The sequence below is a fragment of the Engraulis encrasicolus genome, chromosome 21 (assembly GCF_034702125.1).
Source record: "Engraulis encrasicolus isolate BLACKSEA-1 chromosome 21, IST_EnEncr_1.0, whole genome shotgun sequence".
NCBI classification, from domain to species: Eukaryota; Metazoa; Chordata; class Actinopteri; order Clupeiformes; family Engraulidae; genus Engraulis; species Engraulis encrasicolus.
This window is the reverse complement of record NC_085877.1, coordinates 25,515,295-25,587,383: the sequence shown is the minus strand read 5'-3', so window position 1 is coordinate 25,587,383 and position 72,089 is coordinate 25,515,295. Positions and strand designations below refer to the sequence as shown.

The 72,089-nt window shown below is 41.5% G+C and overlaps 3 protein-coding genes and 1 long non-coding RNA gene across 5 annotated transcripts; 2 read left to right on the top strand and 2 right to left on the bottom strand.

Annotated features, from left to right (window-relative positions):
• The first annotated feature begins 18,405 nt into the window (after nt 1-18,405).
• Nucleotides 18,406-30,374, top strand: LOC134437030 (stonustoxin subunit beta-like). The gene is made up of 3 exons (XM_063186462.1): nt 18,406-18,511; nt 28,437-28,608; nt 29,854-30,374. The coding sequence occupies exons 1-3, from the start codon at nt 18,434-18,436 to the stop codon at nt 30,372-30,374; spliced, it is 771 nt and encodes a 256-aa protein (XP_063042532.1). The 5' UTR covers nt 18,406-18,433.
• A 132-nt stretch (nt 30,375-30,506) lies between these two features.
• Nucleotides 30,507-33,897, bottom strand: LOC134437031 (uncharacterized). Its single transcript, XR_010032311.1, has 2 exons — nt 32,035-33,897; nt 30,507-30,558 (listed from the first exon to the last, which is right to left on the bottom strand). It is a non-coding gene; the product is annotated as an uncharacterized LOC134437031 (long non-coding RNA).
• A 17,729-nt stretch (nt 33,898-51,626) lies between these two features.
• On the bottom strand, nt 51,627-58,528 carry LOC134437029 (DNA-directed RNA polymerases I, II, and III subunit RPABC1). The gene is made up of 8 exons (XM_063186460.1): nt 58,316-58,528; nt 58,023-58,197; nt 56,113-56,228; nt 55,426-55,506; nt 54,061-54,119; nt 53,652-53,730; nt 52,223-52,296; nt 51,627-51,871 (listed from the first exon to the last, which is right to left on the bottom strand). The coding sequence occupies exons 1-7, from the start codon at nt 58,370-58,372 to the stop codon at nt 52,231-52,233; spliced, it is 633 nt and encodes a 210-aa protein (XP_063042530.1). The 5' UTR covers nt 58,373-58,528; the 3' UTR covers nt 51,627-51,871; nt 52,223-52,230.
• Nucleotides 58,529-59,355: 827 nt separating this feature from the next.
• On the top strand, nt 59,356-68,201 carry LOC134437028 (asialoglycoprotein receptor 1-like). Of its 2 annotated transcripts, XM_063186458.1 has the most exons (11): nt 59,356-59,477; nt 60,655-60,769; nt 61,633-61,674; nt 62,461-62,505; nt 62,788-63,003; nt 63,321-63,368; nt 63,485-63,601; nt 64,716-64,799; nt 67,211-67,371; nt 67,497-67,609; nt 67,921-68,201. In XM_063186458.1, exons 2-11 carry the CDS (start codon nt 60,688-60,690, stop codon nt 68,093-68,095), a joined length of 1,083 nt encoding a protein of 360 aa, XP_063042528.1. In that variant the 5' UTR covers nt 59,356-59,477; nt 60,655-60,687; the 3' UTR covers nt 68,096-68,201. The 2 variants fall into 2 exon arrangements, with proteins under 2 accessions (XP_063042528.1, XP_063042529.1); XM_063186459.1 differs by lacking the exon at nt 61,633-61,674 and having other exon boundaries at nt 60,679-60,769.
• Nucleotides 68,202-72,089: the final 3,888 nt, after the last annotated feature.

Genomic DNA, 72,089 nt, shown 5'->3' with positions numbered 1-72,089 from the left:
AAAAGACAAAGGGTTCCCACTGGAAAGGGCCTGGCAAACAATATTGAAAACATGAAAACAGAAATGAGAAAAACTTGAAAGAAAAATGGAAAATGTGATCGCTTCTCTGAAAGAGCTGATGAAAGCTGATGGAAATTAATGTCATGTCAAGTTGCTGCTTAATGAATTAATACAACTGTTAAACATGGCCAGTGAACTGCATTCTCTGTTACCTCTAATGCCTACTGAGGAACAAGAAATCCAAAATGTGTATAAGTGAATACAATTAATGGTTTATTAAGAAAGTGCAAGTATGGCTCACAGCTCACAGGTGTTAAACAAACAGGTGCGCCACCTGAAGTGACATCTGGAAATGCCCCACTGGGGGGAGTTCCTCAAAATGAGCAGCCCGCAGAGCTTCACCTACCTGCTCATTCTCAGCATGATGATGTGTCTCCAATGCACAAGGTTTCAAATCATGGCAGTAGGAAAGAAACAAAGGTCTCGTCAACAGCATCTGACCTTCACAGAGTCAAAGCTGAGATGGCTGCCCTGCTCACTCTCCAACAAGCGCTTAAAGAGAAACACAGCATCAAAGAACAGGAGGCAAAATTACGGAGAAGGAAAGCAGAACTGCAAATGGAGGCAGATATCGCAGCAGCTGCTGCAAGAACAAATGTCTTGAAGCCCAAATCAACTGTTCAGAGCACCACACCAAGGACACCCAATGGAATGGGGTCTTATTTTAAAGCGAAGGAAAAAACTTTTAAGATTTTTGATGTGGATGCAGATATTTTTAACCCACCTGAATATGAGTTCAAATTAAAAGAAATGCCAATTGCTTTCAGCATAATACCCACTGTGGAAGTAGTGCAACCAGAACTAGAAATTAATGATTCAGCCCCTCCTCTCACTGAAGCTCCAGTGCATGGGAAAGAGTACACCCATTTGCCAGCACAACAAAGTCCGCCCAAAATTCATAAAGAAAAGAATGAAATCAGGTCTGAGTCTGACGCCACCGCATATGCAATTCCTGGCACAGTTCCGTCTAGTGGCTTTATTGGGGCCGGTGAGCAAGACTGCAAGCAGGCCACAGTGAATGTCAGCAGAATCTTGGTTGTGACGCTATATAAGTTGTGCGAACAGCAAGTTAAGATGGACATCCCTGCGAACAGGCATGAACAGTTGGCGCGGTCAAAAAAAGATGCTGAGATCCTAGACGTGGCCAATAAGACAGTGACTCTGAGAGACAGGCCTCACAGTGTTGTACCTGTGAGAGCTTGAGACATGAGTGTGTTCAGCAGTAGTGCAAGTGCAAAGCAAAGTGTTGTAAGCGTGATGAGGAAAGTTGTCAGAGACGACAAAGACCTGCACAAAAACTATGCCAATTTCATGACCAAACGTCAACATACAAGCCGTAAGAAGGGCTATGCACAGTGGATGCCCACAACAGAGAGTCAACACACAGGCCGTAACAGCAGGCATATACCCCACCATGGAGTTGTCTTCGATTGTGCACCATCATTCTGGGGTGCTGCCATGAGTGCACAGTGGTTGAGTGATTCAGGCCTCACGACCACACAATTTGGTGTACTGACTAAGTTCAGAAAAGAGCCCTCTTTGAAGAATGTGTCATGGCTAAATGGCCCCACATACCTTAAGCAGCCAGAGAACAAGTGGCCTGTGAAGCCAGACAGTCTACTAGAAATCACTCTTGGAGATCCTGAAGTCAGAGACTCTGCTGCAATTAACGTTTCAGAAGTTGCTGCTGCTGCCAGTGATGCTGATGGTGGTGAGGATGGCCATCCTTTCACCCACCTGATCAGTAAACCCTTGTCCAGGACTCGCCTTGTAAGAGTGGTGGGAGGGATGAGGTCCAAGAAGGCAGTCCTGTGGCAAAGCCGATGCTCCTCCTCAGTTCAGCACTGGAGCAGTTTGTCGTCACAGGGATGACTCCCGCAAAGGCTCAATCTCATTGGGAGAGCTCAAGGATGCTGAGATGCAGTGAGTCAAGCTCAGCCAGTTCAAGAGGCCTGCAGTCAAGATTTCCTGTCTGCAAGCAGGAGAAAATGTGAAACAAGGCAGTCACCTTTTTACCCACCCGATCTGTAAAGCCTCCGCCACAACTTGTCTCGCAAGGGTGGCGGGGTGGATCCTGAGATTCAAGACGGCACCTCTGCGTCAATGCAAAGCCGATGCCCCTCCTCAGTTCAGTACTGACGCAGCTTGTCAACACTGGGATGACTCCAGCAACGGCTTACTCTCAGTGGGAGAGCTGAAGGATGATGGGATGCAGAGTGTTGAGTTCTGTCAGTTGGAAAGTTGTGCAGAAGAGATCTCCTGTCAGCAAGCAGGAGAAAACATGGAACGAAGCAGGCATCCGTACAAGTTGAATCCTGTTCTGGACAAAGGGGTCTATAGCACACCCATTACACATCAGGCCACTGATCAAAAAGACGTGGAAGTGCAGACACCAAACCATCTCCCTCAAGATCAAGTCAAAGCAATACATCTCCAACCTGCTCTGGAGAAGGTGGATCAGAGAAAACCTACCACGGCTTCAGCAGCGGGATTACAGCACTAGAGTCAGACTCAACTTCACTGCTGGGGACGTGGTCCTCATCATGGCACCGCCATGGTTCCTGGATCGTCGGCCGAGTTGCAGCGGCCGTACCAGACCAGAGAGGTCTGGAGCATCAGGTCTGGGTCGAGGCCCAGACCCACCTTGCCTGCCGGCCTACCAGAGTTGTGCCTTCTCACGGAGGCTCCTGACCTTTGACCCCACATAACGTGACCTTGACATCTAATGTTATAGACGCATTGGCCAGTTGACATGACTAACCTTGAAATCTAGGCTAAGTGCTAGTAACCTCTGGCCTATGACTGACCCCTTTGACCTGTACTGAAAAGAAAATAGACACGGACACACGCACATCAACACAGGAAAAAAAGAAAAGAAAAACTCAAGGCGAAGGAAATGTCTTCATGGACTTTTGAGTATTGCTGTACAGAGAATGTATGATGTAATATGCATGCATAGAGTTTCGTATTTTTGAATTTGTAATTATTACTGTGTGGTGTCGTAATAATTAGGGGCCGGAATGTTGCGGACAGATTTTGGTTTTCGAACTGTGATTGACAGGTTGGGGGTGGTGACATGCATGATTGGGTCACGTGGTGATTAGTTTTAGTATATCACCTGGTGCTGGGGGAATATGGCTGAATAGTAGTAGTGGAGGGCAGGTGGCTAGGGAGAGCCAACTTTTGCTGACCGCATGCTTTTGTACATTTTAAGAACGACCACGATACCTGCACTTTAAGCTCTTTGCACGGCGCCTTGGCGCATTTGCACTTTTGCACACTGCTTTGGGATGTCTGGATTTTATCGATGGAAACGTGGAACTTTTAACAGTGAAGAAGATAAGTAAATAAAGTAAACAAACGTGGATCATCTTCAAGCCTCCTTGTACAGCAGCGCGTCTTGGCATACAATTCTCCCCAGTTCAGCTGCCCCGTGGCTTCATTTTTTGTATAATAATACATATTGTATTTTAAGTTTTACAATACCTTTCACATGGTAATCTGGTGATATCTGATGAATTTGTGGCCTTTGGAATGTGTTCACTTCTTAACCCCTTAAAAGACTGATTTACAGGCAAATCTTGTAAACACGTTTGTGCGCAATGCTGTGCATGCGCCAAAATTTCCGTGTGGCAAAAAGAGCTGAGATAACAGCATTCTCTATTCGGGTACAATGCGAAATCCCTGGCATGAAACCTCACATCTTGGCAGAAACTTAGCCAGAAATAAATATCACATGACGTGTTATACAACATAGGCTATTGGTTATGGTGGGTTATGGTCTCAATTTATTTAGCTAATTGAAGATTTGGCCAGGTATGGAATGTTCTTAAAACAGTGTGTCAGTGAATGTCTTTATCCAGCTGTTCAGATGAGACATTGCATCAACTGAAACAAAACAGTTTTGTTTCTGAAAGTTAGATGTGTAGTTGGTCACATAAATACACAGTACTCGTTTTTCATGTCACAAAAGCACCCAGATAAGCCTCATGACTCATTAAAGAACTGCACAATGAAATCTAGTTCCACACAACACCCGGGAGCTATTATTATTTACCGTCACCAACTGCAAGCCCAAACATCACAAATCGGTAGGCTGATTTTCATTTTATTATATAGCTGTTTGCATACCGATGGCACACCAAAATGTGATAGGTTGCAATATCAGTTACTTAACGTGGACAAATGAAGAGAAAACGTGCAGAGCACAATTCATAGCTCTGGCAAACTAGCTATTTTGTTAGCTTGCTAGCTAACGTCAACATAAGATTCCAGTGTATTCCACTTGCCATAAAAGTGAGCTGTTACACCAAACAGATGAACACTACTCTAGGTTGCCTAAACATTTGTGAATAACGGTCTTTACTTGGTACTGTTGACGTAATGTAGCCTACCGTGGGTGTGTATGCAACTTGGAGCCAGCTACGTTTCTGATGTCTTTGCCCATGATATTTCAGACGTTTTAAAAATAGGATGGAGATAATTATACTGGGTGTGATATGGAACTAGATTTCATTGCAGAGCTCTTTAATAAGTCATGAGGCTTACAGTACCTTCTGGATGTGTTTCCAGTGTTTTCACAACACAAGGCGAAGTGACCAAACTCTTTCTTGCCACACGGAAGAATGAGAAATGTAAACAGTGACGTCACACACAGATTCCCTTATAAATTAGCTGTATGGCAATGACCAAGTCGTAATGTATGACCAAAGGCCCTGTGCACTCGCATAGTAGTGTAGTACTATAGTAGTTAACTTTCAATGTCTATCACAGCGGGCCACAGGGGGTACGGTGTGCATTAAGGGGCTACAGTAGAAAACAGAGAATTTAGGTCTGAAAGTTCCTCTAGGGCCATACCAAAGACATACGGCTGTCGGCTAGCCCTTTCAAACACAAAATGTAATCCCATCAAACTAGGTTTCAGTAGACTATGGTCAAAGTGTGTGTGTGTGCGTGTGCGTGTGTGTGTGTGTGTGTGTGTGTGTGTGTGTGTGTGTGTGTGTATTTCTGCAGTTTCACTGACACTGGACCCAAACACGGCTTTCGATGCACTACTACTTTCAGACAAGAACAAGAAGGTTGCACTTGTGAATGCTGCCCAGGGATATCCACGACATCCAGAGAGATTCACATCATTCGGGCAGGTGATGACCAAGGAAGCCCTGCCTGCACACTCTTACTTGGAGTGTGAGTGGAGTGGGCCTGCCGCCGGCTTAGCAATTACATATGAAACCATCAGCAGGGCGGGATTCAGTAGCAGACTTGGTTATAACAAAATGTCATGGTCATTAGAATGCTACGACGGTGACAATTGTAGTGTGTGGCACAATCATGTAGAAACTAAACTTGCTGTCAACCTGTCTGGCTCTAGAAGACTAGGGGCAGCAGTGAACCGTAGTCCCGGCTCCGTGTCCTTCTACAATGCTTCTCCTGGAAATCGCAAACTCCTGCACACGTTCAAAACCACATTCACAGATGAGCCTCTATTTGCAGGTTTTGTGCTTTTTGAAGGCAACACAGTGTGCTTGCTATAGTTTGGCTTGCGTACCCCTTGAGCCTTTTTCACCATACCATGAGCAACCCCCTGTATTTGTTATTATTACATTTTTACAACGCACCCCCTGTAGGCTAGTGTCCTCGCGTACCCCCCTAGTGGTACACTTACCCCTGGCTGGGTATCACTGTTCACTTTGATTTATTCAGAAACAATGTTTTTATGCATGTGTAGCATTGATAGGATAATGTAGCTTTCTGTCGTCAATGTAGAGGCTTCTAATGATGTGCCATGTTTCTTGCTTCCTGAAAGAACATGTTTGTCAATATGGCAAGGCAGCGTGAAAATTAATCTATTATTTTCGTGAAGACTTTACGAAAGGCGGGCAATAACGTGAATGCACCACGAAAATTAATCTATTTTTTTTCGTGAATACTTCACGAAATGAGTGAGATACGGTTGTTTCAGCAGAGGTAAAAGTGAAAGTGGTTCGATGCTTCCATGCTGCGCATGCCATCGCATTAAGTCCCAAACAGTTAGGCTTGACTTCGCAACTGGGCATGAAACGGATTTGCAAATGCAATGCCCTTTGTTGCGTTCACTGTAGCCGGGGAGCCAAACTCTCAAAAGTGCTTTAAAATGGGAGGAACCTGACATGGCCTGCCATACTTTTTATTCAGGATTTTTTTGTTAGTTCTATCCCTTAGGACAAATAATTGGAGGGTCTGCTCGGGCGGAAATATCGCAAAAAAAAGTTGTGCCTATTTTAATGTATGTACCCTTCATTTTTCGAGAGAAATTTCTGAAAAATGAAAAATGACCTGAAATCCTTGGTGGCTTGGGTAAGCTGTCAATAAAGGCTTTCCAGGTGCACAGGACATACATGCTGACAACATTCAAAGGGAACTTTAATCACAGTATCACACTCTTCCTAACATTGTTATTAATGTCAAACTCTACCTCATAATCAGAACAGATATAAAGGAGCTGTTGGAACTAACTCTTACTTGGAGATAGTTGGTGTTGACTAATCACTTGCTATATGCAGCCAACCTTACCATTCAATCACCAACTATAAAACTTGTTTGGCATACCTCATTTCATCCATATAAGCATTGAATAAGGCTGGAGATAAAAATGTCCCCCGTCATACCCCGTTGATGACATTAAAACGTGTAGAGAGGATGTTTGCCCATTTAACATGCACATACACAAATTTGTACCAAACTACTGGGAACTCCCCCATGCAGATGTTTCAGCAGCTGCAGAACAGACCAATCAGTGGACTCAAAGCAGTATTTCAGCGCTTCTTCTGCTTTTGGTGCCCACATCCTGACAGTGCGTGTGGTTGATAGTACTAATCTCTGGTAGAGGCATCCCTGGGATTTTCTGAGCTGTTGTCATCACATGCTGGAGTGCCTACTTGTCCTCTGATGGCACAGATGTGGAAGTTGACCAACAGTGGCTTCAGGATTTGGTAGCCCATCAGTTTCTTCTGGTAGAAGAGACATTGTTGGGCCTTGCTGACCACTGAGGCCATGTGAATACTCCAGGACACGTCCTCCAGGGATTTAAAGCTGCTGACCCTCTCCACCACTGTATGAGTCACCAGAGGGCTCTGTGACTTCTGTGATCGTTTTTGTGAAAGTCCACAATGATTCCCTTGTTGTTTTTGGAGTCCAATACGAAGTAATTGTCGTTACACCACGGCGGAAGATGTTTTGTCTTGTTCCTGTAGTATGTCTTGTCTTCATTCATAATTAGTGCAACAACGTGTCAGCAAATGAGGAGAAAGAGGCAGTTGTGGGTGGATAGGGTGTAGAGCAGAGGGCTTAGCACACACCCTTGAGGTGTGCTGGTGTTGATAACAAGAGGGAGCAGTAAGAGAGGAAATCCACAGTACATGATGGTTGTACAGTCTCAGATAGTGGGGTTTAGAACAAAGACTCTACGGCTGGATGGTGCTGGAGGCCAAACTGTGGTCCAAAAATGTGCATATGTGTTCCTCAGGTCCATGTTCTCCAGTAGTGTATGAAGCATGCTGGCCATGATGTCCTATGTAGAACAGTTTGCCCTGTGTGCAAACTGCAATGGGTTATGTGATTCCTGAAAATATAGGCTTTCCAGGCTTTGTGTAGGCCCGCATTTGCCCCCATCTGTGTAAATAGCTCACTGTGTCACATCCAGGAAGTAGGGCTATGTATGTGTAGGGTATGTACGAAGCATGTACAGTATGCAGGGTGTCACCTGGGGTGGAGATCATTGTAGGATCCCCAGATTAGGTGTGTGTGTGTGTGTGTGTGTGTGTGTGTGTGTGTGTGTGTGTGTGTGTGTGTGTGTGTGTGTGTGTGTGTGTGTGTGTGTGTGTGTGTGTGTGTGTGTGTCTCATATTCAGTAGTATTCAGCATGCATTTCAGCATTTTGATTGTAGGCTGAAATTCTATTGACTTTCTGGGCCTGTTGATCATCAACTAGAGTTGGAGTCCCCACAGATCCATTGAGTTTGGTTGTATTTTCATAGTTTTTGCTGTGGTATCACTATACTGCTTAAAAAAAGTGAAAAAACGCCTCATTTTAGGTCATAAAATTGAGCCAAAATCATGTACAAATGTGGTTTAACAATATTTTCTTTATTGGATATCATCAGTAGATGTGTCCTTTGCACCTGGAAAGCCTTTATTGACAGCTTACCCAAGCCACCAAGGATTCCAGGTCATTTTTCATTTTTCATAAAATTCTCTCTAAAAATGAAGGGTACATACACTACAGTCATCACAGATCCATTGATTTTGGTTGTCTTTTCATAATTTTTGTTGTGGTATCACTATACTTCATAATAAAAAGAATGGCATATTGTTTAATGTCAAAACATGAAGAAAAACTTGATTGCCAATGAGGTAAAGATGAAAATATAGCAAAAAAGTGAAAAAACGCCTAATTTTTAAGCACAAAATTGAGTCAAAATCCTATTGAAATGTGGTTTAAGAATATATTTTCTATTGAATGTTGTCAGCATGTATGTCCTTTGCACCTGGAAAGCCTTTATTGACAGCTTACCCAAGCCACCAAGTATTTCAGGTCATTTTTCATTTTTCAGAAATTTCTCTCAAAAAATGAAGGGTACATACATTCAAATAGGCACAACTTTTTTTCGCGATATTTCCGCCCGAGCAGACCCTCCAATTATTTTTCCTAAGGGATAGAACTATCCAAAAAATCACAAATAAAAAGTATGGCAAGCCATGTCAGGTCCAACCCAATTTTGGGACTTTGGCTCCCCGGCTACTGATAAAGTATATCGGTAAAATAGACTACACAAAGCAGAATTGTTCCTTGCAGCCAGCGTGAGTCAAGTGATTGGGAAGCATAACCTAACTGGGGACAACGACATGGGGATGAGAGCACAAGCAAGTTGTTTTATGACACGTTATTTCATGGCTATGCACAATTATTTTCAGCTTTGTTCAGTTTCATATTACCGGTGTTTTGTAACATTCAGTATTTAAAATGAGCTAATATTATTTACTGATTAATTGTAGTCATTTTTGTCGAACATTTTATCCGGTCACATTTTATTTTGCTGGTCATTCATGCATGCAAAACGGCCAATGTCCGGCCACAGCTGGCTAACGTGAATACTGGGTCGGACCAACCTCCGACACCTTACAAAGGCTACACAGTTTACATTCACAACAGTCAGGTACCACAAAAATATCATGAAACAAAATGACAAAAATACAAACAATGCCGTTGCCCCCAGCACATGTCCCATATCCCAACATTACACCACTTGAACACGTTATGAAAATTGGTCAATGACAATGAATTCTGAGTTCACATGTTCAAACGTTTCCCCTGCCCCCCACAGTCACATTCGATGGAGTAGCTGTCAAACCGGTGTGCGCTTCCGATTCCACAGTGATGACGAGCGGAGATAAACAAAGTGTTCAAACGGATTGTAGAGCGAGTAGGTACCTCACTCTGCCACCGTGGTCAGAAATAAATATTCAATTGTAGGATCCGACTTGTGTCGTGTGTGTGTGTGTGTGTGTGCGTCTTCAGCTCGCAAAGAGCCACTGTGCGCTGAGCGCTCATGAAACTAAATGGCTATTTGTCCACAGTGCATGTCAAATGTCATTAAAACAGTGAGAAGGGAGAGCACGTTCTCACAGCTATATGAGGAGTAGAAGATCAATGTACTGTTTATGTGCTGCAACTTAACGTATAAACCAATTCACCATTTGCAACGAGTCGACATTTCATGTAATGGCCCCGCCATGTGGCCCCGCCGTGATGCATTGGCTGCGTTATTCGCCAAAAAGCTTAAGATAAGCTAACTCCATAACGTCGCGGCATTTCTCGGAATGTCTCATCATTAGATACATTTTGGAGCATGGGAAATCGATGGTGAAACTTTCATTTTACGCCGGAACTATCCTTTAAGCGTGCATAGCCTACATAAACAGTGGTATTTTTTTAAGCGCTCGGCAAAATCGAGCGCGTCAGCTCTCCAAACTCGCGTTCCAGCGCTTCCAACTTGAGAGCGAAAGAATACAATGGTGTAGACTTTTTTGTGGTGGATTTACTGTATATTTGAGCATTTTTTGAAGTGGGTATACTGTATACCGTTGTGCTAGTAATGGATCAATCAATAAGAAGTGGGTATACTGAAATCCCTGAAATTTTGAAGTGGGTATACTGCGTATACCTGCGTTCTGCGTAGACTACACCACTGTTTCTCAACCTTTTTTTAGGCGAGGCACCCTTTCAATTCATCTAAAATTTCAAGGCACCCCAAACCAACAAGCCGCAAAATGGCATCACATCCGATACCACAAAAGCTTAGAAAAATAACACATTTGGAGATGTCACACGACCTACGTTCGAAGTTGCAGCTGACTGGGGCGACCTATATTTACTTTATTTTGTAATTGTGCGTAAATGGCAGATGAAAGATTCCACTGACTAACATTACCTTATCAATTTAGACAAATATGTATTATATTACATAATTTATTTATCAGCCACGTTTCCGCGGCACCCCTGAGGGTGGCCTGCGGCACCCCAGGGTGCCCCGGCACCCCTGTTGAGAAACACTGGACTACACCACTGAAATATGCCCACTAAACTTTGTTGTATGCTATTCTTGGCGTCCGTTCACAGAGATAAATGTTTAACCTTTCTAATAAGAAAATGGTGGCAAAATAATAATGCAGGACATAAGGTAGGCCTATCTTACAATAGTCTAACCATGCCTGTCGCATTCACCACTGCTTTGGACTATTTGTTCCCTAAGGTGTATATCCTACGTGTGAAAATGTAGCTTACAATAAGCTATGAAGGCTATCGATTTAAGTAACCTTAAGATTGATCAAATTATGTCCATAATGTTGCTCGTCATTCAATAAGACGGGCGTTCTGCATGCTTGAGGCTGGCCTGGCCATATCGTGCCGCGCATAGGCCTACTACGCCTGCTCTGCACATGCCAAGGATGTGTTTTTTTTCCCCATTCTTCTACTTTTCTGTCATTTATCCTGGCTGTGTCTGAAACGCGTTTGCTTATGCTCATGGTCGTCGCTAGGTATCTACCTTCCCTGGTGCAAATCAGACGGTATGTCCTTCTGGGGAAAAGCGCCAGTCAAATTAATTTCAATAAATGAATAATCAAATATTGGTAATTGGAAATCGATCAAAATGTTAAATGTTCTAATACTATTTTGGTATGAGGCAACACGTGCTGAAAACCAAATACAGCCATTTCTGCTTGCACTGCTTTAAAGGGCAATTCCGGCCAGTTTGGATTCATATCCCATCTTGGGTGGACCCAGGGAAAAGGATGACAGGGGAAACCGCGAGAAATTTTCATGCGTTCTGCGCAAAGTTGTTCAATTGCGCTGTTTTCGGTTAAACCCTGGCCCGTCGGGCAGGTATTTGACCTGTTTTAAAGCTCCTAGCGTGCATTAAAACCTTTTGAACGATTTGGCCGTGGTGTGTGGGTCCATACAAGTCGATCTAGTGGTTCACAGTTCCATTAGGTAGCACAGGTACGATACAACAGGAGTTTTCAAAATTGGCGCACCTACCTCTCTCAGCTTCCGCCTTCCAACTACGTCCGCAAAATGGTTTGCCAAAGTGATACTTCATAGTAATCCATTTTATTTTTGTCCACCAAAGACGAGCCACAAGAAACATATTCACACGTTCCCATGTCCTGTGTTGTTATTGTCGCGCAGATTCACTTCTCTGTCACTGAACGCAGTTTAGTGACGTCACGGTGTCACATGACTCCTGGAAGGAATAAATCTGTATCTGTAACAAATTCTGGTTCGAAAAAGATAACCATGGCCACCAAACTCTTCAATTTAACCACCCCAACGGAGGATCCATCTCAAAATATCAAACAGTATATTACGACAGCGCCTCTCTCTCTATAATAACTGGATGAGCGAATTGCGTTCCTTCCAGGAGTCATGTGACACCGTGACATCACTAAACTGCAGTGACAGAGAAGTGAATCTGCGCGACAATAACAACACAGGACATGGGAACGTGTGAATATGTTTCTTGTGGCTCGTCTTTGGTGGACAAAAATAAAATGGATTACTATGAAGTATCACTTTGGCAAACCATTTTGCGGACGTAGTTGGAAGGCGGAAGCTGAGAGAGGTAGGTGCGCCAATTTTGAAAACTCCTGTTGTATCGTACCTGTGCTACCTAATGGAACTGTGAACCACTAGATCGACTTGTATGGACCCACACACCACGGCCAAATCGTTCAAAAGGTTTTAATGCACGCTAGGAGCTTTAAAACAGGTCAAATACCTGCCCGACGGGCCAGGGTTTAACCGAAAACAGCGCAATTGAACAACTTTGCGCAGCACGCATGAAAATTTCTCGCGGTTTCCCCTTTCATCCTTTTCCCTGGGTCCACCCAAGATGGGATATGAATCCAAACTGGCCGGAATTGCCCTTTAAACAAAACAAGAAATTGGGCCCTTTTTTGAATTTCATCATTCATTCCAAAATAGAATAATGAATGAACGAAAAAGTACACGGACCCCAAGGAGGTTACATTTTCGTTATTGGTTTGTCTGTCTGTTTGTTGTCAGCAGGATAACAAAAAAACTCACGAACTTATTTGGACGAAACTTTTTGGAGTTGTTGGAAATGACCAAAGGAACAATGTGATTTCATTTTTGTGGTGATCTGGATCATGAACCGTAACAAGGATTTTTTAAAAGTCTTTTAACCATTGCTAGCATAGAGATCTAAATGCCCCTAGTGAACACAAATGGAATTGCGGGACAGGGTGAATTTTGACATTCCAGTTTCTAACTAAGCCAGAAAAAATTGAAAGGGTGTAACATAGTTAAATGTTTTATCAAACAGCTCCCTTGGTAGAGATATGCACTCTCTGAGTGTATTTTCAGTTAAGCAATTGCAATGTTTCAAAATGTAGAACAATGTTTTTTTCATTTGCTATTTGCTATTATTGAATTAAAAGAATTACTATTTCTAATAAAATGAATTGTCTGGTCTCTTTTGTCCCGCCCTCAGTGCGAATTCCTCCTTTCAGGAGTGATTTTACTAAAATCTTCGTCAGGTCGACAGCCAATCAGCTTTACTCCCATAGAGATGGCTCACTCATCTCACTCTAAGAACCGGGGACATAGTCATGTCCTAATGTGTTCATGGTTTTTTGTAGTAGGCTAAGTGGGATCATATGTACTCAGAATACGTGGGTTCTCAATTTTTGTTTCCCCCTAGCTGCATGACCTTGGCTGCTCACAACTCAACCTCTGATTGTTGGAAATCGGCGTTGTGGATTAGCTCACGTGATTGGCTGCCAGTGTCTTGCCCCTCCTCACAACACTGTGTTTATAAACAAACAAAAAAACATGTTGAATTAACAAGGTTGTGCAATATCCACAAAAACGCCAGACAATGAGTTTTCACTAGATGCCCCGGGCACTGCTTAACAGGTGCTAAATCAGCCAAAGTTATAAAAAATGTGCTTTAGCAAACAGATGAGACTTTAAAAACACACTATGCCTCTTGGTTTCTCTGTTCTAGTGTTTCTCAACGGGGGCGGTACAGTCCCCCAGGGGGCATTAGAGAGTTCTAGGGGGGGGGCTTCAGAAAGATACAGCTGAGAGAGGGCGGTGCTTAGTTGCCATTGGGGGGCAGTAGTCCATTTAATTTTTTAATACCAAGGGGGCATTGTCAGGCTTATGATGAGGTCAATTGGGGCGTTGGGAGGCTTGTGATGAGGCCAGGGGGGGCCTTTCTTTAAAGAATATTGAGAACCACTGCTATATTCAAAAAGTGAGGAAGTTAGGAGTCTACAGTGTTTTAATTTGGAAATTTTGTGTTAAAGGATAGTTCCGGCGTAAAATGAAAGTTTCACCATCGCTTTCCCATGCCACATAATGTATCTAATGATGAGCCATTGCGGGCAATGACGCGCCGTTCTGGAGTTAGCTAATTTTAAGCTTTTTGGTGAAAAACGCAGCCAATGCATCACGGCGGGGCCAATTATCTATTATTTTCTGATGTTTCCCCGCTATAAACAACTTCAAAAACGCTACACACTTCATCACAAAGGTCTCGTCAATCAAACCGAGGCACATAGAAGATCATCGGACCACACTCTTTCACTGGCCAGTGTTTTCAGAGGTGTCTCACTGTTGCAACTCTCTGACCCGGATGCAGGCTACTCAATCAGGTGGCTAGGTAGGCTAAACATGGTCTGCGGTTCTTACACCGGCTGCGACCGTAAAATGAAAAGCTGGAACCCCGACCGTTTTCACCGACTGCCACTGTCTAAACCAGCCATATAACGGGAATGGCTAATAGCATTAGAAGTGGACGAAACTGACATTAAAAACCCTGAGGGATCGCTACTACCGTGTGTGGAGGGAGCATTTCGAGGATGATGGCTACAAGAGGAGTGAGGGAGATGGAACACCTAAACGAAACCGTGTAAAGAGGAATGCTGTGCCAAAAAAGGCGCATGGCTATGGAGGTATGTTTGAAGAGAGAAACATGTGTAAATGTGTCTGGCTCATGAATCTTGACTGTCTGTGAATCTGTGAAACTGGTTGCAACACCGCGCGTCTTTGCCAGCAAGCACTCTGTTTTGGGAAGGCATAGCCTACAGGTGCAGTAAATGTAGCCCACTACAGGAGATAAATACACTGTCAAAACAAACTAGCGCGGGATGGCAAATGAAATTGTGAAATTGTGCGACCTGAGGCATTCGATGTGGTTGATGTCAAGCATGCTAGAGTAGTTTCAGTGAAGTAGATTCTAATTGACGAGGGCGCGCGAGGTCAGATGGACCATTACGCAATGGAGGAGGGCTGGAGGAATTTTATAAAGTCGTACTAGAAGTGCTCGTACAGATGTAAGTACACCACCAGTGGTGTGTTATTACAAAGTTGAATCCATGTTATATTATACCGTGTTGCAATTACTTTGTAAGAGTAGTCTGCCTACCTGTACTCTCCATGCAACTCTTCAAATCTGCTGCCTGCACACACGGTAGTAGCGATCCCTCCGGGTCAGTTTCGTTCACTTCTCTAATGCTATTAGCCATTCCCGTAATAAGGCTGGTTTAGACAGTGGCAGTCGGTGAAAACGGTCGGGGTTCCAGCTTTTCATTTTACGGTCGCAGCCGGTGTAAGAACCGAGGACCATGTTTAGCCTACCTAGCCACCTGATTGAGTAGCCTGCATCCGGGTCAGAGAGTTGCAGTGAGACACCTCTGAAAACACTGGCCAGTGAAAGACTGTGTGGTCCGATGACCTTCCCTGTGCCTCGGTTTGATTGATGAGACCTTTGTGATGAAGTGTGTAGCGTTTTTGAAGTTGTTTATAGCGGGGAAACATAAGAAAATAATAGGCTTATAATTGGCCCCGCCGTGATGCATTGGCTGCGTTTTTCACCAAAAAGCTTAAAATTAGCTAACTCCATAACGGCGCGGCATTGCCCGGAATGGCTCATCATTAGATACATTATGTGGCATGGGAAAGCGATGGTGAAACTTTCATTTTACGCCGGAACTATCCTTTAAGGATTGAGTTGAATTCATAGTTAGGCCTATTAGGGTGTGAGCCAGAGGCCAAATTTTCACATATTGGTATCACCTGGGGTGGCAAAGTCTATCAATGTTTTTTGTAATCCTCCATGCCTGAGGGACATTATTTGGTATGATAGCCCTCTGGAAGTGGTAGCTTTCTTATATTTTTACTCACTTTTATAATGACACCCAGTGCATTTCGCAATGCATGCCTGTATATGGACGTATGCAAGTGTCTGTGATTTTACTAAAATCTTCGTCAGGTCGACAGCCAATCAGCTTTACTCCCATAGAGATGGCTCACTCATCTCACTCTAAGAACCGGGGACATATTCATGTCCTAATGTGTTCATGGTTTTTTGAACATGGTTTGGCAAGTTTTTTTATTCATTTTTACTATGGTTCAATCCTGATTTGAGTATGGTTTAACAATTAACCATGGTTTTACTCTGAAAACTAACCATGGTTTTACCACGCTAATTGTTATTCATTAAATTACACCTAGCTGACGCTTTTTTCATCCAACGTGCATTTTGGTGACAGTCCTTGGAGCAATGTGGGATTAGGTTAGGTGCCTTGCTCAAGGGCACTTCATCCATGGATGGAGGTGTAGGGTGAGGTAAGGGTGGGATTTGAACCTGCAACTCTGTGATCTTCAATCCAACTCCCTATCCATTACACCACGGCTGCCCACAAGTAGTCATTATTCATGTTTCATGTTTCATGTCAAACCAGAGTTACAAACCATATAAAAACAAAAAACATGAATAACCAATAACCATGATCCGTTAGTTTTCATAGTAAAACGATAGTAAAACCCAACAAATCATGGATAAGCCATAGTACTACAATGGTTGATTCAGAGTACATAGAGTAACCATGACATACCATGGTAGAACCATGGTTACAACAATGAAACCATGGTCTATTTTCTCAAGGGATGTATTAGATACACCAGAAGGAACAGCAAAATTCAATTTGGATATTGCCTGCAAATAATTCTACAAAACAAAATACTCAGCAACTTACAACATCAACACAACACCATCAAAACAAACATGGGCATTTCATTTGGCAAAAAATGTGCTGACTCTCAGAGTACACCGAGGAGTACACAATAGAGGAAAATAACCTTCGGTCAATCAATAATCTGCTTCTCCCATGAGCACGAGCTCAGTAGACGAGGGGAACATCAGGATGGGTGGTGCATGTAGTGTTGTAAACAAACCGATTCTTTTGAGCAGCTCCAAGATGTTAAGGATGGGAACCAAGTCGGAGCAGGGGAGCTGGTCTTTTTTGTTTGTTTTGAACAAGTGAGTAAAACAATTAAAACAAAGCAACAAAAACACACGGGGTGCCTCTGTATCAGAGAGTAGCAGGAAAGGTCTTTAGAAAGAGGAGAACAGTCAGTCGGCGTTTGGATAACACGAGCCAAGATCTGGCTTCTTAAATGCTCTCTTAACACTGAATAAATAAATTGAGACCGTTTTTTTGTAAGCTCTGAAAGGAATGCCCCACTATGCTCCCAACCCCAGGCCCAAAGGCCCAACTGTTGTCTCTATCCTGCCCTACCAAGCAAAACGTAGACTTGAGATCAGAGGTTGCAGGTTCGACTCCCACCCCTCCACTCCCTTTCTCACTTCATGGCTGATGTGCCCTTGAGCCAGGCATCTAAGCACACACTGCTCCAGGGAGTGTAACCAATTCCCTTTAGCCTACTTAAAAAGTACAGTAACTGTGAGTCGTTTCAGTTAAAGTATAAGTGTAAGTATAGGTGTAATATGATATGGTTTAATGTAAAAAGGCAGTAAATGTGCATAGCTCCGGACTGAGTCATAATGAATACTTGGAATTATGGTTGTGATGGACATTCATGAAAAATGTTATATTTGTGAATCGGCAGCTTGAATTTTGGAAAGAAACTGATAAAAATATTACACAGTGCACCTTTAATGACTTTTAGCAGGATATGCAAACAGAAATTCTTTAGAACTTGGTATCTACTTTCTAATGATAGACTAAACACAGTGCTGTGCAGAATATAGAAAGCACTTCCGTGAGTCAATCACGGAAAACAATTTCGTGTCCAGGGCCACAGAATTTTGGCAGAATCTGTGAAACTGACACGGATTTCGGTCCCAAAGATTTGTGTCCATTCCACAGAGTTCTGAGAGATCAGGTTGAACTGGCTGAGAATTACATTGTGTGTGTGTGTGTGTGTGTGTGTGTGTGTGTGTGTGTGTGTGTGTGTGTGTGTGTGTGTGTGTGTGTGTGTGTGTGTGTGTGTGTGTGTGTGTGTGTGTGTATTACACAGTGCACCTTTAAATACTTTTTGCAGGCTATGCAAACATGTTGTTTGTGTGCATGACCAAAAAGCTTTTGCTATTGCTTCATCTGACCTTGAAACATTTTCAAAAGGGTTGTCGTTTGTCCGTGTTCTCTTTAAGAGGTGTCAAAAGTATTCACAAAATAGAAAAATAGATATTTGGGTTTAGAAAGACTTATTTACAAGTAGAAATATCTTTTGATATAGGGCCTATGCATAATGTCAATAAAATGGTAATAACTCATATTCAACAACAATGCAGTTACTGTCTTTTTGCTTTGTAGGGCAGCATGGGCCTCGGGAGGTTGGTCTTACACCCTAGAGTGCGGCTTTTTTACTAAACATGAACTTTGCTGTTTGCTCGCACTTGAAGACCTTGTAAGCGCACTTTCTAAAAAAAAGGCTGGGGAGGTTGGTCCAGCCAGGAGGCGTATATATATTTGGTGGCCTGCGGAGTGACAATGTGATGACATGCACAGCCTCAACATGAAGACATTACTAGTGCTTTGCCTGTGGGTCTGCACTGTCCTGGCAGCTGATCCTGATGGGGTCAGTATTTACTTAGAGTTGTTTGTTTTAGTTGTATTTCCATTTCTTGAACAATGTTCCTTTGACGTTATTGCGCAACTCGCTTTTTTGCTTAGCTGCATACAAATCTTTAGAATCATGGAGTATGTGGCCTAGACACTCCAGAAAAGGGACAACAAACATAGTGTTAACAACTTTTATGATGATACAGCAAAAGAGCCTATTGCCAAATTTGATCTTTACATGAAAGTTTACTAATTATTAAACAAATATTTTCTAGTATGGTCCAAGTACAGTCATTTTTGCAGCTAAAAATGGATATTTTTGGAAATTCAAAATGGCGGACCATGGAGAAGATCCCCCTTTTCATGTATGAAAAGTGCAATTTTTCCAATCATAATGAATACTTAGAATTTGATGCTGGTGGTAAGTATTCATGAAAAAGGTAACATTAGTGAATGGGCAGCATACATTCTGAAAATAAACAACTAAAAATGTGTGTCCCTTTAAAGGGAAACGCCAGGCAGTGTTGCCAGATTGGGCATTGGGCTACTTGGGATGGCCGTCTGCGGGTAAAAACGGGAAAAATTGGCCATTTGGCGTACGTTTTGGGTCCATAGAAATCAATGCAATTGGGCGGTTTTTGAGAACCTTTTGGGTGGGATTTGATCAGACACATCTGGCAACACTGATGCCAGGTTTTTTTTTTTTGCAAATGGGGAATAAATTCAGATGTGAACATTAAAATACAACTCACCTGTAGCACAAATTACACAGTAAAATGTACAGTGTTAAGTGAAGTCAAGTCGATTTTATTATCAATTTATTTACATGCACTGGTCATACAAAGTATTGAAATTATGTTTCTTGCTTTCTCATGCAGACATAGCCTACATATTTTAGGTATAGACATAGTATAACATAGACAGCACACATACAGTACCCATACGATACACTGTACACATACAGATATTTAAAGTGCAAGACTAAGAAGACAAATAGAGAACATATTAAATATATATTTGTTGTGCATTTTCAATAATGTCCTGTGACAATTCTGACATTATGAGATGCTAATAAACAATCAAGTAAGTCATTTGTAATGTGCATATATTTAACCTACATTGTCCTAGTATGACATTCCAATTTAGTGGTAATAGTATTGGCACATAGAAATAAATAACAGTTTAAATCAGAGCTAGACTGCTAATTCAACACTACTCTTATATTGTACCGTATCGATTTAGAGTTGAATGCAACTCTGAGTGTTGAATTAACACTTAGAGACTTGAATTTAAGCGTATTTGTGAGCATATATGGCTTCACAGTGTGAATTCAACACTCGAAGAGTTAGAATTGAACACTAAAATTGAGTGGGCAGCCCAGTCTCAGGCTGTTTCGTAGTAGGCTAAGTGGGATCATATGTACTCAGAATACGTGGGTTCTCAATTTTTGTTTCCCCCTAGCTGCGTGACCTTGGCTGCTCACAACTCAACCTCTGATTGTTGGAAATCGGCGTTGTGGATTAGCTCACGTGATTGGCTGCCAGTGTCTTGCCCCTCCTCACAACACTGTGTTTATAAACAAACAAAAAAAACATGTTGAATTAACACCACATCATGTACTGTGTAGGTTGTGCAATATCCACAAAAACGCCAGACAAGGAGTTTTCACTAGATGCCCCGGGCACTGCTTAACAGGTGCTAAATCAGCCAAAGTTATAAAAAATGTGCTTTAGCAAACAGATGAGACTTTAAAAACACACTATGCCTCTTGGTTTCTCTGTTCTAGTGTTTCTCAACGGGGGCGGTACAGTCCCCCAGGGGGCATTAGAGAGTTCTAGGGGGGGGGCCTTCAGAAAGATACAGCTGAGAGGGGGCGGTGCTTAGTTGCCATTGGGGGGCAGTAGTCCATTTAATTTTTTAATACCAAGGGGGCATTGTCAGGCTTATGATGAGGTCAATTGGGGCGTTGGGAGGCTTGTGATGAGGCCAGGGGGGCGTTTCTTTAAAGAATATTGAGAACCACTGCTATATTCAAAAAGTTAGGAAGTTAGGAGTCTACAGTGTTTTCATTTGGAAATTTTGTGTTAACGATTGAGTTGAATTCATAGGTAGGCCTATTAGGGTGTGAGCCAGAGGCCAAATTTTCACATATTGGTATCACTTGGGGTGGCAAAGTCTATCAATGTTTTTTGTAATCCTCCATGCCTGAGGGACATTATTTGGTATGATAGCCCTCTGGAAGTGGTAGCTTTCTTATATTTTTACTCACTTTTATAATGACACCCAGTGCATTTCGCAATGCAGGCCTGTATATGGATGTAGACGTATGCAAGTGTCTGTGATGATGGTATATGTTTTTATTGATGTTACATCACATGTAAACACCTTAGGGATTTTAAAAATATACAGGTTTGATGGATAATGTACTTTCCTATGAATTATATAAGTCAAAATGTATCCGTCGTACACTTTTTCAGCAATACAATGCAAGGTTAGATTGATGCAGAAGCCTGTAGGAGGGTGGGTCAAATCCCAATGATTGCTATATCATATCTGTAGGGTGTGGACATTCGGAAAATATATGGGTTTGCTAGTTTAATATAAATAATACACTTATTTAGGCCCAAGACCTATAACTGTCCAATGTATTTCAATGGAAATCGATGCATTTCAATGTGATGCAAAGCACATTACATAACTAAGGTATAGTGGAATGTAGGAAGTTGTGAGATGCCTCAATGCACATTATATCACATCTACAGTACAGTGTATAGACCTCAGAAAATATATGGATTGGATAGCATACTACAAATAACCCACTTATTTTAGACCCACAACTCATGGCCGTCCATTAAAAATCAATGCATTTAAAAGTATGAAATCCTTAGGACTTTACAGAGCTTATTTAGGGATAGAGGAAGTTGGGAGATGTTTCAATGCACATTATGAACCTTTGGAAAATATATGGATTAGATTGCTAAATGCACATTTAGGTACTTAAGATACTGACCACTTAAATGCATTGCAAATGCAAGTTCTGCAATTACTATGTAGAACTAAGGTAGAGGAATGTAAGAAGTTGGGAGATATCACAGCACAAATGTCACATCCAGTGGATCTTTAGAAAGCCATGAGTGTTGTGCGATGGATTGTAACGTTTTGCAAAGTGTGTGATACAAATTGCAAACTGATATGCAAATTGATGCTGAAAAAATTTGCTAAAAGCATCAGCTACATCAGTGGTTCTCAACCTTTTTTGAACAAACGCACCCTGGACCTCATCCTAAGCCCCCCAAAGCCCCCATGACATCATCATAAGATGCCCCCCTTTAGTATTATTACTTTACTTTCCTTTATTACTCACTTACTTACTAGTATTAATAAATTAAATGGACTAATGCCCCCCAATGGCAACTAAGCACCGCCCCCTCTCAACTGTATCCTTCTCAACGCCCCCCTAGGGCTCCCCAACACCCCCTGGGGGGCTGTACCGCCCCCGTTGAGAAGTTATAGCCTATAATAGTTAGGGAAAGATATGGATATTTTGGGAAATCTGTGAACTAATTTCTTACCAATAGATTTTTTTACCATGTGTTCTTACAGGTGTCTGGACACACCTCACAATTTATCTACGGCCAAATCCAATGGGAATTTCCGTGACACCCCGTCAAAGTTGGGGTGCACAGAAGGCCTATGTAAAAATTGGAACACGGCAGATGGGGGGTGAAAGGATGCATAATGGGTCATAACTTCTGATGTAAACTATATACAGAGACAAATGAACACATTTTTCCATACATTACTGACCCAGTGAATTCAATTGAGGGGTATTTTTGGACATTTGACCACATTTGAACCCCGTTTCTGATCAAAAATCGCAAAAAATGGCCCTAAATGTGTAGAAATATTCTTTTTTTTTAATCATATTTCCAAGTTGTGTCCGTTATCACCACTTGCTCTTCATTTCTCACTTACAGTATGACATTATACTGTATATAGTCTAGGTTTGATTATTCTATTGGTATTAAGCTGAAATAATAACCCAAAGTTTACAATTTTTAACCCTTTAATTTCCTAGACTGGAACCCGGAACAAGGTTGCAGAAGGGGCCATAACTTCTGAAGTAAACTGCATACAGAGACAAATTAACACATTTGTCCATACAACAGTGACCCAGTGAATACAATTGAGTGGTTTTGGACATTTGACCACATTTAAACTGCACTTTTGGTCAAAAAACTGCAAAAATGGCTTTAAAAGTGTAGAAATTCAGTCATATTTTCAAGTTTTATTGCTTCCGTTTTCACCACTTGCTCTTTATTTCTCATTTGCAGTATGACGATATACAGTATAAGGTATGGATTTGATTATTTAATTGGTATTAAGCTGAAATACTACCCCAAAAGTTTACATTTTTAACCCTTTGATGCCCTAGACTGGAACCTGGAAAATGATAAAAACTGTCAGAATGAGGAATAAGTGTGGAAGTAAAAAGGCATGCAGTAACAAATAAGTATATTTTTCCATACAATACTGACCCAAGAAATGTGGAGTGGTTGGTTTTGACATTTGACCACATTTAAACTGAATTCCAGGACAAAACAGCCTAAAATGTGTTGAAAATCATCCCTCTTTTCATTCGTTCAAATTAAGAATTTCATCAGTGTAAGTCCACTTTATAGGCCTACTCTATTTTGGCTTTTCAGGTTTGATGCAAAAGATTCACTTAAGTGAGATTCTGTTTCAGATTAATACCCAATAATACAACAAACAAATTGATTCGGTACATGATAAATTAAGAGGTGGTGAAAAAAAGCACACAATAACATTGGACACAATCAAAGGGTGGTGATGTTTTTGGACACATTTTAGGTCATTTATTGCTTATTTTGTCCAGAAATGCTGTGCAAGTGTTGCCAAAAGTGAAAAACAACCAACATGTCGTTTCTTGGGTCAACATTGTATGGAAAATCTGTGTTCATCTGTGCCAAGGGCCCAAAAATGGGGTTAGTGCCGAGCAAATTCTCACTACGTAGGCCTATATGTTTTCGAAACCTGTGTGTCTCTGGAGTATAGTTGTCTGATAGCAAGTTAGACATCATAGCTGTTGGATTTATCGTTAGTACATCCTCTCAAGAACCTGTCCCTGAGAAGGATTTTCTGAAAATTTACTTTTTGTCTACCCACTAACAACAGGCCACAGTACCTAACAGCAATCTGCTGTGACAGGGCTCATCATGTGACCAGTAGGCACCAATACTCTTGAATTGCGTGACGTTTTCCATGTGCGTTACGCCCTTTTGTGGGGGAAAACAGCCAATGCAAGTCAATTGGTGGTGTTGGGGTTTCATAAACGAAAGATAAGGACCTGTAGTTGTTCACACGCAACATGCCAAAAACATGTTGTGTTGCCGGCTGTTCAAATAATATAGTCAAACAGCCGTGGAGAAGCATGGACTGTGTTCAAATAGGCTAGCCGATGGAAAAGTTGCAGTTCTGTGTAGTCTCTTCAGCTCATGAAGCTGCTTGAAGTGTGGCTGCTAGCCGGTTTCTAGCCAGACTGCTGGCTTTGCTACTTGTTTAGCCACCATGTCGTCAGTAATCTGTCCTGATTGGCGTCATCTAGTTGACGTGAATTGAGTGTCCAGTCCACATGTTTGTGACGAAGTTCACTCACTGCTTCATGAAGCAGCTTTTTATGTCTTGGGAAGTCACATTAGATATTTCTGTCCATCTTTTTTTGCCAAGCATTCAACCCCACCTTTCTAAGACCATGCAGATCTCATTGTGATCATGCAAATATCTGCGGAATTGCAAACACGACTATTAACTGCTGGGGGTGGGGTTGTGGTTTGAACTGGTAAACTGGATCACAGACTACCATCCCAGTTTGTCAGACTGGGAGACCTAACATCAGAGTGTGTGGCCGCTGACTGCTTGGCTGCCCAGGACAAAGCCATCAGAAAGGGCCCCCAACTTAATGCATTCAAAGTAATGGAGACCGAATTCTGGGCCTCATCTCTCCCTGGGCCCAGGACAATTGACCCCTTTGTCCCCTCCTGTCAGCTTCCCTGCTGGTGCACCACAGGAAACCGCATTCCCCAGTAGCATTTACCCTATTCTGTACACCACCGAATTCATCTATAGCTCAGAGCACTTTGTTGGTGGGTGCCAGGCTAACCAGATACAGCTGAGCAACACTAAATCCAAGGGAGATGGATTTGGTTTGAGTATTTCAGAAACACATACATTAAAGCATCTCTGAATGCACAGTATGTCGAACCTTGTGCTGATGGGCTACATTTGCAGAAAACCACACCAGATGCCTCTACACTCAGCTAAGAACAGGAAAATGAGGCTATAACTCACACAGGCTCACTAACATTGGTCAATATAAGATGGGGCACTTAGCTACTGCTTTTTATCCAACACACATATTGGTGACAGTCCTTGGAGCAATGTGGGTTTAGGTGCCTTGCTCAAGGACGCTTCAGTCATGAAGGTGTAGGGAGAGGTAAGGGTGGGATTTGAACCTGCAACTTCAATCCAACTCCCTAACCAGGCCCGTTGCGTTACGGTAAGAAATGTAGGCAGTTGCCTAGGGCCCCCGAGTAGGTGGGGCCCCCGAGGACAACAGGTTATGTACCCAACAGCAATGACGATTTTAAATAGCTTCATAATAAGGCACCGTCATCTGTATGAAGGGCTCTGCTGCGAGGGAAGCAACAGCGCCTCCCTAGTACCCCCTTGCTCGAGGGGGCCCCCTTCCAATAGGTTTGGATCAGCGACAACGTGAAAATGTCAATTGCCGAACGGCGAGCGCATCGACAATTTAGTCAAAGTACCCCCATCTGGAGGGGGCCCCCCTTCCAATTGATTCAAACGTCAAATCCAGCGCAAATACAAACTGAACATTAAGCGACATAATCTCTCTCACTGGATGTTGCGCAGACGCCAGTTTACATTAAATTTTTGGCTCAAGACAGTTGCTTTTATAATAAAAGTTAATCTTGAAGACGACACATTAGGTTATAATAATTAATAATAATTGTATTTGTATAGCACTGTGTCATACAAGGCATGTAACTCAAAGTGCTTAACAAGTGGGAAAAAACATAATTGTTAGAGATGGATTTAAAAGGAGAGCTATAGAGGAGAGGCAGAAATAGCAGGAGGGCTGAGGAAGAGTAGAGAGAGAGAGAGAGAGATAGATAGAGATTGTAGAGTCATAGGGTCAACGTAGGTTAGGACCAGGATTCTTAGATGCGTAAGGTCTATAGTGGCTGGCCCTAGCACAAGTCATAGATAGTCAACTCTCTGTAGTAGTTAGGCTACTCTCTGTACTGCCAAACCACCAGACTGTCCCAGGCCAGTTGACATCGCACAGACAGCGAGATGTATCATTTACAGTGTATTGTGTTTTCAAAAACGTATGTGAAGCATGAATCCACGTGCTGTAACAAGCACTGGGCAAACGTCGATTATTCAATAACGCGCCTTTTTTCGACATGGAACTGTTTTGGATGTGGATAAACGTAAGAAGAAACGAATGGACAATGTAATGCCTATCGGATAACACGAGTCACAAGTGCGCTGAGTCGGATAGCTAAATTGTAGCACAATAGTCCCTTTCTTGCTATTACTACATGTGGATTACACGTTGGAATTTGGGACCATGATTGTGGAAACGCGTGGGTTACAGTTAGAGGTTGGGATACATTCTGCGGTCAAGACACCTAACCATTACACCACGGATGTGAAAAAGTTACTGAGCATGGTTTGTGACTATGGTTAAACCGTTGGGAAAAACATGAAAACCATGAATAACCATGATCCATGGTTAGTCAGGAACCACAGTTTTTATGGTTACCCAAAAGACATGCATGAGCCATTGTAATACTATGGTTGTTTCAGAGTACTTAGAGAAACCATGGTTATCAAAGACCTGGAACTCCTATGCACAGCCAGGTTCCAGGTGCTGGTGAAGTGCAGTCATCAGTAATCCATAGTAAAGACGAAGGATCACCGCACACTGGTGGACTTAGTTTTGCTGCTTTTATTTAGGCCTAGGTGAACAACTCGTTCCGCATTGCGCTTCGTCAAGTTCGAAACGTGTTGTTCATCTAGGCCTAAATAAAAACAGCAAAACTAAGTCCACCAGTGTACGGTGATCCTTCTTCTTTACTATAGAAACCATGGTTACTTTATTATAGTAAAACTATGGTCGATTTTTGTAAGGGCTTTAGCACCACTTGAACTATTCTGGAATACCACAGCCTACCTGAGTATCGTGCAAGGCAGTTAAAGCAGTTCTGTAAGACAAAGGGGGTCCAAAATAGCACTAGCAAGGTGTACCTAATTCAGTGGTCGTAGAGTGTATACCTCCAAAGATAACTAGTTTTTTTTTTTTTTTTTTAACTCCAACAAAAGCTATTATTAGCAGTGATGCAATTATGTATGATTTAATAAGGCATGGATTGGCATATTACAACATTTTATTTTGACACATAAATAAAAATTACAAACTGAATGGTGTAACAATCAGGTTAAATGTTTATCTTAAGTAATATGTAGTATATTCAAACCACTGTAGAAAGCTGGAATAACAGCCAGAAGTGGTCTAAGCGAAACTTTGGCGCTTTTCTTATTTTTCTCAAATCACCTATTTACCAAAGAGGGTGATCCAACTAGCTATTGTACCAATATACAGATATATACTTCAGAGATACATAGCTCTCAGAAAAAAAAATATAGAGGAAATTTACCAAGCCCCCACCCCCACCCCAACTGCTACCAGTGACCAGCACCCGCCCACCCAATTGCACCTCCACCACACTGACGTCTATGACAGTTTGATTATTTAAAATTTGATCTAAAGTAAAAAAAAAAAAAAACCACTCCGTTTCATTTCTTGGGTCAGTATTGTATGGGAAAATATGCTCATTTGTGTTTTTATATGTGGTTTACCTCCAAACTTATCCCACATTCTGACAAATATTTATTATTTTCCGGGTTCCAGTCTAGGGCATCAAAGGGTTAAAAATGTAAACTTAGGGGTAGTATTTCAGCTTAATACCAATTAAATAATCAAATCCATACCTTATACCGTATATTGTCATACTTTTTGACATACAAGTTTTTTGACCAAAAGCGCAGTTTAAATGTGGTCAAATGTCCAAAACAACCACTCAACTGTATTCACTGGGTCACTGTTGTATGGACAAATGTGTTAATTTGTCTCTGTATGTAGCTTACTTCAGAAGTTATGGCCCCTTCTGCAACCTTGTTCCGGGTTCCAGTCTAGGACATTAAAGGGTTAAAAATTGTAAACTTTGGGTTATTATTTCAGCTTAATACCAATAGAATAATCAAACCTAGACTATATACAGTATAATGACATACTGTAAATGAGAAATGAAGAGCAAGTGGTGATAATGGACACAACTTGGAAATATGATTAAAAAAAAGAATATTTCTACACATTTAGGGCCATTTTTTGCGATTTTTGATCAGAAACGGGGTTCAAATGTGGTCAAATGTCCAAAAATACCCCTCAATTGAATTCACTGGGTCAGTAATGTATGGGAAAATGTGTTCATTTGTCTCTGTATGTAGTTTACTTCAGAAGTTATGACCCATTATGCATCCTTTCCCCCAATCTGCCGTGTTCCACTTTTTACATAGGCCTTCTGTGCATCCCAACTTTGACGGGGTGTCACGGAAATTCCCATTGGATTTGGCCGTGGATAAATTGTGAGGTGTGTCCAGACACCTGTAAGAACACATGGTAAAAAAATCTATTGGTAAGAAATTAGTTCACAGATTTCTCAAAATATCCTTATCTTTCCCTAACTATAAGTGTAATTTAACCCAGTGTCTGGACTCAGGTTTGACAAATCTGCATTCTGGTATTCTCCCGTTTCTTCCGTTCCAATATGAAGGGCTCAGTCTGTCCCAGTGCCTGCGAGCCGACGACCACCATCCTCGATCAAGAACTTAATGTCAAACCCACCCTGGCCGACCTCAAGAGAAGTGTGGAACAGTTGAATCGTTATGCCAAAATTGTCTCCAGCTACATGGACAGCTTGTCCAACGAACTGCAAGAGTGCATGTGTGAGTAATAGAAGAGTATTTGTTATATCTTCCATTCACAAGCCTATAATATCACACCTTCTTCTGTTGTCGGGGCAAAAGTCGGGTACAAGGGATCTTTTCTCTTTATTTTCAAAAATTTGTGTCATAAGCAGTTACTACATGGAGTAAAGTAAGAAAATGTGAATGACCCAAACCTCTGTAGAAGTAACTGCTAACTATAAAACATTTCCACCCTTTCCTAGTGTTCATGTTGCCCAGGCAATGGTGGGTACGTAATACAGTAACAATCTGTAAGCTCCATTGAACTCCCTAAGCAGACTACTACTTACATTTTTTTTATAGATATCTGTCCTCTGCTCTATACAGCAATCATTGATATAGGCTATTAAATATCTTTTACACCTGGTCCTTTATGTTGTGGTGCGCAGGTTTAGAGACAACTGTGGAGTTGAGGAGGCTCCATTACTTAACAACAATTAAAAAAAAAAGTTGGTGGGAAAATAAATGAAATTATAAAGGATAGATTTCAGAGGAAAGTTTCAGAGGTTTTTTTTTTTAATTTAAAACAGGGCTGTAGACCGTAAACATGCCCTCTGCCTTGAGTCCTGCCTAGACAGATCGCCTTGTTGTCAGTGGATGTTTTTTCTTGTTTGTATTTCTTCATCATGCTCAGAAAACGTGCTGCAAGGAATCAGATTTGCAAAGACAACATCATTGAGGTTACGCACAAACTTTGCAAAGTTTTGTGCGCACACTTTGAAAAGTACTGGTCAATTACCTGACCTTAGTGTATCATTCTTATATATGAATTTGTCCTGATGTCCTACACATGTTTTGTTGCAGATGGATTGTGTGGATATTTAATTAGCTATACCCATTTGTCAAAGTTAGATCATATGTGCAGCATCTACCTATATATCTCTGCTAAAGCTTTGTGAAGGAACATTCTGTTAATGTGATTATTCAGCAGTCAAAGTGTTTTATCCTGCAGATACAGATACAACATCGTGAATGAAATTGTGTGACCCATGTGCTGATGTGTCTGTCAAATGTATGGCGTTATCAGAGCCTAGTACCTAAGTGTTGTGTGTTTCTCTCTCTCTCTCTCTCTGTGTGTGTGTGTGTGTGTGTGTGTGTGTGTGTGTGTGTGTGTGTGTGTGTGTGTGTGTGTGTGTGTGTGCGTGCGTGCGTGTGTGCCTGTCTGTCTGTCTGTCTGTCTGTCTGTCTGTCTGTCTGTCTGTCTGTCTGTCTGTCTGTCTGCAGTTTCACTGACAGTGGACCCAAACACGGCATTTGATAAACTACTACTGTCAGAGAAGAACAAGAAGGTTGCACATGTGGACGCTCCCCATGGATATCCACGACATCCGGAGAGATTCACATCATTCGGGCAGGTGATGACCAAGGAAGCCCTGCCTGCCGACTTTTATTTTGAGTGTGAGTGGAGTGGGCCTGCCGCCGGCTTAGCAATTACATATGAAAGCATCAGCAGGGGGGGATTCAGTAGCAGACTTGGTTATAACGACAAGTCCTGGTCATTAGAATGCAACGATGGTGGCTCATGCAGTGTGTGGCACAACCATGTAGAAACTAAACTTGCTGTCAACATGTCTGGCTCTAGAAGACTAGGAGCAGCTGTGGACCGTAGTGCCGGCACCGTGTCTTTCTACAACGCTTGTCCTGGAGATCGCAAACTCCTGCACACGTTCAAAACCACATTCAAAGATGAGCGTCTATTTGCAGGCTTTGTGCTTTTTGAAGGCACCACGGTGCTCTTGCTATAGTTGCAGTACTAGTAATGTTCAGTGTTAGTACAGAAATCGAGCGTTCTAGCGTTAGTTCTGGTCTGGTAGTCAAGAGCTGCTGATTTGTCTCAGGTGTTTCTAGATCTGCTAATCAACTCTCCTTGCTCTTCATTGGTCAGTTTCAAATTTGGCGCCTTTCAAAAGTTCTCTGTTTTGTTTCCAACTCTGGGGTGCGTTTCCGCAATGTTAGCTTTGAACTACAGATGTACTTTGTAGTTATCTACTTACTTCAAGGCGAAATCCGTGCATTTCTCGAAACCTTACTATTCCCACAGTAAGCCAAAAGTAGTGCGGCTACTTTCCTGAGTCCACACCGCTACTTACTTTCTTGGCATTGCAGTGCGTGACCAAAGAAGCAACAAGAGATAAGCATGATTGCTGAGTCATGAATCAGCTGTTTCCTCCTAAATTCAGTGCGTGAAGTAGAAAGCAATAGTGTACAACCACCACCAGCACATTTGATTGGATGTCACGACACCGTGACTCCGCTGTTTCCTCCACAACACACCTTGAAATTTCTTTGTGAAAAAACACGGCCGTGGCATTACAATCTGACACCGTCCGCACCAATAATGCAGTATTATCTGCATGCCGATTGGATTTCGTTTCATCCCGAGGTGTAATTTGTAAAATATTTGAACAATAAAGTTGTGGTTACTCCCAGAAAATGGTCTGTTGAAGTGTCATATGCCTAAGAAATTTTTGCGCAAATTTCATTCCATAGCCTAGTGGTATTCACGCTTGCATCCCAATGGGAAAACAGAAGCCACACCGGTTCGAATCCACATGGTTGCAGTGCCACAATTTTGGAAATATCTGGCAGAAATAGATCATTTATGTTGTGCATTACCAACACACACGTGCAGCCAAGGGAAAATGTGTTACACTGTAGGGTCCAAAACACGATTTCACGAGTTGTTGTCAACATGCTGCACACTGGTTTCGAACCCGCGTAGCTCGCGTCTTCCCATTGATAGGCAAGCGTAAATACCCCTAGGCTATGAAATGAAATTCGCGCCAAAAATATTTAAGTAGTTGACACGTAAGCCAGCACATTTCCGGGAGTAACCAATACTTTCTTATCTAAATATTTCACAAATTACACATCGAAATGAGACGCAATTCAATCGGTATACAGCTAAAAGTATATTATTAGTGTGGGATTCATCAGATTCCAAGGATATGACGTTTTTTTTCACGAACAAATGACATGACGTGAATTTGTGTTCTGAACACTCTCGCAGCTGTATCATCACTTTGTGTGCATGTCGATTGATTTTCATCGCTTTTGCACCACAGGATTAAAAGATATTGACATATTTGTGGTCAAATATGTACTACAAGTTTAGCTAATGGGTGGAGTCACACTCTGAAGTAGACTAGCGCTGTGTGTTACTTGGGGTGACTGAGGTGATGTCTGGACTCAATGGATCTACTCCAGCTGTACTTCAACTTCACTGTCCAGATACGGATAGGAGGCACCTCACTTTCAAAGTCACCACTACTTCAGAGTGCACATTACTCCAAGCAGTAGTTACTTTGTGTGCTAACGTTCAAGACACAAGAGTTAGCAACTTTTATAGTATTTACTATGCAACATTGCTAACAGACTAGCTACTTCGCACTTTGAGAATTGCACCCCTGGCTGCTCGCTTCTTCGCAACCCACCACCTCCCCAACTCCACCTTGTCGTGTAAGACATGGCATGGGCTACACCTTGTCATGCTGCCTGCTTTTTTCATGGGGGAATTGCTTGCCCACCTAATCTTAAATTGGGTCAGCATTCCCTACGCTTCTGCTGCTCCCTGAATCCATCCTTTCCATGGTGTTCATGAAAATCCAGCGGACTCCTCTGAACAGAGCCATACTGCCAAATCTAATTCATAACTATTCAATAAATAACAAAAATGCATTTTGAACTTCTTGTCTTGTGTTTCTCGACCATAATGGTCCTGACAGATTTACTGCTACATTTACATTCTACAGCAGGATTTCTCTACAGTATTGTTGCAGTGAATATGACATACTATTTTGAACATAAAAAAACAAACCGAAACTAAATACAGGTACATTTAGTACTTTCACCCAAATTGTAATGTATTCTGTTTCCTCCTGAAAGTGATGAGAAAAATGCTGAGGGAACTGAAATTCAGGCCAGACAGACTGGGGAAATCATTTGTAAGAGCCATACAACTTTATAATATGTCCATTAAGGACATAAAGATACTCCTGGACTTTTCTGCATGATCACCTTATTTATTTTGTATCTATTTTTAACGTTATTTTTTTTCTTCTCTTTTTAATCTACAGACCAACCCAGAAAAAGACTTCCCCTTGGGGATAAATTATATTTAATCTAATCTAATGCAATCTAATCTAATCTATACAATACAATATAGGCCTACTTTCCTGCAAGAGGCAGTGTTTCTCCACTAATCTGGGTTTTATCAATTTCTGTAAACAGTTTCCCGTTTTTGAAGGAAGACCTTTAGATATTACCATACATCCTCTACTATGTTCCAGGGCTAAATCATAAGAGTGATCAGATTCATGTTGGCCTTCAACAATGTAGTACTGTTGATCTATTGACTTTGCACAATTCACCACCTTATGTATGGACTGAATGTTTTGAAAGTGGCAGCATTATGTTATTATTACAAAAAAATCACAAAAAGTGTCCATTTTGGTATGTCTCTGTGTGTTGGCCTTCTGGATTGTGATTGGTTGATTGTGCATTCCCAGACATTGTAAATCAGACTTAAACAGGCACCATTCGAAACGATGGTTCTACGCACATCGAAGTTAAACGCTTGTGTCTAGATAGTGAGAATCTGGTGCAGTTGGGTTGGGGAGAGTAGGAAGAGCACTCTGGTTAGGAATCAATAAAGATTATTTTTTACGTGTGTAGACTGTGCAAAACTTCACAATGATTTGATGTTTCCCTTGTCACCTAAGCGTATAGAGAGAAAACGTAATTTCAGTTCCCTTGTATGTCTTGTGCATATGAAGAAAGTGACAATAAAAGCTGACTTGACTTGACTTGTCTTCTTATGACGTTCAGTTCACAGAGTTTTAACACTAACTGAAGGAAAATGTTTCTCAATATGTCCAAAGCCAGACCCGGTATAAAATGATGTGTAGTATGAAAAGACAGTGAAGAAAATTATGTAATTTGTCTAGACAGACTGGCAGACAATGCTTCACAGGCTGTAAGTCCACACAGACTACTGACTACGCAAATCTCCTGGTTGGCCATGGACCATCCTCTAGTGGTGAACAAATGAAATTAGATCTGAGCACAATTGCTTCTTACATGAGTAGTGCATGTGCTTTACAGTAGTAGGGCCTACATCAGTATTGTAAGAATCCACAATGATTTAATGAGTGATGGCAATCTTTTTTCTTATTTATTTATTTGCTGCAGAGTGTTTTTGTTCGCTTTCTGCCCTTCACAGAGAGGATTTAGACAGTTAACGTTACTTCAGAAATTATTTCAGCAACATTTTAGCCAAATTTCCATGAAGTATTTTCAAATTAACTTTGTTGTATACTTCCTCGCATTGACTTCATTAAAGAACAAGATCTGTTTTTTTTTTTATCAGGCCCTTACTAAATTATTGATTGATTCATTTTAAATCAACTTATTCAAACTGTTAAGAACACATTGAGTGGCATGGGCTGCATGAATTGTGCTAAACAAATAAAATCATTTATATATATATATATAATATATATTATTATAAGTGACCTTGTGCTTTTTTTTTTTAATAGTCACTTTAAACTTTGTACAGTCGCGATTGCTTCTGCCAGTTTGCTTCTGCTTGTAACTTCAGGTAACTTCTGAAGCAATCGCGACTGTACAAAGTTTAAAGTCACTATTAAAAAAAAAAAAAAAAAAGCACAAGGTCACTTATAATAATCGGAATTGGCAACCATAGCTGCAAAACGAGGCCCGCTGTTTGTTGTGTCATCGAATGGTTACTGACAGCCCTGGCTGTCAGTGTTATTGTTAAACATAGGCCTATGCAGTTTCGCCTGTTACAGCTGTGTCATTTAATGGTCTTAAAGCAACCCACCGTGTGTGTAGATGTCCTTATCATACATCAACTACTTAGTTAAAATAGTTGTAGGTATATAGGTGATGATGGTTGTACTTGTACTAGTGATGGTAGTCTGGCATAAGCGCGCCGGAACGTGTTTCAAACCATCAACTGCGAAAACCATTAAACCACTGTTCCGAAGTTTGCTTCAGTACGGAAAAACCACGTGATATATGACGTATGAAACAGTAAACTGGTTCAGTTTTCCGAAAGTAGCTGCAGTGTTTCGCGCTGCCACACGAACCAGCAGGCGCGCGCAAATGTGTTTGGCATGTTGCAGAGCCGTCTGCCAGGTTGCAGTGGAGAGAATATATATGTTATTAACTGTCATTAGGCCTATAAGTCCCACTTGATAGACAAGTAGACAACATCATCATACGTTATGAACACAACAAGGAGAAGACATTAATGGCCAGCAACGCTTTATTCTGATCGCCCAAAAAATAGCCTAATGAATAAATAAATAAATGTGGCATCGTAGCCTTTGTAATGTCGTCTACCTCAACTGCCTCATCAGTAGCCCAAAATGTCAAATGTCTGGAAGTTAGTGTGCAAAAGTATGAGCTCAGTCCAATATTGGGGGTAATGTCGCAGATGATGAGGGCACAACATCTCATCTTATCGAATTGAGCCCGTTTAATTGCAAACATGGCTTTTCACCAGGAGAGGGCCCTGTTACTGAAGCTTCAAGTACTAACCCAATTTTTGAAGCAATGTGCCTAAATGGTTCAGAGCTTCAACAAAGCTTCATTGGCCCATCACTAACTTGTACTGATGAGAGTTACTGCAGAGGTAGCCTACAGGGGCACGCGGGTGCATGCGCCGCCTTTCTGCTGGTTTGAATGTCACTGCAGTCACAGGCTTTTGTAACCTACCATGAAACAACTGCCTGTGTCTTAAAGTTTGGTTTGTGCTGCTATTAGACTATATGTTGTCGAACGCAAACTTCTGCGGCAATAGGCCTATGTGATGGGTATGAATTTGTTAAGATGGTTTAGGCTCATGTTGTCTTTGACACCCCCTCCCCCTCTTTTTTGCATCCCACTTTTAAATTTGTTCCGGCGTCCTTGGTGTTGGCTGAGCAAACGTGTGCTGCTCACATGATAACGGTGTATCTTGAATGTTGACCTGTTAGTCCCAAGCCTGTGTTAATGGAGTGAGTTGGTGTAAAAATATGCAGGAAACTAGTAGACCCTTGAGGGACACACACAACACTGAGTCAGTTTTAAAAGTATACAATTTTTATTTGACAATTAATAGAAAAATAGATTTGGTGCAATAGAAAATAAATCAACACTAACTGCAACGGCTGACAAAAAAACAAACTTTACAATTCAGCCTAATGTCACACACCCCTAGGGAAGACACTGAGGCTAGCGCTCCTCTGCAGGCAGGAGTCGTACAGGGTAGTGCTTAATAACACCAACGGGGCTTTGCACACACTTCACACCACACATGAAAGGTTGCACGCCAAACAGATTATTTATGAAATTGTATCACACACTGTTTTAGTGAATACACCGCACACATTTAACACTCAGAATTAGTGGCACTTACTCTGCCCGACTCGCAGCCTACAGAGGGGGGGTATCTAGGCCTACGCAACAGGCCAGCAAAAAAACAAATTAATTAAAATGTTAAATTAATACATTTCCAGATGCCTCACACACCTGGCTCGCACCACCAATGGAGGGCACACGGTAAATCAGAATTATTCACGGCAATCGAATGTCAAGACACAGCAAGCAGGTTTAAGTGCATAAATCGTTCAGCTAAAAAACACACGTGCTACACATCATTTGTTGGTGGCCGAGTCAACGGGGTCTGCTCGTTTTTCCGACGCACCATTGATCCGATGCGTCAATGTTCCGAACATTTCCCATTGATCCTACAGCATTACAGCACGCGTCTCTGATCATTTTTTACCAATAAAATGAAACCCTTTGTCCCGACAGTCCAATGTTCCGACCAAAAGCTGCTTTAGATCACCGTCATCTCTGACAGCCTGTGCAGTGGTCATGCAGCTGTCTGTGACAGGTTAGGTTTAGGGAGAGCTTTGGTCAAGGCACAAATTTAAAACTCAGAAACATTGCAATAGCCTAATGATAGGTTAGGGTTAAGAATGGTTTTGGGAAAGGCACAATTGTAAAACTTGGCAACATTGTGTAACAGTGGCACGTAAACAGTTAATTAAATTCAACTCAGCTCTTGCACGACTACGCCACCTAGGGTGGGGGAAGACAACCTAGGAGTGAAATTACCCCCCAAATTAGTAAACCAGGACACAGGTTCGGAGCACTCTTAGGCAGGAGTCAAGTTCAAGTGTTTATTCTCTTTTCACAAGTATGACATGTACAGCACAATTCAATATCAATGTTGGCTGATCAGGCCAAATCATGAATGTCATGGATGCAAACAAGTACACTGAGGTTTCACATTCGACACAGGGTTCTCAGTCCATACACATACAGATCAATAAAATACACATCCAGGCCAGTGGAGTCAGGTGAATTGAAATGTGCAAATATGCAGTGGTGATGCAAAGGAACAAATACTAATACATTACAAAATACAATATGAATGAATTGTATTAAAGACAATATTGCACTGATCCCTATTAGACACCCACAGACGGGCCGTTATGTGGAGCAATATGGCCAATGGCCACACACACACACCACGCATACACACGCACGGCACCTGTGCGAGAGAGGAGGTAGGCACTCAGTCATACGAAACGCCCCAGTACGAGGGAGACAGGGCAATGGTGTCACTCTTAAAGGGGGGGGGGCTAGGCTTAGGCTAACCAATAGCAGCACAGTTGAAAAGGGATAGTTAAAGACTAGGGAAAAGGCCACACAAAAATAAACACACACCATAAAAATAGGCACACACAATAAAAAGAAAACACACTTCTACTACTGCTACTAAGCACAGCAAAGTAGTAATAGTCATCCAAGTGCACACAGCAATGGAAAAGGGAGGGAATCCGCCACCTGAAGACCGGCGCGCTATGGCAACTCCGTACCTATCCAGGGAGGAGAGAAGAGAGAGACACTCAATAGCCAGAATGACACGTGCTAATGTATTATACCATTTGCATACACAGGGAGGACTAGATGCAACTTAACTTTCGTGTAGCAAGAGAACTACACCGCCGTAGGTTGACTGAAGGGGGTGTACACTTGACTCCGGTGCCGTGCCTAGATGATAACCACACACGCACACAGACACACAGAACACACACGCACTCACAACACCCACAGGTATTAACCAGACCTGCGCAATGCGCAGCGAGGAGGCTGGTGTCCCAAGAAATGGGCCAGAAAATAACAAACCAACAGAAATGAAAATAATTAAACCAAACGAAAATCAGGTCACAGGAAAACTAAAATAAACAGTGGGCCCAAAGCAGGACGAGCAGGTGGAGCCAGTTCGGAACCGGCGCAGAGTGTGACGGCAACAAAACAGCAACCTCCGAGGAGTGTAGCTAGCAATCCCACCTGTAACAGACGGGTACCCATTACTCACTAGCCTAGAGGTAATTGGTGACAGCGACAATCAAGAGGAAGAAATGAATACTTACAGCGTCAGAGAGGCACCGCTAACCCGATCATAGAGCCGTGGTTCGGAAGAATCGCAATTTGGACCACACACTGAGGAAAGTGAGGGTAGATTTAGTGAATAGGGTCATCGTTACCATCGGAGCAACAACGTCAACGTAGCATAGGCCAGCTTACCATCCACTGACTGCAGTCAGGTACACAGGGGCCAACCCCTTTGGCCACTCCAAAGCCGGCGTAAGCACCGCAAATCAGGCCTGCCACAGGGCACAGATGATGGGGCGACACGCCAACCAAAGAGAGGGACACACCAGTGCAGTATAGGCAGCGCGAAGTGAAAGCCAGTTCACAGCAGAGTGCAGTTCCACGCAAAAGTGGCTGAAGGTACCGAATCTACCGGATAATGATCACGGCTAGCAGCAGCTCACACGCCAGCCGGCGTCCCCAGCTGAGCGGAAAGAGGCCCACGTCACGTCCCAAAGCTAAATTTATCAACATAAGAGTCCCTACACACACGGTTCAGCCAACCGCAGAAAGAGGCTAGGAACCAATCGGAATCAGTCAGATGGGGGGGGCACAACCCAATCTGTCACATTCGCATTAATGACAGGTTATGTTTAGGGGTGGTTTTGGTAAGGGCACAGCTACACCGACTCAGACGGCATCTAGCCTATGTGCTCGTCGCATCGCATGCAGCTGAAGTCTACTTGGCACCTGGAAAAGCAAGACATACGACCTGGGATAATGACCAACCCCAAACAGCCATTGGTCGGAACATTGAGCTGTCGGAGCAAAGGGTTTAATTTAATTATTTCGAGTTAGTGGGCTGTAGCAGGATCAATGGGAAAATTTCAGAATATTGACATGCTACCGTCGGAGAGAGGGCAAAGGATAAGTAGTCTGCTACCCACGAGTGGTTTGCTTACTCGAGGTTGAATAAAGGCTACTTAACTTTTTGTTGTTTGCTTTGGTTTGAGAGCGTAGTCGACGTGGCTGCTCGTTTCGGTCACTGAAAGGCTCCCCTCGTCCCGTTAGTCCCAATGACAATAAACATGTTCAGTCTCACACAGTTCATATTCGGTCCCGCCACATTGGCGTCAAGAGATAAGAGACGATATTTTCCCAGCAATGAATGAGATGGAGAGGTTGTGGTGCGTGTGTGCTAGTGGGGAGACGGGGGTTGGGGGTTCAGATTGGATCTTGCTCATGCCTTCTATGCACTTGTTCCGCAAATATCTAGACTAGGCCTATATGGTTTTTTTATGTTAAACTATTGTTTACAAATGCTCGTTTCATGATTGCATGGGGAGAAAGTAGCCTAAAACAACTGTAGCCTAAATGTTCCCGGTCCGTTGAGTGTGCTCTCAAAGTTCATCTGGCAGGCCTATAACACGTTAAGTTCATCTTGCTGTCAAAATGCCATCGTGGCCAAAAACATGCCGAACATTGCTGGTCATGCATGAAATCCCTTTCTCTAAATTCAAGATTAGACTAATCAAAGCTGTGTAGAAAGCGAGATGTGAAGCAGCCACAAAGTTTAAGATTGACCACGTTGCCTGTTGCGCACGCGGTAAAATTGCAGTGGTAATTTGATTGGGGGGCCAACAGTAACTCGGGCCATTCGTGAAGTCTTTACGAGAAAAACTGAAAAAAATCAACTTTAAGCCTCGTGGTGCCTTTACGAATAGCCCCGTTTCTCGTGGTTGGGCGACGAAAGGGGGAACCAATTGGGGTAGTTTGGTTCTGGGGGGGAAGAATAATGCGGACGGACGTCAATCAAGCGCGACTGAAGGCTAACTGGAAACGATGGTAATCAAACATTTCAAACAAGTGATTTACGGTTAAGTTTAGGGTTAGGGTTAAGGTTAGGGTTAGGGATAATGTTGGAGGAAGGGAGACATGGCATGAAGCTGACACAACGACAGCGCTCCCCTCCCGGAATGCACGCTGCTCGGGTGGTCTCTCTCTCTCACTCGCTCTCTCTCACCCTCTCTCTCACCCACTCTCAACGACAGTGCGCGTTGCCCAACTACGAAAGCATGTAGTTGATTTTCACCAAGAATGGGCTTGGGGGGGGCGATTACAGAGGAGGGGCGCACTACAGGTCCTCCCCTTAAACCAAACCCCTAGCTCCGCCACTGTTATTATGCTATTATTAAGCTATTATTTTATTAATAGCACAAACGAATTTCTTTACAGCACAATCTGGCACAAGAATAGCACAAACAATCTTCAAGTTCAAGTTCAGTTCAAGTTTATTATCGCCAAATCAACAGTATAACATACAGTTGCTAGGAATGTCTTTGGTTTGCTCGCAAATTTAACAACACAAATACACATAGCTAAGACAAAGACAAGGAAACAAGAGGGGGCATAAATAAAAAGGGAATTATGCATACAAATAAACATTGAAAAGTGCAATAAGACATAATACAGTACATAGTGCAAGGTAGGCAGAGGTAGAAGGCCAGGCAGTGGAGTGGCTGTGAAGGGCTAGTGCATGTTCAAGTTCAAGTAGCGGATGGCTTGTGGGTAAGTAGGTGCTGTCCCTAAAACGTGTGGTGTTGCATGGGATACTGCTGTATATTTTCCCTGATGGAAGGAGTGTGAATAGATGGTGTGCTGGGTGTGTGGGGTCAGAAATGATGTTCTTGGCTTTCCTGGCTATTCTGGTGTTGTAATGCGAGGCTAAGGTGGGAAGACTGTGTCTTCAGTCTCCACTGTTATTTCAGAATTTTGGGTCAAAGGGGGGGCCAGCTTCACACAGGTCCCCCCTTTTCAGCTGGAGGTCCTACGTACAGAGGCGATTCTAGGGTCAGGTGGGGCCCCAAGCGAAAATGCAAAAGAAATGAGCATTTTAACCAAAATCACCACTATTGTGGGTTGTTGGGCTTGGAGGGCCCAAGCGGCTGCCTGCCTTGCCTGGATGCACCTTTGCCTACGTAGTTGCCTAGTTTGCTTGGCTGGTTGTGACAGGCATGCATCAAGCCAATAAAACTATGTGCTGCCATATCGTGCCACTGGCGCCTCTTTGTTGTTATGGCTGGAGAGAGGCGTGCCCGAATGCTACTAGAAAGTCTGCCCTCTGTCATGGCAACGCTGTTATGATTTAGATACGCTTCAGCAGCAGGTACTGAGTACAAGCTCCTATCTGCACATCATGGAAATTAAGCTTCCCACTGTATTCCGAGCCAGGCATAAGGGGGGAAAGACACTTGTCCTTTGTCATGTCATTTTATTTTTTTTCCGTCTCACTTTTATACTCTGATAGGGGCCGTGTACTTTAGTTAAACATAAAGTGCTGACTTAAAGTGCAAATTCATTTTAGTCATATTACCTTGAACTGTCATGAGATTCCAAACGTAGTAGCCTACATGAAATAGCCCATTACGGAAAAAAGTTCATAGCGCTTATAGCTTCTGAGTCCTTATGACAGTTTATCATCCAGGTCTGTGCAAAGAGGGGTGTACTCATAATGTACTATAAGCCCCATCAGGCAGTCTGTAGTTTATAACCAGTCATGAGCACTTATAACACCCTTGGAGATATGAAGCATTACAAGCAAGATTCATGGTTATTCATAACTGTTAATATACAGTAACGCATTATGAGTGTGGTCATAATGGTTGTAAGTAATTATAATGCGCATTATAATTTGTTATAAATGCACTCATAATAGATATTTTTTTTAGCGAAGCCAATAGGAGCCAATTTTGGTCCCCTAGGGGAAATTCTTTCTCTGCACTTTATCCCATTTGGATTAGTGAATCACATTGAAGTACACACACTAGTCCGTAGCAGTGGGCTGCCTGCTGAGCGGCACCTGGGGAGCAGTGTGGGGTTAGGTGCCTTGCTCAAGGGCACTTCAGCCATGGTCCGGTCGGGCATTGAACCAGGAACCCTTGGGTTGCCAACCCAGTGCTCTAACCACTGAGCCAGGGCTGCCCCTTTTGAAGGGTCTTCATAGAAAGTGTTACTTATTGTACTTTGATCATACTTGTTTTTTTTTCATTTAGTAGATATACACAAAAAGATCAAATTTGGTATAGGCAGCACAGTTTCAATACCTACTCTGGCTATCCTACACATTGCACCTTTAAGTATCTCTTCATTGTCATAGCAATGTCGTTATGATGTAGTTGAGTGTTTTCGGCAAAGAGTGAATCTTCAAAGAGTCTGCAGTAAGAGGCTACTGTGGAGCTGTGACCATTGAGCAAGAAAATACATTCAGTCGTACAGGGCCACTTTTTTGCAGATATCACTGGTATATAGGATAGATAGGCCTACATTACATACAGTTATATCCATGAAAATCTCACTTGGTAGAGGAGCTCTATTAGTCCTCACTAATGACCTGTTATTGTCAATACATCAGATCTGACATCATGATTCTTTGACACAACGGCTTAATTTTAAGTTCATTGTCTTTTCTTGGCACATCATATTGACACACTGAAAATACAGTGAATCAAGTCGGGAAAAAAGGAGATGACCTCTAAAACGAAATAATATGTAAAAGTGTGTGTGTGTGTGTGTGTGTGTGTGTGTGTGTGTGTGTGTGTGTGTGTGTGTGTGTGTGTGTGTGTGTGTGTGTGTGTGTGTGTGTGTGTGTGTGTGTGTGTGTGTGTGTGTGTGTGTGTGTGTGTGTGTGTGTGTGTGTGTGTGTGTGTTGTTATGCTTGTGAGTTCCTTGTTTATATCATTGCCTAGGGTGTTTTTGCATGAAATAAGTGTGCTTCCTGAAAGAAGTCGCATTCTGTTTGTGACCAGAGACCATTTTAATACCTAACCCTATTTACTCTCCAAACATTACTGGGTTGTCTCACAGACAGATAGAATTAGGTTACATTGTGCAAGCAGTAAATAGCTGTCTAAATGTTCTGAGCTAAACCTGTTCAAATGGATGACCATATCTATGCGAATGACGAGGATGATGACCAGCCGGAGATCCTTCGGGCCAAAAAGAAAAAGCATGGCTCCGGTCCACCACCACCCCTGCCACCCACTGGCACTCGGCCCAGAGAGAGAGACCCTGAGACCAGTCCACCACCCCTGTCATCAGGTATGGATACTCCAGCACAAATGAAATAAATACCACAGCTTACAGGCCTTCTTTAGATAGAAAATGGGTACCAGAACCAGAAAGCAGGTTTAGATTTATCCATCATAGATTTAGATGGTTATATAGATAGACAATTATCAAAAGCTGACAAAATGGGGTAGCGAGCCATCCACATTTCATAGCCTGATAATAATTTCCCTTGGCTTTAATAACTGATGTCTTATCACGTCACCACAGTATATAGCCTACTGTATTTACTCAATGTCTTAGAAATTATATTATTTAGTTGTGTGTCCCAAATTGTTTAGAATTGGCTATAAACCCCTTCCTTGATGTGCCTTTTTATCAAAATTAGACGTGTATTTTTGACCTCATGCAGCAATATCAAAATAGGCCTTTGTGGACAACAGACTCAAAGGCTCAGACTCAGTTTTTTTTTAATTCAGATCATTGACAACGCCAGGGGAGATGGATGAAAAAAATTTATAAACTGACAAGGAAATGTCGTTAACAAGAAAAGGCCTGCAATTAACCATTGATAATGAGTTAGAAAGTGATCGGGCTGCCTTGTGTCAAGAAATTAATTCATTCTTTATTACATCCATAGAAGCCCTGATCAAACTGTTCACATCCTCTGAGGGTTCTGAGCAGTTGAGTGAACACACTGTGGATGAAAATACATTCTACATCCAAAAAAATCACAGATCATTAAGATCATAACCAGTTTGAAGAACTATAAAGCTAAGGATGTTTATAAGGCCCTCGGCATGCTTGCTGCAGGAGACGCGTGCGCGGGCACGATTCGTTTTTCATTCACCATCCAAATCGCAAATGAGCTTTTGCAAGATATTGAAATATAATGCTGTTGTAAGTGATGTCATCATGACATATTACTTCCTGGTACGTGGCTTACCTTCCTGGTAAGGTCACATATTGGAACACACCCTTTGTTTTTTGTTTTTTTCCCCTTGCCTTCTGTGTTCACAATTTCCGCATCGCAATGCTGCACGCTCTCTGCCCCCTGGATGACATCGCCAGTATTTTGCATCTTGGTCTATGCAAGCATGCATTCGGTTGCTCGCGATGACGCGCGTAATTTACAGCTCGCAGCAAGCTTGCCGAGGGCTTAAATGATGGGCCTGATGCCAATTTCTTAAAATTACACAAGAAGGCACTTTGACCCCCACTCATGCACCTGATCAACTTATCTATAAAAAAATCCTCTGTCCCTAAAGCATAGAAATTGGCCACTGTTTCTGTTGTATTTGAAGCTGGTGTGAAAACTGATGTGAATAAGTAGGCCTATCTAATTAGTAGCCTATTTTACCTGTGATCTCAAATTTATCCCATGGGCACAGATAGAGGGGGGGACGACATGACGTAGGCCTATGTTAAGCAGCAAATTGTGTTCATAATTATGCAAAACAAGTGTAGTACGGTACAAATGGATTGTTTTGGTAGCCTACATTTATCAAAGAGTTTGTTATAAAATTGTGAACTGAGTGCAAAGCGCTAAAGCGATTTGGTGATATGTTGCATCTGTGCATCTTAAGTGGTAGACATTCCTCCTACCAACTACACAAGGTAATTGTTTATTAAAAAATATTTGGCGCTCTATTTCACATGAGAGACTAATTTATTTAATAACTGGTTTAGGATTACATTCTGACTTGTTTGGGTTGCTGTGAACCGTGAGGTCAGACGTTCTCTCTCTGGTCCTCCTGCAGGAGCAGCAGACAGGTGCTGCAAATGGACTGCTGTGTGTCTGGGGATACTGTGTGTTCTGCTGCTGGGACTCTCCATAGGACTGGCTGTCTGGCTACTGACTGAGAGAGACCAGCTGCTGACCAATCAGAGCAACCTACTAAAGGAGAGAGATAATCTGATGACCAACTACAGCAATCTGCTCGATCTGCTCAATCTAGGTTAGCTGCTGACTTTAGAATACCCTACCAAGATTCATGTTTTGCTATGCGGGTTTGTGTGAGGATTATATTTTCATGTCACAAACCTGCTACTGTGTAATAAACAACATTAATAGCATTATTTGTATGGGATATGTACCACCCGTGTGGACCTCTGGTAATTGCAAATTACCACCACACCTCTGCGTTACTATGCGCGTTCTCACAGGATAAACAAAGTCTGTCATTTATTTAAAATATACTGTATTTAGGGCTTTTCCATCTTTATTATTTAGATAGAGACAGGAAAAGAGTGGGAAAAGAGCGATGGGGAAGGATTCGAAAACAGCCTCTGCATAATGATAGCCACAGAGGCCGCAGGGCCCGGCAAACATAGCCTCCTACCTAATGTATTCCATCTGGTTGTGTCTCGCCAAAACTCCAAGTGAGGGCTGTTTGGTTTCCACACACAACCATCTGAGAACTGTGAAAGTCAGAGTTGTTTCTGAACAAATGAGCCAATCAGTATCGGTGGGTGGGATTTTCCCTAGATGGGCAGCATTATGGCTCCTTCACTCTTAGCTGCGTCAAGACTCAAGGGTTGAGTTCAATGTGAGTGGCTGAAGTGGCGTGACTTTAAAGATGATGACAGATTGTTTATCCAATTACATGCAAGGAGTCTTAAAAAGGAATGTGATTCAAAAATGGATGTTATCTGAAGACAATGGTGAAACATACTAGCTGATGGGAGTGAGGTTAGGGCAGCATTACTCACGTCAGAAAAAGATAAACACACACACATACAGTAACGATCACAAACATACAGTATGTAGGCCTATTCGCACAGGCACAGGATTAGTATTATCATTGGACGTCTGTGTTGAAATGTGGATGTCACTCAAGATAATGGAAAAAAGGAGGCGCACACAAGACTTGTGTGAAAAAGTGTATTGAAGGCGAAAATATACAACAGAAGTCTAAGGTTAACTGGAGAAACAGACGTTTCGGAGCTAGTCCATTCTCAATGTCTCCAGTAGCAAGTAGTTAAAATGTGGTTGGTAATTTTTCGGCATGGTTACTAAATTAAAGACATGGCACTTTCGTATACGGGACTACATAGTGGCCACACATAGAAACTTGTGATCCCCTTCCTTTTAATAAATTATACTCTATTCTCTACTCTACTTGTGTGTCTTGGAGATGTTAACCAACTGATTAACAATGTATGATTTTGATTCACAGAGACTGGCACACAGCTTCATACAGACCTCATGGGTGAGTATGACTAGTAGATCATAACAGTCTTTAGGCATTGCTGCGGGATACACGTGTGCATGCACATGTTGCCATGCGTATTGTAGTATGTCCATTCAGGTAGCACACATGATCATACACAGACGAATGTGCATGGTGCTGCAATATTGACTCAACCGTGAGGGACCATCTTCTGAACTTCAAACACAGAATCAAACAATTTGTGGAAAAAGATAATTAGAGCTTCGTAAGCCAGTTGCCCTCTGGAAGATGAGTCCATTGGCATGCATAGTGCTCTGAGTTCTACAGCAAGCATATGTATATCAGGCCTTAGTAAAAGCAAAATGATGCCATTAATGCAAAACGACTTGACAAGTCTTGTTTATTACCATTCGACTTTGACAAAGTGTGCAGCAACATTAGGGAAAAAATACAAACCCCAACTCCGATGAAGTTGGGACATTTGGTAAACAGTGAATAAAATCAAAATGCTATCATTTTCAAAACATTCAATCTATTCATTAGATGGAGAATAGTGAAAAGACAACATATTAAGTGTTAAAACCGAGAAAAAATATTGTTTTGGGGGACATATGTACTCATTTCTAATTTGATAAATCCAACACGTCTCAAAAGAGTTGGGACGGGGACAATAAATGGCAGCAAATGTCGAGGAAGACTAAAAACAAAACAAAAGACAACACTTAACAGTTAAATACATTAACCGATGAGATGATTTTATATAAAAAACAGTGTTAATTCCTATCTTGGACATGATTTCACCAGCTTAAATGGTGGGTGTATTCCTTGTCATGTTTTGCAATGTTTTCCTTTCTGTAGTGCTTACAGTGTGACAGGTCTTGACCAAAAACCCACCATTTTATCACCTGCTGGTCCTTATGATGGAGCCAAACTGTTAAAACATAGTAGAGAATGCAATTTGACCTTACTATGTGGCAGTAATCGAAGATCTCCTTTCAAAATATAATGCATGAGTGGCTTTTCATGCTGTTTAAAACCCATTTATACCATTCAGCACTGTATTTAACTCTACAGATGAGTGAGAACATCTTAACCAATGCACTACTGCATCCGCATGCCATCATGGAGGCTGACTTTTGAAGCTAGCACTAACACAAGTTGGATGGTCCATTTTCACTGTAGCACAGGATGTGCAATGCTCTATTATTGTCAAAAAGAATGGAGTTCTACAACTTCTGCTGACTTCTGTAAGCAAAGGACAGTTTCCCATGTCTTCTGGGTCTATTTCAAGTGAGCTCAGGTGCTTAGGAGAATGTTAAACCCCTGTATCATTTTCATGCATTAAGCATTCTTAATATGGTCAATTTTCAATAGCTCTAGCACTCCAGGAATTAGAGTGAGACTACAGCCAATATAAATTTCATGATGTCATGAACCTATACAATGATTTTATTAACAAAAATATGTCTTATATACACTCAATCGTGGTAAATCAAAGGAAATTCAAAAATGTATGTAATAACTATGGTAATTATTCCCTTTGCATCTTTAATTCTGAGTGACTCAGCCTCTCTGTGATGATCTTATACCTGGACACCTATATTGTCCGTCAGTACAATTCATTTTGAAATGTTCTTCTTTGTTGTTTTATCTTATTTGGATGTTTACTAAATTTCACTGATCCCCGTCCCAACTCTTTTGAGACGTGTTGGATTTATCAAATTAGAAATGAGTACATATGTCCCCCAAAACAATATTTTTTCTCGGTTTTAACACTTAATATGTTGTCTTTTCACTATTCTCCATCTAATGAATAGATTGAATGTTTTGAAAATGATAGCATTTTGATTTTATTCACTGTTTACCAAACGTCCCAACTTCATCGGAGTTGGGGTTTGTATGTTAGGATTATTACGCATCAACAGAAAATACAGTATGATTGATGGTGATGTTCTAATTTAGTATCTTCAATCATTAATATACTGTTTTTCTTTTTTGCTCTTTGTGTGCATTCGTGTATAGTTGCACTGACTCTGGACCCAAACACAGCATTCAGAAATCTATTGCTTTCAGACAACAACCAGAGAGTGGTGCTCGGGAAGACAGACCAGGGTTACCCAAGTCACCCGGACAGATTCATCAGTTTTGGGCAGGTGATGAGCAGGGAGGCCGGGTCAACCATTGGTATAGCAGTTGTGTATGAAACCATCAGCCGAGGGGGATGGGATAGATTTGGTTTCACCAAAAAATCTTGGTCTTTACAATGCAACAGTGGTACCCATGGCACATGTAGTGTTTGGCACGACCATGTAGAAACTAAACTTCCCATCATGCTTTTGGGCTCTAGAAGACTAGGAGCAGCTGTGGACCGTAGTGCAGGCACTGTGTCTTTCTACCGTGTTTCTCCTGAAGATCGTAAACATCTGTACACGTTCAACACCACATTCACAGATGAGCCTCTTTTGGCAGGCTTTGTGCTCTTTGAAGGAGGCCCATTGGACTTGCTCTAGATAGCAATACCAGTTCTTCACAAGCAGGGTAGAGAATCATTTATTAATCCTGAGGGAGTATGTAGGATTGTGGCCCGAATAGGCATTTGATCTTTTCATGCACTAATATACTTTACTTGTCTGACTAGAGTACAGTAGGCCTATATTTCACAGTTAAAGAGGTCCATGCCTGGAAAATCGAAAATGGCTGCCATAGTAAGTTTTGCAACCAAATGTGTCTATTGAAATGGGGGACACGGAGAAGAGTTTCAGTCAATCCGCAAAGTATTCACAGCGCTTCACTTTTTCCACATTTTATTATCTTACAGCCTTACTCCAAATGCTACAAATTAATCTATGGTGACAAAATCCTACAAAAATTATTTCATTATGACCATGTGAAAAAAAAGTTGTCTTGACAGTTTTGAAAATGTATGAAAAATAAAAAACAAAGATATCATATTTAAAATATTCAAAAGTATTCACAGCCGTTGCTTAATACTTAGTAGAACCACCTTTGGCAGCAACTATTTCATTTTTTTCATTTCGAAATGAAAAGGGATTAAAATGGAGGTCATCGGTGTGTGTTTCGACCATTCATTACATTGAAATTGTACATTTTGAGTCTGCACCTGGCTAAAATAGATGGGTGTGAGTTTTGAATGAAATCCTATGGAGAGTATCATGATCTGCTTCTGTAGTCACAGTGCATGTTGACATGCATGCTTCTTTAGGTGTAATTCAGATTTCCAATGTTGACGGCATCCATACGTTCCCAAACCATGACAGTCCCACAACCATAGTTGACCAGCCAGATGATGCACTTTTTTTGTAAAACTCACTTGTTTACCACCACACATGCTTGACGTCATCTAAAGCAAATTTGTTTATCTTGGTCTCAAGAGAGATGAACAGACCAAGGATATGGATCACTGGAACCATGTTGAGTGGTCTGATGAGACTAAGATAAACAAATTTGCTTTAGATGGTGTTAAGCATGTGTGGTGGTAAACAAGTGAGTTTTACAAAAAAGCGCATCATCTGGCTAGTGAAGCATGGTAGTGGGGGGTGGGGGGTAATGGGGATTAAGCAGATCATGATACTCTCCGTAGGATTTCATTCAAAACTCACATCCATCTATTTGAGCCAGGTGCAGACTCAAAATGTACAATTTCAATGTAATGAAAGGTTGAAACACACACCGATGATCTCCCTTTTAATCCCTTTTCATTTCGAAATGAAAAAATGAATGTAGTTGCTGCCAAAGGTGGTTCTGCAAAGGCTGTGAATACTTGATATATTTGTTTTTTATTTTTTTATAAATTTTCAAAACTGGTCAAGACAACTTTTTTTTCACAAGGTCATAATGAAATAATTTGTGTAGGATTTTGACAAGAGAGATTCATTTGTAGCATTTGGAATAAGGCTGTTAGATAATAAAATGTGGAAAAAGTGAAGCGCTGTGAATACTTTCCGGATTGACTGTACATAGGCTATTCATGTATGAAATGTGCAAATTTCCAAGTCATAATGAATTGACGGTAGTGGTAAATATTCATGAAAATGAAAACATTTGTGAATGCATTCATTCTACAAAAAATGAACTACTAAAGAAATTGCATACTTTTATCTTCTCTCCAATCCCATTATTTATAATAATGTATTTACATATGCACACCAATAATTTATTAGACTGTAAGACATCTGAAAAGTTGTAAGTATTGACAGTACTTTGATGATTGTGCTAATGCCTAGCTGCTGTCTTGTGCAGGACTTACTTGAAAAAAGAAGCAACAGCCTAAATGTGACTTCCCCAGAGAAATAAAGGACAAATAATAAAAATTATAATAATAAAAAATAGACCGTCTCAACATGTATATTTGTAAGACCTAATAAACTAATCTTGAATCTTGAAAAAAGTATTTATACTGCACAATTAATATGGAATACTCCTGCTCTTCTTCAGTCTGTGCGGACCATGTATGCTACTTCTACTGTCAATTTACTTCCCCCTCCGTTTAACCCTTGAATCCAAAATGATTGAAAAATGTGAATAAAGTTGATGTCCCGTACTCTTGCATGTTGTGTTTTTATTTGTCAACTGTTTCTGTACTGTAGTGTAAGTAGTGAACAACGGTGACCACATGGTGGCAGTGCTGAGGTGATGCTGCCATGGCTTTCAGTGCATTATCATAAAACTGTGTCTGAGTCTTTGTTCACTTTCTCTACCTGAACTAACACTAGAATTGGTTCCTCATTACATTGTATGTATTGGGTAGGGGGCCCTTTCAGATGACTTTGTCCTAGGCCCTGTGAAAGCTGCCAGCGGCCCTGGATCGCAGTTCAGAACAGTATGTCAATGATTCCGAAACAAACTCCTTGTGAACTATCTCTTCCTGATCAATCATCTCTGATACACCAATACAGTACACACTCTCAGTATTTATTTATTTTCTTCTTTATTTCACTAGGGTAGTCACATTGAGGCAGTTCCCGGTTTTCCAACGAAGCCCTAGTAATTGTACTGCATGTAAAAGCTGACTGATTATTGCTCTAATAATTATCAATAAGCAGCCAGAGACCATGTGTTTTTTTTATCAGCCACTGGGCCACAGGTGAGCCTGGTAGAGGGAAAGGGCACCACAGCCAGCCATCCATAATCAGGGAACTGCACCAGTACCTCAGTTGTTAAACGGTCGTTTTGCTCTAATTTATTTGAAGAGCTGCTTGAGAAATATGAATCGCGAGGTATTGGGTGCGGGAAATTAAAAAGAAAACCTTCAGCAATTTTATAATGAAACATGAAGACATCTAGCTGATTTTGGTCAAAGGCAAAATGCAATGGGATGTACCGTTTGAGCAATTACACACATTCTCATTTGTTTACAAAAAAGATTTTTAATTAACAAAGGTTTTCTTTTTTCCCACAACTTCATCTCAGTTCAACAAGGGACTACAGAAAGGGGTAATGAAAATACAACGTAGGCCTACTGCTATTTTCCAGCAGTTAGAGAGAAATGCAATCTCCTACCACGATTCAGACCAAAAAAAAACAAAACTCTAAAATAACCTCCATTCCAGGGAAATCTTCACTCATGGTTTGGTACATCGCTCCTCATATCCCTGTAATGGAAACAAAGAAGGGTTTTATTTAATAGACATATAACTGAGATTACAATTGACAACCCAGAACAGCAGTTGTCAATGTACAATCAAGACATTGACAATTTCAGACCGGCAGAGACTGCAACAAAACTAACATGGCCAGGAAAGAGATCTCAAAATGCCATTACATCCATTTACGGCTTGCCAAAATTGAAGGAGATAGAAAGTAGTTAGTCCAATGATGCCTCAATGGTGAATATGCGTTTATGTCATACATGCGAAACCATTGTGCGTGAAAACATAATTTGGGGATGCTGGTGAAAATGCAAGTAAATATAAAACAAAGAGTTTAGTTTGTTGTGCCTTTACCTCAGCCTCTACTGTACAAGCCTGTATGTGATGTAACGCCCAGCAGTCTCACTAGGTCTGATGATCTTCACCACCTGTCAGTCAACACAGAGAGAAGACAAATTAGCAATCTCACACACACACACACACACACACACACACACACACACACACACACACACACACACACACACACACACACACACACCATTAGTGGGATACAGTCTGGGAATCATCAATTCATGTTTTTATAATAGAGGTAAAAATTGTCTGTTTAAAATACGGAAAGCACACACACACACACACACACACACACACACACACACACACACACACACACACACACACACACACACACACACACACACACACACACACACACACACACACACACACACACACACACACACACACACACACACACACACACAATCATATCATTAGTGGGATACAGTCTGGGAATCATCAATTCATGTTTTTATAATAGAGGTAGAAATTGTCTGTTTAAAATACGGAAAGCTATCTTCACAGATGTCCATATGGTGGGTCTGTAGAAACAAACAACAAGCTCACGGTTCTCTATTAATATGTTTTGGACTCCCTCCCTGTTCTGTGGGTGGGATGCAAACTCAGATGTAGATTTCAGCTGGGGCAGTGGTTCTCAACCTATTTGGAACAAACGCCCCCTTGGCCTCATCACAAGTTTCACAACGCCCCCTTGACCTCATTATAAACCTGACAACGTCCCCCTTAGCATTAAAAAATGTAACTGACTAATGCCCCCCAATGGCAACTAAGCACAGCCCCCTCTCAGCTGTATGCTTCTCCCTGATCTCCTTGATCTCCATAGGGTTTATTTGGAAGAGCACACAAAGCAACATGGCAATTCCCAGACTACATAGAAAAAGGTGTATGAAGTGGAAATACAAAAAATTCATGGTGCAAGTACAACTTAAGTAAACTATATTGCTGAGCTGTTGAGGCTAAACGCCCCCCTGGACGCCATCACAAGCCACCCAATACACCCTTGAGCTCATCATAAGTCTACCAACGCTCTCACTTAATATCAAAAAATACAAAGGACCAATGCCATCCAATCTCAACTAAGCACAACCCCGTCTCAGCTGTATCCCCTCAGCACTCCCTCTGCCTCCTCAACGCCCCCTTGTGCCAGGTTCCCATCCTCGACTTCTGCTGTCTGCTTTGCTGATGCAGCATCTCCGTGAAGAAAAGAATAAAGTTTAGAAATAAATAAAGTCAACTTTATTTTTGCAAAACAACATCTGGCTGTAAATATATATACAAAAATAAACAAAAAATGAACAAAAAGGATTTTAAGTGTGCGGACTCCTGACTCCGTGAATGAAACCTAGTGCACCAGAACCGTTTCCTCAACATTCAGCTTGCCCCCCCCAAAAAATCTTAAAATAAAATAAATAGCATCACTTACCTGTCCTCTCTTCAGTCCAAAGTATCTTGCCACAGGGTCACCCGCCTGAATTCTGGGTAGCTGGCTCTCTTTCAGCTTACTGTTAATGTTAAGGTCTAACACTGACAATAATCATTCCCATACTTGCTCAAAGGCATTTTTTCTTAAATATTCTCATATGGTCACACAGGCATATCTTGAAAATATTCAATGTAAAGGTCAAATTATCATATTCTGTACATTTTTTCCCCAACTCTGCATGTCCTATGTGTGAATGACTGCATTTAATATGTACATTCTGTATATTATGCTGAACCACATTTTGTTACCGTGACAATAAACTCGAGCACTATCTAATATGTCATTTATGTGCCGTATATTGGGTGCATGACACAAACAAATAAGAAAAGTTTAAAAACTGGAAGGATACTATCTGGCCAGCAATTCGGTCACTTCCTCTTTAGACATGACTATGTGTTCGGGAACAAGCTGCAATGCAAAAATGGAACAGTATGTAGTTAATACTCAAAGAAGCAAAAACAATAACAGAAAAATACAAACACCACCATCACCAACAAAAAGAATTGACTCAAAACTGGCAATAACATTGGGGCTGAATTATTCCTAGCTGACAACTTGGTGCACTGTAAGCAAAGTTGGCAACAAAACAATCTCATACACAGGGGTGCACATAACTGGTACGCACCAAAAAATAGCAATGCGTACTGCCACCTTGGTCACTACAGCGCACTTGCGTACTGACTATCCCTCCTGAAAGATAAGAGTAATAGAAAGAGACTGTTGATGTTGGTGAATGGTCAAACACGTCCAAAAAGAAATAGTAGCCTAATCAGTTTCTTTGGAGTTTCTCCAACAACAAAGAAAATTGAGTGAGATTGAAAAAAACAAAACTTTCCGAGAAGCGGCTCCAAGTGCCGTGGCTTGAGGCTAATGATGAGCGGACAGAAATGTAGTGCCAGTCCCTTGAAAAGCGGAATCGTTCCGTAGGCTATGTGGCAGTGGAATCATGCGTTCCGTGTTGAACAGGTAAGTACGCGATATGTCCCATTTTGTCATGAATTCCTAAAAATAGACATGTCACTCGCATATCAACTGTAGCCTAAATCTAACGACAGTCAGCGCGAGCGCGACCGAGTTGAGCTCCTGGCTCTCTCTCCTCCCTCCATCATTATGGAATTGTGCCGTCTGTTTCTGTTAACTCCGGAAAATGGACGCGCACCCCCGTCATTCTCATTGGCAACTCCGACGCATAGAAGTTAAAAACTGAAAGCATGCATGCATGCGCGTGGCTTCTTAAATGCACGCAATTCCCGGCCAGCTCCACTTCTTAATTTCGTCAGCTTCCTCCCACCATATCCCAAACGGACACCGCATACAAGTTTATTCCCCGTCTGTGCGTCAGTTACCAGGCATGACGGCGAAATCGGCAAAAACAGATGAAATCCAGACAATAATCACTTAACTTGAAGATGACATGTTGACCATTTGTAGGCTAATTAAGATTTAAAGAATACCAAACTAACACATTTTTTGATTAGGCTACCTTGCACCAGTTGCATTAGCCTTCAAACAACATGTGTCAACATTCGTGGTGATCATGTTTTATCCTCCGACACTGCGGACAGTGGACTTCTTTTTTTTTTAACCGCGGATGAGGTGCGTACCAAAACATATTCGCTGGTGCGCATATGAGTAACGCCCCAAAAAAGTTATGTGCACCCCTGCTCATACACCATGTGGTGAACTAGTCAAGAGAAGGCCCTGGACTTCTTACCTCATGCTCTGTGATGTTGATGAGAAGCTCTTGTTGTAGGAACTGCTCTAGGATGTATTTAGGGGCCATGTCCACTAAAGACTGGGGATAAAATGCCAGGTATGGTCAGATATGCATGTTAATTCATTAGGGCAGTCATGGGTGAGCGGTTAGGGCGTCAGACTTGCATCCTAGAGGTTGCCGGTTCGACTCCCGACCCGCCAGGTTGGTGGGGGGAGTAATCAACCAGTGCTCTCCCCCATCCTCCTCCATGACTGAGGTACCCTGGACATGGTACCGTCCCACCGCACTGCTCCCCATGGGGCGGCACTGAGGGCTGCCCCCTTGCACGGGTGAGGCATAAATGCAATTTTGTTGTGTGCAGTGTGCAGTGTTCACTTGTGTGCTGTGGAGTGCTGTGTCACAATGACAATGGGAGTTGGAGTTTCCCAATGGGCTTTCATGCTTTCACGCTTTTAAAAAAAGCAAAGCCACTGTGTCTTTAACACAAGGAAAATGTATTCTCCACACTACAGTCTATTACACCATACATGCTCCAATCTCACGTACAAAACAGATGTCACAGACTGACGTTATGGCTGCACAATTACACATTCGCTTATTTGTGAATATTTTTTGGAAACATTTCACAAATACCATGAAATAAATAGCGTATCACATTCCTTGCCACCATTGACTGCTCCATACCTGTTTAGCCGAAGGAGTCATGCCCATCTGTACTACAATAATGGCCCTGGTGATGTTTTCCTCCTGCATGCGCTGGCAGTACATTTTGATCGTCTTGATTCCCACTTTGGGCTCCTCTACAAAAACAAAACACAAATAAACAAGATAGTGACATAAATATTAGTCATGGCATATGGGACAAAACAATCCCAAAGACTGTGTAGTCAGTAACAAAATCTATCAACCGTTAACTCAAATATCAGACACATAGTAGCAGGGCTCCAGAGTGCGACCAATTTGGTCGCATATGCGCCCATTTTTTTCAATGGTGCGCCTAAAAAATATTTTTAGGCGCACCGGTGCGACCAGCCATCAGTAGAACAAAATCAATTACCAAACAACCCTTTTAATGGACATACAATTAATAGTCATTCTACAGTAGTGGCCCATCATCACACAATAAAACGGGTCGATGCGGTCATTCCTTCAACTCCGCTGAACTACCGGTAGCTTTATCCCCCTTCCTCGTTCACAGGCAGCCCGACGTTTCAGAATAGAATGTTCGACTTCGCTCAACCATCCGAGTTCACATGTGCCAGCGAGTTTTGTGTTCTCAACCAGGCGAGTTTTGCAACGGACGAGAGAGTTGCAAGCACGGTAAAAACAGCAAAATGACTTGAGGATATTTTAAACACGAGAGTCACAATCACGGGGAAAAACTAAATGGGTTGAGCGGATATTAAACATTGCCACACAAAAACGCAGACGGGTGCGGATAATTGCCCGTTTCAGCCGCGTGCACAGCTGGCCAAACAACAGGTGGCGCGCTAGTCTGTCGGGACTTCTGTGAGAGTTTTTTGATAGCGACTAGGGCAGGCTACATACTGCCTATCAGTCGGCGAGGCATAGTTCATGCACCTCGAGACAGCGCGAGAGGGAGGGAGGGAGAGGGAGAGAGAGAGAGAGCGAGCGAGCGCACTAGTGCCGTCGTGTCTGTTCGTAGCGCTTGCTAAGATACCGCAATCATTATGCAGAGGGAGAGCGCTCAAAAACGGGGAAATAGACCAAACCCAATTCACCTCAGATTCCACTGTAAACATAGGCTAGGCTATTTGTGTATAATGATTTTTTAAATCATGACATTTTTAGCAGGGTTTGTTAAAAAAAAATCTATCCATCCTCCATCCATCCATCCATCTATCTTCATATTGTAACTCTATGCTTGTGTCGTGTGCGTAGCCTTATTGCAGAAAAGGCTGGTATGTTGATCTTACTAGTCAAACACATAGGCCTACTGACTAAAAGGCTACTAATTTGGTCTTTTCTACCAGCCAAACTGCTTGTAGCCAAGATGTGTCTTGATATGTCTTTTATAAGGAGCACATTTGGAAGACTAGCCTATAGCACATGAAAGGCTCCAGGTCTTTTATAATATAGCAACAATGATAGAATAATAATAATAATAATAATAATAATAATAATTATTATTATTATTATTCTATTATTGTTGCTATTATTATTGCTATTGTTATTATTTTTAATTATTATTTTTTTAAAGCTGAGGTGCGTGTGTGTATGGGGTGGTGAAAACATTTGGGTGCACCTAAATTTTGTGCTGGTGCACCTAAAAAAATGTTTTAGGCGCACCAGTGCAACCAGTGCAAAAAGTTAGTCTGGAGCCCTGCATAGTAGGCGTAGAGATAAACTTCAATGTTCCCAAGGGGACATTTGTCTTGGGCAAATAGAAGTCTGCTGCATCAAAACCACAGACAAGAAAAAGATGCAATGATGGCAGTACAACAGACGTGGCCAGTAAGTGCATAGCACTACATTACAAACCATAAAGAACAGTACAAGTTGACTAAAGTACAATAGACTAGGGCGTCAAAGCGACACTAAACAACCACATCACCGTCCACCAAATGTTTTACCTGGGAAGAAGACAAACATCTGATCTGTGGGGTCGTCATTGTGAGCTACTAGGACCGTGAGATCTGTCCGTCGTGGGCGACCCTCACTGGGTCTATCGCCGAACTGGCTTTTGAATTCATCCAACGTTTGGTCCAACTCGTCTTGGGTTACTAAATATCCTCGGTCATGACACAGCTAGTGCGCAAAAAAACAAGTCAACAACTGTACTACACATGGCACCTTAGCACCACATAGTAGGCTACTGGCTAATAGTAAAACAATAACATGCCTCATGCATCCGTCGTAAACAAACCTGCATTATCGTTTTGCGAATTTTCCATAACCGGTAGGTCTCCTCTTCGTCATCCATTACAAAAAACGTTCGATATATCCCAAAATCAAAATAAATAAACGATATGTTGCCCTCTCTAACACGTTTTTCACGTCCAGCGATTCGAACGGAATGGAAACTTCCGGAAATGCAGTCACGTGACAATCCGAGAATATTTTTTTAGCTGTCTACTACTTTGCCTGTATTGATTTAGAACAGTTTTATGTAGGAGTGCCTGTTTGAAATAATTCCAGACATTACATGACAACATTACATTGCATGCACATAATTTTGGAAAAAAACATATATATATATATTTTCCGACTCTTCGTGTTAGGTTCAACTGCAGGCAGCAAGCCAACAAATAGGAACTTGTTTTGGCTATTGTTAGGTTTAGGCCTACACGTCCCAGACTCCCTGACTTGGACCTATAGGCCTAGGTAAAGGTGAGAAAAGAATAATAAAAGAAAGTAATATGTTATACATCACAAGTTATTTATTTCTATAAATAAAATAGGGTAAATAAATAAAAAATAAATAAAAATAAGTATCGTCTAGTTTTATCATTATCATTTTTTCATTTAGCCTTGGCCTATTAGTCATCCATTTATTTGGGTCCCTGTTCCTCATGTCTGGGTATACCCCACTTGGAGGCCTATATAAATAACCGCCTGGGTCTAATAGTGCATTGCATGCATGGACGTGTAAGCCTATCAGGTGGTGTGCTGATGTGTAGGCTTGAAATAGACAATGGTGACAAAAAAGTGTGTTTGATAACCTTAAACGATCTCTTTCACTTTCATGAAGGCTACATTGATCTTCCCCTTTTTGAGAAATACAGAAGTTTCATCAAAGGCTTCTCACCTTACCTCCCAATGCAACATCCTATGTCCCAACATCCCATGTCTCTGTGGTAGAAGCCATATCAAACTACCAGTGTCACTTTGCATGAGAGGAGTGGTCATCACTTTACAAATTTCATGTGTAAAGCATGCAGGGTATTTGCGTCAGTGACTGACAGACGACGCAGTGTCATTTCTTACACCTCATACAATTTATGTGAGCTGTGAACGGCCAAGGACTTTCTGTAGGTCTACTAATTATACCAGCGTGAATATCAGGCTGAATTCCATTCCACTGGGAGGTGAGTCTCTTTAATTTGATGGTGGGTGAGTTGCTTTTGGGCGAGGGGCCGTTGCAGATGACTTTGTCCTGGCTGGGCCCAGCCAAAGCTGTCAGCAACCCTGCTTACTGCTTGTGCCTATGGGTGAAATCTAGGTAGGCCCTAGGTAAAAATGACATTTGCCAAATGTTGCAACCAGCTTTCAGTTGAAATTACAAGTGAACCAAACAGTGGCTTGCTTTAAAAAGAAAACAGTTTTACTTTTATCAGCCTTTCATTAACATATAGGATAGATATGAGCTAATCTTATTTGTTTACCTTCTCTTTAGATCATATCACATATGCCTACGATTCACATTGATTGACGATTGTGAGCTGTATAAATGTGCTTGCTTGATCGATTGATTGATTGATTGATTGATTGATTGATTGATTGATTGATTGATTGATTGATTGATTGATTGATTGATTGATTGATTGATTGATTGGTTGATTGAAGTACTGTAGAGCGCTTAGTCCAGCCTGGTAGGCCTACTAAAGAATTGTCTGTGAAGATTCGCATTAATCCACGCCATGCAGACAAAAGACTGACAAACACTTCTCGATTATACAAAGGAAGGGAACATGACATGTTTTAAGAAATGTTTAGTTATTTTAGATGTTTCAAATCAAATTCTCTTGACTCTTGAGATTACATTTCTACAAAATGCAGTCTTCATATAGTAGCCCTACTAGAATACTGTTTGTTATGTTCCCACAACATTTTTTGAAGTTTATTTTTGAACCTATAGTTACACATGACGTTTTTAGAGCAATTGATTATGAGATAAAGGAGATTAATGAAGTTAAGTTCAGAGAGATGAAAAAGGAAAACAGGTCCAGAAGTGTGATAACTCATACACATTAAAATACAGTATGGTGGAGCAGGCAAATGAGACTATGGGAACAATTTCTAACCACAGGGTTATTTTAGACATTAACACACACACACACACACACACACACACACACACACACACACACACACACACACACACACACACACACACACACACACACACACACACACACACACGACCAGATATGTACAAATGCACGCACATTCACCCACAGTCTCGCACCCAAATTTGCATGCTGACTCAGAAACACACATTGATGTTGACAAGTTAACCCCTCCATATCTTTTTGCTGCTTTTAGTGAAATTCAAACATTTTCTCACAGCTGACAGGCATGGCAGAGGATGAGGACGTCAATTACTCTGAAATCAAGTTTGCCCAATCTGGAGATGGAGTGAAACAAGAAAGACAAAAAGGTCAGTGCATTGCACCCAAAACAGACAGACACTCCTCTAAAGGTTTTACACGTGCTTCATATTGTGACAGTATTCGTCTGCACTAGTTCGCCACTGCAGGGCTGCACTTTGAAAGAAGTCATTTGAAAGAACTATTTGCATCTGTTTTTTTCCCCCAAGCATTTCCTTATAATAGGATGTGTCCCTGTATGGAATGTCCATGAGAGGAATGTTTCACGCCAATGAGAAAACTATTGCACAGTCGACCTATTACCTTATAATTGAATCTATTCAAATATGTGTCCAAAATCACACAATGCTTTCACCGTAATTTAGAGCGACATTTTACAGTAAAATCTCACTCCCAACTGAGGTCAGAACTTGAGACCCCTGGTACCCCTGAGTTCAGTGCTAAAGGTCTAGGCTAGTGTTTCTCAACGGGGGCTACAGCCCCCCAGGGGTTGTTAGAGAGCCTGGGGGGGGTTGGTGTTGAAAAGGATACAGCTGAGAGGGTGCAGTGCTTAGTTGCCATTGGGGCAATAGTCTGTTTCATTTTTACTACGGGGGTTGTTGGCAGGCTTATGATAAAGTCAACGGGGCGTCTGATCAAAAAAGGTTGAGAAAGACTGATTTAGGCCGATGGCAACACTGACGCAACCATATGAGGCTTTCAGGAGGTTCTGCTAATGTTCCATACCATCAAACTCTACATCTGTTATGATATCAGGGAATTACAAGGTCTGAGCTTAAGGATGACAAGAGTTGGTATGCCATTTCACTTAAAAAACTGAAAATGTCTGTGTGTTCTCAACCTACAATGAACTGATTTATTTATTTTTGCTGACTTGCATATTTTTTATGTTCAAATTATTTTTATATGACAGATGGTGAAGTCATCTACTCAAATGTTGTCCGCTCTGGAATTGGTATGAAATGCGTGTTATACACAGGCATTCACACCACACGCACACACACGCACACATGCACACACGTTCAAACTCAGGACCACCAGAACCAGAGCCACCATGTGAAACAGAACAGGTTTTGGCAAACACCCACCATTCACTATACACACTGTTAAGACTGCCTGCCTCAAGACATAAAAGCGAGACCACATCGCAGCATCCAACTGAACCCAGATTTGGTCCAGGTAGACAAATGCTGAGGCACTCAAGGTTACAATTTTCACTTTTTGTATTTGGCTATAAACCACTTGTAGCCAAATAAAAGAAAGCTGAAATTGTAACCTTGAATGCCTCAGCATTTGTCTACCTGGACCAAATCTGGGTTCAACTGCACGCTGCGTTGTGGTCTCCCTTTTATGTCTTGAGCGTCCAGTTGAACCCAGTCACGTGTGCAATAAAGCATAGTGCATGTGTGTTAGAAGTAAGCCTAATGGAAGAACCAAAACATAAAGCATCTGTTGGGAGAAATGGGGCCGGCAGGCGAGAGGGAGTCAGTGGAGGCAGCTTTGAGTCTAGTTCCCTCAATTTACTGCTGATTGGCTCTTCTCAATTACTGCCGATTGGTATCCGTCATATCCAGCACTCTGTTAAAATAAGTCTTAACAACAGACAAATTATAACTATGTAGCCTACCCTACTGAGACACACACACACTGAGCATAAATGCACTACTCACATTCCCAAAATGCACTGCCCAATACCCAAAATGCACTGCCCAATACATAGTAAGTCCATTTTCCCTGACAGACAAAGAAGAGTGTGCCTACTCAACAGTTCGTCCTCGCCATGGAGGTAAGTACAGTATGCAATGGACACACACACACACACACACACACACACACACACACACACACACACACACACACACACACACACACACACACACACACACACACACACACACACACACACACACACACACACACACACACACAAGCATTGCCCAAGATCTGTGTGCAGTATTGTGTGTTATCCTGTAATTCCTTCCAATTTTGTTACAAAGGGGTGAGGGTCTGTGTGCATACTGAGTGTTACTATGGGATATCTGCTGTTGTTTTAACTTCTCCACCACAGGAGGATCTGAGTCTGGGGTCTCCGATTCTCAAGGTCAATCCAAACCAAAAGATCCATCACCGATAACAAGGTCAAGATCAATTTCAGTGTCATCAGTCCCGATAACAAGGTCAAAGGTCAAGGCTGGTTTAGGGACGTGTCGCAGATCCCCCTGGCTGCTGCTGGTGTTCCTCCTGCTCTCCCTGCTTGGCTTAACCATCTATCTTGGAGTAATGTGTAAGTACCGTGGAAACCCATCAGATTCATACATATGCATTCATTTTTATTTTTTTAAAGCCATGGTCAATGTTTATTTTATTTGAATTGTCTATGCTATTTGCAATAATGCTCGTTTGCTATCGTTTGTCATAGTCAATTACCTTCAATAGGCCTACAGCTACTTTGAGCTTTTTTTTTAAAATAAAAAAAATGTCCATATTTTTTCCTAGGTTGCAGTCTTTTTGAATATTTGCCCTCATCCCAATCACTTATAAAAATTATATCGAAATTGTTCTTAATAACATTTGACGAAAAATTACTTATTTTTTTTCCAGATGTGTTCAATAGGAGTTCTCAGCATGAAATAGAATTGAATCTGACAGGTCAGTGGCCTGCACAATTTAAAGAAACAAAAACAAAAAACAATTGTATTACTGTAAAATTGAATCTGTAGTATTTGAGAATGTTTATTTACAGAGCACATGTCTTCTTTTGACAGGGTCCTTGTCACTGCTGCAAAGCCTACAAAAGGACAAAGAGAATCTCACAATACATATACGAGTGCAGCAGGAACAACACAGTAACGAGAGCTTGCGTTTGCAAAATGAACTGAAAGGTGACACCACACACAAACACACACACACACGCATGCACATATGCACATACAGTGCACATGCTCATGCTCACGTGCGCACATGCAGGTGCACACACACGCACACACACACATACACACGCGCGCGCACACACACACACACACACACACACACACACACACACACACACACACACACACACACACACACACACACACACATTTTTTTTTTGACAAGTGGTCAATGTGTATTATGCAGCATGTATAGGAACATGTAGAGGAAAACGTTACCATAACTTCACTATCATATTAGCACCATGTTCACAGAGGTGAAGAAAAACTTGGATGACCAGTTAAGGAACTATACTACCCGTTCTAGTCAAAACAACCATCTAAAAATGATCTGATGAACACATATTTCTCCTGCTGACTCTTTATAGGAAGGGGATTTTTTGGCTATTGGTGCCATAGACTCAACAGTCTGAATTTGTCTACAGCAGACTAGTGGTGTGCATTGGCACTGCCCTCACGATTCGATTCGATTCCGATTTGGGAGGTAGCAATTCGATTTGATTCAATTCTACGATGCATTGCAATGCATTACATTTCTACTGAAAGCAAAGCCAATGTTTCATCAGTCATGATGAGGCAATACAAGTGGTTAGATACTGAGCAACATTTTATTGGCTGTTTTCTGTATCAGTCTTGCCGTTTTCAATGCTCTGAAGTGCTTTTATTTAATTTAACATTCATTTGCTCCTGAATTATCCACGAAAGTAATTGAAACTTACAAAAATTGGCACATCGATTCTGGAACTTGCCGCATTGAATTGAATTGTCCATGCCCCACATTGCATTGCAGCGCCAAATCGATTATTGTTGACATTACTACAGCAGACGTAGATCTGTTGTCCCTTTGGCTTTTTCTCTCCCTGTTTGTTTTTCCCCACCAAAGCTCAACTATATTCTAATTTACAACTCAAATCAACAGCAACATTTTCCTGTTATTTTTAGGGTCCTATTCATTATAGACTGCTGGGGCAGGGTTTGTCAGTGTTAATTGTGCAAAGCTCTGGTTGCTGACTGTTCATCTGTGCTATAATTCTACTCCTTTCTCTAACATGATCATTCTCCTTAGATGTAAATGCAACATTGCATAACAAATCAAATGCGTACAGCAATCTCCTTGATGAAAAGAAACAACTTCAGGAGGAGCTTCAGGGTGAGTGTTACCATAGGCATTTGCCTGTATTATATACAGTAAGCTGTAGCCTCTTCACATACATGAGCCAACAAGCAGGCTAATTCACTCATTGCAGAAAAATCTCAACTACATAATATTGTTATGACATTACAGAGAGCCTTAAGTAACAGATTAATACTAATAAACTATAATAAGTCCATAACTAATAAACTATAACAAGTCCATTGACTTTCACTAGCTTAGCGACATGCTCCCTCTTTTAACTTGTCTTAAAGCCAGACAACGGCTTACATGAAAAATAAGACACTTTACCACCTTTATAAACCCTGTCCAACGATTTTAACTGTATTTAGCCCCAAAATAGTGGCAGACCCCTTTAAGGTACCCAAATGTAGCCCTCATCATGTTTTAACACCATGTAAGCCATTTTACACCGGATTTCTCCTTTAACCCTTTAGCTACCAGAACTTTTTTGAATAAGCCGGAATTCTACCAAGAATTCTAAGAAAAAAGATGCATTTTGGTTATATTTTAAACAATGTCAAATAACTTGAAAATAAATTAAAAGTGTCAATTACAAGTTACTTTCATATTAAAGTAGAGAAAACACACTTTCAAATGGTATATCATTTATGGATAATTAATTGTTCAGTATTCCCATAGAGTGCCTTTGATGTGGATTAAATGATAAAAATGTGATAAAATCCGATATTATCTAGGCCTATCTATCTATATATCTATATATTTAGGCCTATCTATCTACCTATCGATCTATCTATCTATCCTTCCGTCCATCCATCCATCCATCCAGGGTCAAAGTTGAACAATGAACATGTGACGACAACAAATGTCGTTCACCCAGAAGTCCTGTTTTCAAGCGGTCGGCCTATGGATTATATGCGATAACTGTAATGGACTACACTAGCTAATAATGTTTGAACTGAACCATGCCAAAGACGTGTAAGGATAACCGTAGAAGTGTCCGCGATAGCAGACAGGACATGAATGGAGCTCTAAGGAAGTTTCCACCCCCGATTTGGCACAGGTAAGACGCGGCAGGCATCACCGAGTAATACAGGATTGAAGTGCTACAAACACCACGTTGGTAAGCTATTATTGGAAGTTAGCATTCAACTCAACGCCTTCGCACATATTTTTATGAAGGACAACGTGGAGTAGTAACAGTACTTGACTGCTTTGCCAAAGCTGACACGCAAAATGGGTAGGCGCTGCGCTTCCTTCACATGATGCGCCTGTAGAGCTGTCGCTGTTCGTTGTTCCAGGAAACTAAGATAGTTGGATACCAACATATGGTTTGACTCTGAAAACACACCGAAGACAGTTTACATTTTTAATATGTAGCGTGTTGACATCGGCTGGACAGTTGTGTTTGCTATTTAGGACCATGGCAGAGCCCATCACAGTTGAACACCATCTCATAAGCCTAATAAAACAACATGATCTAAAATAGCCCAAATAGTCATAAACATGTGCTGTTGACCATGAAAATAGATCGAAGAGGGTTGGAAGTTTTCATATTTAGTGTATATAGATTGTAGAAACAGAATGGTTATGTTTGTAGCCATTCAATCTCGGACGGCCGTCATTTGAATTGACGGCAGATTGCCAAGTCGCATAAAGCGGCGCATCTCGAAATAAAATCTAAAATACTGAAAAATAAAATAATATAAACATATAGTTTTTATACTGAAAGTATATCGAGGAGGGTCTGTAATATTCAGCTAAAGTGTTTGAAAGCTGGAAAAACTACATGATGACGGCCGTTCAGCCGTATTTTCATATGAAAATATTCCGGCCGGCCGCGGCCGTTATGGTACAGATCCAGCCGGACGTTCACGGCCGTTATGGGAGCTAAAGGGTTAACTCATACAATTTTGGTGAAAGTAAGGTTATAACAGAACCTCTGCACAAAGTTGCTTAAACAACTGTTGATCATTTGATGAAACCGTCATTATAAGTTAGCAAATGCACAGATTTATTACCAGACGAAAGAAGACTCTCTCAAATGTCCCTTCTGTTCATGGACAGAAAACCATGCTTGCAGTTTCTCTGGCTGTAGTTCCCTGCTATTTCATAATCTTGAATGTCATGAAAAGCATGATCATGGCATACTGAAGAATCATATTACTTAGCAATGGAGATGACTTTCGATATTTCGTTTGGTTGCCAATTGTCATTCTTATCAGTTGTGTTCTAAACGGAAGTTTGAAAATGCTCCATGTGAATGAAGGCCATACATGGCTGAGATTAATGACAGATGTGTAGTTATTAGGCCTACTGCCACTAAGAAAAGAACAGTTTTGTAGGAATTAATATATTTTGAAAGTAATATGATTTTGCAAAATAAATGTTCAGAGTGACACATGATTTGCACATACACAGTACATGGATGTTGTGTACATATACAGTTCTAAAAGCATCAGGTGCCATGAACTGTGCATCTGGCTGGGAGTATTTCAAGAGAAAGTGCTACTACTTCTCCACTGATCAGAAGAACTGGGCTGATAGCAGAGATGCCTGTGTGACTATGGGAGGACACCTGGTCATCATAGAGACTCCAGAGGAACAGGTGAGAGTTAGTTTTACGTTACATTTATGGGGATTGTCTGAAAAACAGTACATTTTTGCCATTTTCGCAGAAACAGGAAAAATACTGATGCAGACACAAAAATATAATCATGTTCCATGACTCAGGATTTTCTGAGGCGCAAAAGTCACACACCAGATTACTGGATCGGTCTGACTGATTCTGCTAAGGAAGGAGAGTGGCGCTGGGTGGACAACAAGCTACTCAACGATAACAAAAAGTTTGTATTTCATGCATTTTTATTTCATTAACTCATTTCATTGTGTGTGTGCGTGTGCGTATGCGTGTGCGTGCGTGTGCGTGTGCGCGTGCGCGTGCGTGTGCGTGTGTGTGTGTGTGTGTGCGCGCACGCTTGTATGCGCACGTGCTTAAATACTCTGTGTGTATGTGTATGCCTGAGAGAGAGAGAGAGAGAGAGAGAGAGAGAGAGAGAGAGAGAGAGAGAGAGAGAGAGAGAGAGAGAGAGAGAGAGAGAGAGAATCTTCTATAGTTTAACCGACCTACTGGGTCATTTTGGATGTTGTTATTTAGTTTCTGGGATGGTACTGAACCTGATGACTGGAAAGGAGAACAGAGAGAACGCCCTGAAGGAGAGGACTGTGCTAGATTTAATGCTCATGGTGGATGGAAAACATGGTATGATGCCTTTTGTACGTATTCTAAAAACTACATGTGTGAAAGTATCGCTGCAATAAAGCACAATTGAAGAGATGCAAAACCCATACGTGCATTTCTGATGAGCTGCATTTCTCTAATTTTTGGTCAACCCTATTTCCTTTCAGCTTGAATTGTTGCACTTGATAATACAGAGGTCGGACAAAATAATAACACCTGTCATTTTAGTGTGTTGCACATTGCACCAGTAAGGTAAAGGTATGGAGGTTCAATTAGCAGGGTAAGAGCACAGTTTTGCTCAAAATTTTGCAATGTACATGTCATGTACACAACATTATGGGTGACATGTCAGAGTTCAAAAAGGAGCCATTCTTGGTATGTGTGTAACTGTTGCACCTTTGACCGAGACAGGAAGTCTTTGTGATGCATCAAGAGCCATGGTATCCAAGGTAATGTCTGCATAGCACCAAGAAGGATGAACCACATCCAACAGGATTAACTGTGGCTGCATGAGGAACCTGTCTGAAAGGGATGTTTGGGTAACCGGCTGTGTACATTGACACTGTGGAGCTCTCATTGGACCGTTCTGGCGGGAAAAGGAGAGTTGAGTTTCATATTTAATTTGACTGTGATTTGGACAGCTGTGGATTTATGTTTTTGGGTTACAGTCCGGGTTAGCACCCAAACATCCATTTCAGGGAATTAAGACAGCTTCCTCTTGCATCCACAGTTAAGCCTGTTGGATGTGGTTCATCCTTCTTGGTGGCATGCAGACATTGGATACCGTGGCTCTTCATAAATCACAAAGACTTGCTGTCTCGGTCAAAGATGCAAAAGTTACATGCAGAATTTCTTCTTTTTGAACTCTGATGTACCCCCATAATGTTGTGTGAATTGCAAAATTTTGAGTAAAACTGTGCTCTAACCCTGCCAATTGAACCTTCACACTTCACCTTATTGGTGAAATGTGCAATTAATGAAGATTGGCAGACAAGCTGGTCCACTTGAGCCATGAAACTTCCCACACTAAAATGACAGGTGTTTCCATTATTTTGTCCAACCTCTTTATATTTAAAACAAATAAATTAATTATTTGATAGTGATTACTGGTGTTTTAAAATTAATTTCTGAAAAGGCAATTCCAATCTTATTGTTAACGTTGGCAGTATTTTTACACTTCTACATTTTTACGCTTCTCAAAATTGAACCGCATTTGTGGAATGCAAAACTACACGTAGATGTCAATGGTTATTATCTAAAAGTCTGTTGTCTTAGCATAGCCTACATGTTGTAAAATTATAATGCATCAATAATTTCCAAGTTGTCAGTAGAAAAAAAAATTGTGAGCATACTGTATATTGCAAACCAGAATATGTTTCCCATAGTAATCTATTCTGTATTCATGTGATAATGTGTCTGTACAATGTGTTTACTGTTTCTTCTTACAATGTCATTTTCAAAATATAAGTTGTAAAAATAAATGCTCTTTTTATTATATGTATCAACATAATCATTTAAGTGAAAGTGAAAAATGAAAGCCCATTGGGAAACTCCAACTCCCACTGTCATTGTGACACAGCACTCCACAGCACACAAGTGAACACTGCAAACTGCACACAACGAAATTGCATGTATGCCTCACCCGTGAAAGGGTGCAAGTCACTACAGGCGTACTGTAACTGAGCAGGACCAGAGTCGTGGTCCTTGTCTTTATTGATTTCTGTGACCCTTCCAAATTCATCTTGTGAAAATGTTGTCATTTAGAGCATTTATTTGCAGAAAATGAGACATTGTCATAACACACAAAAGGTGCAACAGATCTCAAAAATGCCAAGAAAACAAGATGATATGCATTTTAAAAAGCACAATAAGAATGATTTACCGAGCAAGTGTTCAGAAATCACTATTTGGTGGAATAAGCCAGATTTTTAGTCACAGCTTTCATGTTTTTCCATTAGCCTATCTCCACCAGTCTTTCACATCGTTCTTGTATGACTTTATTCCACTCCTGGTGCAAGAACTGAAGTGGGCCAGCTTTGTTTGATGGCTTGTGAGCATTCATCTTCCTCTTCTCCACATCCCAGAGGTTTCCAATGGGACTCAGGCCTGAATGGTAGATTGGCCATGATTAGGTCTTGATCTGGTGGTCCTCCATCCACAGCTTGATTGACAGTGGATGGGAAAATGTATTAATGACAAATGTATGGACCACAGTCACATTGGGATAGAGGAAGATATACAGAGCATGAGTGAGGGGGTACTCATGGTATGTCAAAAAGGCTTTTGGGGTACGCAAGAACAAAAACGTTTGGAAACACGCTGTCTTAGTGATGCACATTGGTTGATTTATGGGATGATGCTGCACCCTACTGAAAGGAAACAGAATTACTCCTCTCATAATAGATGCCTTCCTGATACAGGCCTCAACAGACAGGTTTTTTTTCTATCACTGTAGGAGCCTAAATGCAGTTTATTTTAGTTTGAATGTTTTTCATTTAAAAAGATGCAAATTCATAATTAAGATAAATATTGTTTGTAATTTCATGATTCAAAAGTATTTAAAAAGATTTTAAAATGTTATTTACATATGTGCAGTTTATTGATATTTTTTGAGTAAGATATGACTTTTATTGTGACATCTTAAAACCAGCCTTTGGAGGAGATTCATCTTCATGCCAGGGCATGCCAGTGGAGCGTGGTCATTAGGAAGCAGAAGGAGATTGGAGCGCAATAGTTTTTTTTTACCTCGCCCTCAGGCTCTCCTTTGGACTTTAAAAGATTTCATTTTGTGGATAGATTTTATGTTTTTGTAATGTTGCGTTAAGTTTTCATATAAACAACAGTTAAAATCAAGAAGTGGACTCGTGGATTTATTTTGGGAGTGTTTTGATACAAGGGAGTCTGACGAGCGTCAAGCTTAAGTTCCAATTACGACAGTAAGAATCTACAATCACTAACAAAGCGGTTATCTAACCTGCCTTACATCATGTGGTGTAAGAAACGGAACCTCACCGAACTACACGCGAGGACGTTCCGGTTTACTCTCGCGACTATCTGTGGCAGAAAAATTGAAGAGCAGGAAACTGTGGCACTCCGTTTTCTTATTTTTTAATAGTACAATGGCAAATAGACTGCCCGACGCGTTTCGACACAAGGTCTTTGTCAGGGTGCAGTCACTCAATTACAAGGTTCAATATATTACAGCTGTCATTGGTGGTGGGCGTGGCCCATCCACTTAACCAAAATTAGCAGACAGGTATGACACTTAAATCACACAAGGCATGAACATTTAAGTTACACAACATTTAAGTTACACAAAGTACTGTTCAGGTAAGTATCAGAGTAATATTGTATGTATACAAATCATTAAACTTTTTTTGTGGGTCCATAGCTGATATTCACACACTGATATAGGGCACAATCACAATCAAGGACACAGGTCTGCCAAGGAGTTGTTAAGTTATTAGTTGTTTTTCTTTTTGTCACAAGAATGGTAAAAAATCCACTTCATCATTGAGTCCTGGCAGTTTGGTACCCTGTAAAGTAACATTGACTCAATCTCTGAACCTCCATCCCAATACATTGACTATTACATTAAATCATTGGTGCATTCTCTTCCTTCCTACATTCAAGACACTACCTATGTCCTGAACAAAATTAATGATATCAAAAACATTGGGGAAGGATACATGGCCACTATGGATGTCACGTCCCTTTACAGTAACATCAAACACCAGGATGGCTTAGAAGCTGTGAGTCACTACTTGCAATCCAGGACAGAGGAGCACCCACCTAACACTTTCATACTGGAACTCATGAAATGGATCCTCAACAATAATGTCTTTGTATTTCAGGAAAACATGTTCAGACAGAAACGAGGCACAGCCATGGGAGCAACGTTTGCACCAAACTACGCCTGTCTATTTCTTGGACTATGGGAGGAGAAATTCATCTGGGGCCCTTCAAATATCTACCGGACAAACATCATTTTTTTATGGAAGGTACATAGACGATCTTGTTTTTTTCTATAATGGGGACCAACAGAGCCTTAAAGATATGCACCAGTACCTCAATTCCACTAGTGA

Bases quoted from the DNA above. Each gene is read 5' to 3' on its own strand.
- LOC134437028 (XM_063186458.1), top strand. From the start codon at position 60,688: ATGGCAGAGGATGAGGACGTCAATTACTCTGAAATCAAGTTTGCCCAA. The intron at 61,675-62,460 runs GTATGAAATGCG...TTTCCCTGACAG, and splicing joins TGTTGTCCGCTCTGGAATTG to ACAAAGAAGAGTGTGCCTAC. The intron at 67,372-67,496 runs GTGAGAGTTAGT...TCCATGACTCAG, and splicing joins TAGAGACTCCAGAGGAACAG to GATTTTCTGAGGCGCAAAAG.
- LOC134437029 (XM_063186460.1), bottom strand. From the start codon at position 58,372: ATGGATGACGAAGAGGAGACCTACCGGTTATGGAAAATTCGCAAAACG. The intron at 56,229-58,022 runs GTAAAACATTTG...TTGTTTTTGTAG, and splicing joins GATGTTTGTCTTCTTCCCAG to AGGAGCCCAAAGTGGGAATC. The intron at 54,120-55,425 runs GTAAGAAGTCCA...TTTGCATTGCAG, and splicing joins TCAACATCACAGAGCATGAG to CTTGTTCCCGAACACATAGT.
- LOC134437030 (XM_063186462.1), top strand. From the start codon at position 18,434: ATGCACAGCCTCAACATGAAGACATTACTAGTGCTTTGCCTGTGGGTC. The intron at 18,512-28,436 runs GTCAGTATTTAC...TCCAATATGAAG, and splicing joins TGGCAGCTGATCCTGATGGG to GGCTCAGTCTGTCCCAGTGC. The intron at 28,609-29,853 runs GTGAGTAATAGA...GTCTGTCTGCAG, and splicing joins CGAACTGCAAGAGTGCATGT to TTTCACTGACAGTGGACCCA.